General features: G+C 39.7%; 2 protein-coding genes and 1 pseudogene across 4 annotated transcripts; 1 reads left to right on the forward strand and 2 right to left on the reverse strand.

Annotated features, from left to right (window-relative positions):
* Positions 1–353: 353 nt before the first annotated feature.
* On the reverse strand, positions 354–40990 carry GPAT4 (glycerol-3-phosphate acyltransferase 4). 3 transcript variants are annotated; one of them, XM_072635092.1, is made up of 13 exons: positions 40136–40990; positions 19329–20342; positions 12873–12942; positions 12423–12720; positions 11602–11676; positions 10617–10706; positions 9896–9989; positions 9126–9241; positions 8408–8463; positions 7624–7709; positions 2957–3085; positions 2786–2865; positions 354–1392 (listed from the first exon to the last, which is right to left on the reverse strand). In XM_072635092.1, exons 2-13 carry the CDS (start codon positions 19491–19493, stop codon positions 1284–1286), a joined length of 1368 nt encoding a protein of 455 aa, XP_072491193.1. In that variant the 5' UTR covers positions 19494–20342; positions 40136–40990; the 3' UTR covers positions 354–1283. The 3 variants fall into 3 exon arrangements, with proteins under 3 accessions (XP_072491193.1, XP_072491195.1, XP_072491194.1); XM_072635094.1 differs by lacking the exon at positions 12423–12720 and having other exon boundaries at positions 40136–40980; XM_072635093.1 differs by lacking the exons at positions 11602–11676; positions 12423–12720; positions 12873–12942; positions 19329–20342; positions 40136–40990 and adding an exon at positions 11022–11169.
* Positions 40991–46129: 5139 nt separating this feature from the next.
* LOC140527945 (protein phosphatase 1 regulatory subunit 3C-like) lies at positions 46130–47307 on the reverse strand. The gene is made up of 2 exons (XM_072645291.1): positions 47219–47307; positions 46130–46974 (listed from the first exon to the last, which is right to left on the reverse strand). The coding sequence occupies exon 2, from the start codon at positions 46930–46932 to the stop codon at positions 46204–46206; it is 729 nt and encodes a 242-aa protein (XP_072501392.1). The 5' UTR covers positions 46933–46974; positions 47219–47307; the 3' UTR covers positions 46130–46203.
* Positions 47308–59598: 12291 nt separating this feature from the next.
* On the forward strand, positions 59599–60074 carry LOC140527954 (ATP synthase F(0) complex subunit C2, mitochondrial pseudogene; annotated as a pseudogene).
* Positions 60075–72089: the final 12015 nt, after the last annotated feature.

Raw genomic sequence — 72089 nt, forward strand, 5'->3', positions numbered from 1 at the left:
ACCCCTGCATCTACTTAAATCGCCTATACTGTTCCCTCATCACAGAACTTAACTGTTATTTCTCAAATATGAGTGGTTTCAACGTTCTGGGACAAGGCTGGAAAATTTAGGCAATCTTGTACTTATTTATATGAACAAAGGCAGCTCCAGGTTGTCTTTTTCTTGGCAATACTGCTTCTTCTTCACACTCTATGAGACAGAAAATCAGGATCCCTTTAGGCCCCGAGGTTATCTTACAAATAAAAGAATTGTATTTTGTTGGGGTTTTTAAAAGAAAGAGGGAGAATCTTTTTTATAATCCATTCAAGGCTGTAACCCAGAGCAAAAAAAGGACAAGAAGGAAAATCCATCAATTCATTCACCAGCCAAGACAACTTTATTTACTCACAAAAACAAATTCAAAGCCTGAGGCAGCAGCTCTGAGCTCAGATCACATCCTGCCACAGTCAATGGACCTTGACTTATAACACTGAGCATCTCTCATACATCTCACATTAGCACTTTAATCCTCACAACACCCCTGTGAGGTAGGTATCATCACCCCCAAGTTACATACGGGGAAAGTGAGGCACAGATTGACAACTGCAGCAGAGTCCAGGATCAGAACTAGCCTCTGAACTTAAAATGACCCCTGGCCCCTACCACAGAATGATGGTCTATGCTGCCTCTTCATTCTCATTTGGTGAAGTCCTGTGGATTTATCACAGGAATTAAAAACTTCATTAGAGAGCAGGGGGAGGAGAGGGGTGGTGGAGAACAACCTGAAGACCACCATCAGCTTTACTATAAATTTCTGCAGAGATACAAGGACTAGGGACTGTTTTTATGCTGAAACAACACTTTGCTTCAGTCATCCTTCTTTGAAGAGCAGGACAGAACCCACAAAAGTGAGCCTGGCACATGGCTATTGGTAACAGACTTCTCCCTAACAAAGGGAGAAGTGGCCAAGTTCTTCTAAAGACACAGCTCCATACAAGGTGCACAGGTACAGAGTTCACTTTAATGTTATTCCTCCAATGGATTTAATTGTAACAGAAACAAGGAGGCATTTCTTCTTGGGCAGCAAAACCTAGTGGCATTCACTCCAGGCAACCAAGGGGCAAGTGACACCAAGGCCTGAAGGATCCAGGTGTGGCTCTGAAGAAGCTCAAGTTCAAGAATTCAGGAGCAGCTCTGATGAGCTCCGGAGCCCAGGAGGATGCAGCAGTGGCATAGTGGAAACTCCAGCTGGCTCACAGATCAAGAGTAGGAAGGAGAGGCTCCATCAAGGCTGAGGAAAGGGCTCAGGAACGGCTCCGGTCCTCATGGTTCCCAACAATCATCTTGCTATACAGTTTCTGTTGCTCCTCCTTGAAAGTATCCTTCACTTTCTCCCTCTTTAGGCCTCCATCCCTGAGAAGAAAGGGGAGTGGACATAAGAGTAAAGAAGGGGCCCAACTGAGATAGTCACTCTTGCTTAGTAAGTACATGCAACTAATAACTCAGAATTGAGAAAAAGAGGCCAGTCAGGACCAAAAGTGACTCTCATTAAGGATGACCACAGAAACTAGCTGAGGATTGGCTCATTCACCCCTTTCAATGTGGAAAATTGCTCTTGCCTCAGGTTTACAGTAGTAGCACTGTACTTTTTACCCTCAAAGCACCTATAATAATGTTAAAAATTCTTTTATATTCCCATTCTCTCACACTCATCCCAAATCTTATGGAAAAAACACAAGTCATGTCAACTTCATTTTACAGATGAGGAGCTGGGCTCATGTGTCAACATGAAGTAACTTTTTAAATCTATCACTAATCCAAACCCTGAAATACTTGTGTAAATACTTGGAAACAGGAAGAAATTCATTGTCCTGATTGCCCAAGGATCGATATATACAATGATTTCCAATTACAAGTCCAAGGTCCTCTGGGACACCGGACTTGGAATTAGGAAACCTGAGTTTGAATCCTGATGGTCATTTAATAGATGGGTGGCTATAAGCAAATCAATAAGCACTGATAAAAGTTATTATGTGCAACACATTATGCTAAGTGCTGATACAAACAACCAAAAACAGTTCCTGTCCTCAAAGAGTTTACATTCTATTTTTTTTAAATTAAATTATTTTATTTGTTTTCACTGTTCCACAATCACTTCCATATATCTTAGATTTTTTCACCCTCCTCCCTCCTCCCTCCCTGAGACGGCGTACAATCATATATAGGTTCTACACATACTTTCCTATTAAATACATGTTGCACAGAAAGAGCTTGCATTCTAAAGGAAGAGATAACATATACAAAAATCTATATGGGCGCATGCATGCAAACACAAACACACACATGCATGCACAGTAGATGGAAAGTACTCTACCCATCCCTACTCCCATCTCTACCCTTTTACAGGGAAGCAGATGAGAGGACTGAGAAAAGTCTCCTACAAGAAGATAGCACCTAACTTGCTTTGTAAAAGAGTGGAAGTCTAGGCACTAGACACAGTTGACGAAAAAGCCCAGAGAATGGAGATGGAACCTCTGGATGAGTAACAGCAAGAAGGCCAACACAGCTGGTCCAGAGGGTCTGTGCATAGACTGCTTTGTTGAGGCCAAAAGAATTCTACTCATAGCACGATAAGTTTTTGCCTGGAATTGTGTCAGCCTTAGGAATGCACAGGAGTCAAACTGCTCAATTTACTCCATTAAGCTGGTAGGACACCCCCATTTCTCCATAGTTAGGTATAGTGATCTCATTTTAGGAGACGAAGCTCTCATAAAAAGGACAGAGGAAATCTGATTGCTTCACTCACCACAACAGGTCAACCAGTCCTCCTTGCCTGGCGATGGCTGACTTTACCCGGTTTGCAAAGTGAACAGCATCTTCATTGGCCTGTGAGAAAGAAAAATAATCACTACCAATCAAAACCTGTTCATGGTGATGAGAAAGCAAATAAAAACAAACTATCTATCTAGGTGCTCACCTCCCTGGTCATGGGGGGAAGATACCAAACGCTGCAGACAATCGCCCAGCTGGTCATCATTCTCAGAAGATAGGTCACCATCCCATATTTGCTGCTGTTCCAGAAAGCATCTCCAAATTGAGGGTCATACTGAAAGTTAAATGAAAACTAGGTGATGTGAAGTCACAGATCCCCCTCAGCTGTTTAGCCATCAGCAGTACCCATTTGCCTTTTTAATGTTATGATGGAAGTCCTGGGGCCTCTTAAAAATGTAAATTATGAAGTTCGGGTTGTCTGCAGCAACATTAACTGCCATTTTTCTGCTCATTCTGACTCAATGTAACTTTGGAAGATCACTTTGACTATCAGTTTTTCTCTCAACCAGGACTTTCCTTGAACAAATCCTTTCCCCACTACTATTCTCAATATCCTCTCTGTTAAGCTGTGACAGTCCCTCTCAGTTCTCATTCTCCTTGTCTCTTTGCCTCCTGGCTTCCCTAACAACTTCGTTTGTGTCGGAGCTAATGTTTACCCTTCAAGCTTTCCCAATATCCCTTTAATGCTTTTCCTCATGCACATGGTTGTTTACATGTTGTGTCTCTTATTAAGCAGTGAACTCCTTGAGTGCAGGTACCATTTTTGCTTTTCTTTGTGTTCCCAGCACTTTGCACAGCACGTGACTTACAAGTGGTGCTTTATAAATGCTTGTTGACTTGATTCATCTATATGTTACTCATTTATAAAATTACATGTGCATCTTACTATCATTTTTTATAAAGGCATCTAACCCCCCAAATCAGAATAAACAGAAAATCTTATGTATACATATTACATACACATGCAGAATTTCATTGGTTCCTTTATCGGCACTATCATCACGGCATTAGCAGTCACTCATAAAGAAATAAATAAAGTACTTGTATTTGTTCAGGCATGTCTGAATCACAGTCCTGAACCTCCCAACAATGGAGCTAGCCTCCTCTAAATACTGTCATTTTTCAACAGTTCCAATAAAGGAAAAACATTTAAGAGAACCATCAGCTTTTTGTGGGGATTATGGCTGGAGTTAGGTAATACCTGTTCCACTCATCAGCTGAAAAATCTAAGTTTTAGTTCCCCAGTGGCACTTGTCAGGATGAATAGAGCAACCTTTGTTAAATGAGTTTCTTATGTTTGCTTGGCTTTAGAATGAAGACATTTTGTTTTATCCAAAGAAGATAATAAAGCCAGATAAAGAGAGAACTTAAAGAGTAATTAATGTGATTTAAACTAAAGTGTCATTATATTGTAATGATATAACTCCATAAATATGCACACTGTTTATTTGGTCTTGACATACAATTTCATCAGTTTGGAGAACAGGCTCCTAGTGTGGAAACCAACTCCCATGATGCAGATCAGTAATTTGTCAACAATAGCTTGGAGCTGCCTGGGGCACTGAAAAGCTAAGTATCTACACAACCAGGCTGTAACAGAGAAGGCTTCCTGACTCCAAAGTTTCTGTCCTACTATGCCACAATGCCTCCCTATGAAGACATGATATTGTTTTTAAAAGGCAGAGTCCTTTATTCAGAACCCACCTTCTCTATCAGGAAGGGCAGGCAACCAAAGAGAAAAAACAAAAATCCAAAATAGCCAAGAATTTCTCACCAATGGGTTATGAGAATTAAGACTAAATGATAAGTGAAAATGTAGTACTAGGCTTGGATTCCTCTCCCCCACTTGTCCAAGTCAACATGACAAGGAAGAGCAGTTTACCCTAACTTGGGTAACACTGATAATCAAAGATTATGCTACCAATCTACTAAAAATTTGGAAGTTGTCCAGAACACCAGGACAGTGCTTTCAATAAACCACAAAAAATATGACTAGTATTTTAGTGCTACATGTGAACCCTTGAAAAGCACATGGCCTTAGGAAGCCCAATTGGTATGGCTATCTACGAGGCTAGGTCAAGACAAGGTGCTATTACAGTGGACAGCTAGATCATGTAATAGAAAGGGTACCAAGCCTGAAATCACAAAGACTCCTCTTTCTGAGTTCAAATCTCAGACTGGCTCCAGGCACTCACTAGCTAGGTGACCCTGTGGCAAATCACTTCATCCTGTTTGCTTCAGTTTTTTCATCTGTAAAATTAGGTGGAGAAGGAAATGGCAAACCACTCCAGGATCTCTGCCCCCCCTACCCCCAAAAAACTCAAATGAAATCATAAAGAGTTGGACATGACTAAAAATGACTGAACAACAACAAATGTGGAGAAAGGGCTTTCAGCATAGAACTGTAACTTACTTGATCTGGGGACATTAGCATGAGTCCTTAAGCCCTAAAACAAACACACACACATGCATGTGCGTGCACACACACATGCACACACACGCACACACTCAGCAGTGGAGATGTGTGAGTATACACATTCATCTCCAGGTCAGTTTTGGGCAGTTAAAGGTTCATCTGTTCAGTGGTTTAGTTAAGGCTAGATTAGATGAGTCCTAAGAACCTTTTAGCTTCTGGTGAAGTTCTTAGACCATATAAAGACAAAAGTACTAAACCATTATCCTTAGAGATTGGATTTAGATTTTTTTTTTAGTAGTAAGGACGGGTTTTCACCAACTTATCTATACCTTCCTTTTAATGGCCCAGTTATGGTAGCTGCATCACCCATTGTAGAGGGTCTATCTTTTTATATTTAGTTGGACACTATACTATATTCCATTTAAACTATTTATGAAGGTCTGTATCCCAAAAAAGAGAATAAAAATGGGAAAAGGATCCACATCTACAAAAATATTTATAGCAGCTCCTATTGTGATGGCAAAGAACTAGAAATTGAAAGGGTGTCCATCAATTGGCGGAATGGCTAAAGAAGCTGTTGTATATGAATATGATGGAATACTACTGTGCTATAAGAAATGATGAACAGAAAGACTTCTGAAAAACCTGGAAAGATCTATATGAACTGAGGCTGAGTGAAATGAGCAGAGCCAGAACACGGTACACAGTAACAACCACATTGTACTATGACTAACTTTGATAGACTTAGCTCTTCTCAGCAATGCAAGGATCTAAGACAACTTCAAAAGAGTCTTGATGGAAAATGCTGTCCACATTCAGAGAAAGAACTTTGGAGTCTGAATGCAGATGGAAGCATACTATTTGCTCTCCTTATTTATTTTGTTTCTTCTTTCTTGTGGTTCCTCCCATTAGTTCTAACTATTCTTTACATCATGACTAATGTGAAAATATGTTTAATATGAATGTATAAGTAGAGTCTATATCAGATTGCACAGTCTTGGGGGGAGGGGAGAAAATTTAAAACTCAAAATCTTATGGAAGTGAATAATGAAAAATAAAAATAAATTAATTATACATATAAAAAAGAATAAACTATCTATGAAGAAAGAAATAATAACCTGGGAAAAAATGATTTTGCATGAACAAAATTAATGCAATTAGGAAAAGAAATGTTATAGACTTGGGATAAATCCTTTTATCAAAATCTTTGATAAGGGTCTGAAATCCAATATTTGGACAACTGACAGAAATATATATGACCAAAAGTCATTTTTCAATAAATAAGTGGTTAAAGGATATAAACAATGATTCTCAAAAGAACTATAAACTACTATATGTTCCAAATGTTCCAAATAACTATTAAGAGAAGTGTAAATCAAAGCAATCCTATGGTTTTGCTTTATATGTCCAACAAATTGGCAAAGATGACAAAGATGGTAACAGGTAATATTGGAGGGGTGGTGGAAAGATGGGCACATTAATTCATTGTTGGTCAGCTGTCAACTGGCTTAACTATTCTGGAAGGTAATTTGGAATTATACAAATAAAATGACTAAAATGTCCATATCCTTTGCACAGTCCAGCGATCTCATTACTAGGCATATACTCCAAAAAGGTCAATGACAAGAAAAGTCTCATACACACCAGAACATATACAATAGCAATTTTTTGTGGTACCGAAAAGTTGGAAACAAAATAGATGTCCATTGATTGGGCAATAAGTAAACAAAATATTACTGTACTGTAAGAAACAACCAATGTGATGAAAATGGAAAAATGTGAAAGATATAATAAAAAATGAAGGAGACAGAACCAGAAAAACAATATACCTAATGAATGGCTACAACAATGTTAATGGAATGAATCAACAACAACAAAAAATCAAAACAGAACACTGAGAAACTATAATGACCAAGCTTGGTCCCAGGGAAGAGCTGGGAAAAGATACCTCCCATGGGTATAGAAAGATTGACTTTTTTTCCCAATACATTGGTTGTTTTTGCTGAACTTTTTTCCTCCTTCTCCCTTTTAAATTCATTATTATAGGGGATGGCTTTCTGGAAGAGGTTTGGGGAAGATACACAATAGGAAATACAGATGAAAATTTGCTTAATGCTAAATGGTTTACCATTTTCCCCAGGTCTGGAGAAGAAAACAATTATACATCTTAGGGCTGAAAAATTTCTTTCTTCTGTCTACACTACGGACAATTAACCATTCTCCTTCTCTAATACTCTAGGCACAATGAGTTCAGTCCAACCAAAAAAGTCACTCTACTGGAAAATGATCAACCCAGTCATTAGTAACCCTTGCTCCTTAACTCCATATCTTCTCCTACTACATACCAAGGTTTCAAGGTAAAATAACTGCTCTCTCACAGAGGGTAGGTTTTATACCTTGATGGCAACAGGATAAACTGTGGCTCCAATTTCAAAACTGCCTTTCTTGAACATCATCACCGATGTGTTATTGATGCAAGTTCCTGAAAATAAAAGAAAAAAGCTATTTCCTTTCTTCTTATCCTTACACATATAAATTGTACTCTTAGAGATCATGGGTCCAGAAGGAATTTACAACTAGTAGAATTAGTTTTCTGGAAAAGCTTTATCTCCTACTCTTCTCTAAAAAAGCTCTTCAAATGAGAAAAATTCCTGAAAATAAATCCTACATGCTCTTAAGCATCCTTTCAGTTGACAGATTAAAGGCAACCTACTTCCTACACTTCTCAAAGGGAGGTTATTTTTCCCAATGAGCCCATGTCAACACTAGCAACTACAAGGTCAGAGAGGCTTACAAAGTTCACAGGGACTTCCAAACAGTTCAACTAGAAATGCTGTAGAGACTGGAATGATCATTTGTCAAGAATACTGTAAAAGGGATCCTGCACCTAGAAGTAGGTTGGAGAAAATAATTAGTAAGATCTCTTCCAACAAAATTCTACAAGCCTCAGGTGCTATTAAACACCCTGGACAGGAAAGGACAACAAAATCCAAGAAGAGATACCATATATACTACTACCAAAGTCAACAAACCAAAGTGATTTTATCCTAAGGCATCATGATATATGAATTCTCCTACAGCCTCCCTACGCAAAAATAATTTGTTTTATTCATCACTCTCACATGGTTGTACTTTCTTCCCACTCCACTCCTTATCCCTTTACCCCTACTATTAACTAACCTTCTGGGAAAATGAGGATAGGTAGTTTGCTCTTATCCTGTACATGCTCAGTCAGTCTTGGAATAAAGAAAAAAAGGAAATTAAAGTTTAGAAAAAACTATCTCTATCATTTATCATCATATTATTGAAATACATGCATTAAGGACCTTTATGTATTTGATACAGTGTTAGATGATTTAATAAACACATGGTTCCTGATTTGTGAGTGCTCAATCAAAGACAAACAACACTGACAAAGACAAGGAAGATACAAATTAAATATTAAATTTATATGCCTATTAAATGCTTTACTAACATTTTTTGCATACCAAAACAGTAGGATAGTTAGTGAGCATAGTGCCTCATACATAGTGCATATACAACCCATATTTGCTGGTTAATCAATTGATGATATAAGAATCAATATGGAGATGCTGAAGTAAACTTAGACAATGTAAAAATAAGATATTGAGAAAAATGTATTTTTTAAAAAAGAATCAATATGATGGGTCAGATCTACATATATCTACTTCATTATGTCTCAAGTAACATTTTGTGGAAAAGTATGACTGTCTTCCCTATGGGAGATAGTCCCATCTACAATGATTCTTTACTAATATCAAATCTTAACCAACACAGTCAGGGTTTTGTACATAGTGGGTATTTAATGTTTACGGAATTGTGTTTATGGTAGGTCCCTTCTTCTCCCAGGAGACTTATTAGTTGTAGCAATGCTTACCTCTCAGCCACCAGGTGGCGATCTTTCACTTCAGACCGTTCAAACCACACATGAGGGCAGGCCTTCACCATAGCTTTCTGAATCACACCCATCAGTCCCCCATGAATTTGGCCCACCTAATCTCAGACCAAGGAAGATTTATTAGTGAAGCTGTCCTCACACAAATGCTGGAGTCCCAGGATATGGCTCTTTAATAGTAAGAAAGTCCTAGTTCTAAAAGTAAGGTCAATGTCCCAACCACTCACCCTCTTAGATTTTATTCCACATCAGTTTGGTTAATGCCCCATCAGCATTAAATGTCTTCTTTTAATCAGTGGTGCCAGTGAAGGATAGCTACAAACACAGCTGAATTCCATAGAACTAGAATAATGTGTATCTTAAGTGAAACCCACCCCCACCCTGTGGAGTATAATCCCATCTGCCCTTGAATCCAGATCCCTTTCAAATATCCCATTCCCTACCCTTCACCCCTTTTTTCCATGATCTACCTGGAGATATGAAGTGAAACCTCTAACCACACCCTCAGCAACCTGGGGCAGTTTCTGCTCAGAATGTCACCAACAAGGTTGCAAAGTGGTCGCTAAAGCCCTAGGGACAAAGAAAGCATCTTGGAAGGAGGTAATCCAAACTGGCATGTGGGTATATATGTGTGTATGTGCTTTTGAAAAGACACTCTACAAAAATTACCTTAGGGTCTAGCATTTCCCCAGCCCTGGCCTGTACTAAAGTAATTAAGCCATAAACAAAGAAATGGAGAGAGGACCTCTTACCATGGCATAGTAGCCATCACTGGCTAGAATGATAACATCAATGGGAGAAGTATGATTGGCTACACAGATGCCGCCATTCTTAGGTCGGTTTTCCCTAGTTTAAAACATACAAAATTATAAAATATAAAAATAAAATACATAACACTTGATGCTACTCCTGTGCACTTTTCACATTCTACTTTGTTTTAAGTATTCCCGTCTTATTTCCCCTGATACTTGAGGGTTCAAACTACAGTTCACCCTTAGCTGAAGCACACTCCTTCACCTGTCTCTCAAGGAACTTTCTTCCTTCAGCTAAAGTGCCATGTGAAACCTCTATTCTCTTTCTATGTATTCTGTCTATACTCATATATGTTGTTTCCAATTTGAATAGTAGGGATTATTTCAGTCATTGTATATATCCCTAATATCTAGCACAGAGCAAGTACTTCATAAATACTTCACAACTGACTAGAACTGTCTTGCTCATCTTTGTATCTGCAGCCCATACACTCACTGCAGGGAGACAATGGGAACTTGATAACAGCTTGTTGAACTACATTGAAATCATGAACTCAATGCTAATCCCCCCACCTTACAAGAGCTATAGTGATTCTAGCTAAAAGGCTCAAAAAAACGTCCTTTTTGCTAGTCACTAAGGAGTGGTACCTTTTGCCAGGACTATTACTTATGTTTCTGATCACTAATCTAGTTTCAGCCCTAAATTTGGTAACTGTCTCACCTGTCATGGTAAGTAATGATGGCGGTCAGGGCACGGACGCAGATCCGATAACACATCAAGTGTACGTGCTTACTCATGAATTCCTTAAACCTGCAGCAACCAAGACAAAGGCATATGTAAGAGGAAGTGGAAAAAGTCAATAACTCCAGCTATTCAACTATTACTATTTACTAGCTTTTATGTCTGCAAAGTAGTTTTAAAATATATATACATACACACATTATGTATGTATATATAATATACATTATATACACATGACTTTTTATTAGTTATTCCTAAAAACCCTGTAAAAGGTCTTAGTATTATTGTATTAGTATCTCCACTTTACACAGGGGGAAACTGAGGCACAGAAAGAGAAGACGTGACTTAAAGTCACACAGCAAGTTAATGTGTATTAAAACTCACAGCCCCAGAGTTTGCAGTCTCGGTGAACCATGCTGTCTCCTAGATCCTCTTCCTCCCCAATCAATCCCTGCCCCAAAGAGCCACATGTTTGCCAGAGGAGACTCTCCAAAGCAGGGCAAGAACCAGAGAGTCAAACCCTCTCACCAGCCTGGCCAGAAGAAAAAGAGGTCTGCTAGCCCTGGGACTTCCCAGAACTCTGAACTTTCCCAAAAGGAGCCCCACTTTCCCTCAAAGACTACGTTCCTTTAACTCCTCATAATCTATCGCTAGAGCAGACAATCAAAACTAAAGACTTAGGTAAAAAACTGCTAACATCGATCTCAGTTTCACATTCCTTCACTTTATGCCTCTAAAATGGAGGGGATATTGAGTCTATTTCATACAAGGGAAACTAAGAACACTCTACAGATCTGGGCTTATGAGTTAAGAAGATTATTTTAAATGATACTAATCTTTAACTTATCAGCCTTCCAGTAAGTCTCTAGAGACTTGGAAAAGAAACAGCCTGAGTGTTAGTAACTATACTGCCTTACCCAGGGATCCCATTCCCTTTATATACAGACATCAGAAATCTGCTCACCTTCCATTTGGCAAATATCCCACCATGGTTGTGCCCACCACCAAAAGGCTGACCCCCGTGAAGGCAAGAGCTATCCTGTAAGAGGAAAACAGGTTAGAGGACAGCAAACCAATGACTGGCACCTGGAAATGATGAATTTAATACACGGGAATAAGACTGGATTTCATGAAAACCACCACCAAGATCTGATCACCCAAAGCCTGAAATAAAGAATTTCAACTACTTGTTAGAGTCAGAGGACATCTAGGCACTAGTCAGACCTCAGGGGACATTACCTCCACGGGCAAACTTATTAACTGTTCTCCTTCCCTTAAGCACCTGCCTGATCCTTCCCTCTGGTTTTAAACATAGGCAGGAAAACAATTCATTTCTTTCAGTAATGGAAGCCAGAGCCTAGAGACATTCTTTAATCTGGCTCAAGATCTAGCCAGGATAACAACATGGTACAAATGACAATTTTTTAAAAAACATGTCTACATTAAGAGACATAAGTTGCAAAGAAAGCCATGACCAGAACATGGCATGAAGAACATGATGTTCCTCACTGTTTATTCCATCCAAACAAGCAGTTTGGCTACAAGAAATTCAATCATCTCAGAGAAGATGATGGAATACAGGGACTCTTAAGAGATTTTAGGGACAGTCAATCAGCTCTCCTAAGTAACAAATGAATTCTTAGAGAACAACTAACTAGTATACACCAAATACTACTACATCTTTCCTCTTGTTGAAAAAAGGCTCAGGTATTAAAGTCATGTTTATACACTGAAAACAGACACGACTAATGTAAGCGTTTTTCCTCTACCAGTTCCTGCCCTCACCTGAGTGGCAGAAGGAAGCAATAGCGAATCAGCACCCCCAACCCCCACAAGACAGTGAGTCGCAGGCTGATATATTGGAAGTTATAATTGGTTCTGCTCAACAGGTTCCAGGACTCCAACTCCTCCGCTGAGAACCTCTTTGTTACTTCATCATCCATAATGGTCTCCATTCCTTTTCGGCAGAAGTAGAAAATGTCAGAAAGCTCAAATTCTGCAGTATCCAAGGCCTTATTGCTCCCACTTTTACGTATCTCTTTGATCTCTTCTTCTAGTGAAGTGGGATCTTTTGCAATTATTCCTGAAACAAAGAGACCCTTCCTGTCAAGCAGCATACTAGGATACAGTTTAATGAAAGTACTCACAATGTCCAATGGGGGTTAAAAGCTGCAAGTTCAAGGGGACCTATTAGGGTAAGTTCAAGCACCTTATAAGCCCTGAGGTAGTTCTTACCATTGGTGTACGGCTTGTAAAGTTGATGGTTCTTCTCCTTGGCTCCCCTTTCCATTCTTAAAGTGGCCCACTGGAAGAAAGTATCAAATGAGGAAAGAATGATATTCATTCTCCTCTATTAAAATCCTCTATTAAAAAGTTTTACTTCTAAGTTCCCTGAAGCTAGATGGTAATCAAAGCATCAGACATCTAAAAGAAGACCCATAGTTTCCACCCAAATAGCTCTTCTTTTCCTTTATTACCACCTAAATGATTGAAATTTAAATCCTAAAAGGGCAATGGACTATAGACTAAAAAATTGGGGGGATAAGGACTGTTATAGTTTAATAAGTTGCTTCTACCCCACTCAAGACTCTGTACAAGACCAACAAATCTTCTATTACATGGGTGGCAAATAGTTTAAAAAAACAAAGAAACAAACAAACACAAAAGCTATTCCAAGCTTTGTGGTCATACCTCAAGCTTCTTACCAACCTATCCAATCTCTTAGTAACTTCACTTCAGTAGAGCCCTGCAGCTAAATCTACCTCTACAATTCTTGCCTAATGACAAAAATTAAAAAAAAAACCCGGGAGGGAGGCATCAGAAAGATGTTGGTGATCTGGTATGGTCATGGCTCCCCATTTCCCCAAGGAGTTTTTGGTATTAATTCCTATTAGACATTATCTCATCTTAATTTTAGATGAGACACATGAAAGCAGGAACAGTTAAGAAGTGTTAGCTTGCCTTTCTCTCTCAATATCCTTTTAAAGGAAATAAAAAATAAGGTTATATCACAAGGATCAATGCATAACTTTCAGTAAGACTCTTCTACTATCTTTGAGGTAGTAATTAGTAAGCCACTGTAAAATTTAAAAAAAAAAACAACAAAAAACCCATCTCTTTGGAGAGGAGCAAAGGGGTAAAAAGGGAGTAAAAATCCCCCCCTCCCTCCAGTGCAGTATGTATATCACTTGTATGTAGGTTAGGAAAGGAACCCACCATTCCATGGCACAACAAAGTTTACATGGCCAGATATATAAGGGTTTACCAACAAACATGATACTTGATTAGTCAAGCCAAATAGCCTAACATAATCTGACAGAAAATAGTACAAGTAGAACATCAACTTCAATAAGCAAGGTCAAAAGAAGGACAAGAGAATGATCAGGTCAATGGTCTGATGCTGTCTGGTTAAATACTTTGAGTTAAGCTGTCTAGAGAAATTGGGCACCTATCAGAGGCAAACACACAGAAACTGAGATTCAAATTATGAACATTTCACTTTGCCTTCTGCACCTGACATGTCTCCAATGACATCTTTTGGCTTAAGAAATCTTATAGGTGAAAGAAAATTTAAATAACTGTCCCAAAGTAGAGTCTAGTTCCCTGAAACTAACAGAAACTCTATGATACATACAACATATAAGACACACACCACTGCTGATTCCTTATTTTACTTTTCACTTAAGGAATTGCCTTTCTAAAGAGATTTCAGAGAACAAATGAAATCAGACTGATCCATAAAAGTCTATGAAGAAAACTTTGGTACTTCTACTAGACTAAAATGGGCATATTGTTCAAAAACGCTTGCTTCAATTTTACAAAAAAGAACTACAGTATAGTATTTTATTTTAAAATAACAGAAAAAGCACCAGACACAAACTGCCATAATCAAATTCAGCAACAACGTGGCCATTTCCTCTGACTTCTTTTCCTTAATCTGAGAATAGCAAAAGTCTCTTCTGTGATCTAAATATACTGTGAGTATATACGGACATATAAATATAACATATAAATACCTGTGAACATATAAAGAAAAAGGTTAAAGGCAGAGCTAGAATAATCCAGCTGCAGACTGAGAAAAGCTCATTAAAACAAGGTTCAGTATTAATAGAGGCAAGTATGGCATACCATATAAAACATCAGATTTGGAAGGTTGGAAGGCCTGAGTTCCAATACTTTCTCAGAAATATACCAGTGGGGGGTGAGGGGAAGGGAATTTACTAGTGGTATGACTTCAAACAAGTAAATAACACTTCTCAGTATAAGTTTTCTTATTTGAAATAGCCCTTATACCTTTTTAAAGGGTTACTATGAAAATCAATTGAGAAAATGTAAAAGAAATTTGCAAACAATAAATAGGTTTAACATGATCATTAAAATTATAATTAGCTTGCCCTTTACCATAGCAAAGTTCCTTTTCTGAACTAAGAGGTCCTGGGCCCCTAATGTCCAGAGGTAAACTTCTGATAACTCAGCACCTGTTAAGAGTCATTTAGGAGCTTTGGCCCAAATTTTCTAAAGACTCAAATATTCTAACATTAAACAAGATGCAGTTATTTCAGAAGGGCATGGTAGTCACCTATCAAAGAAAAGTCATCATCCTAAACCAGGATCCTTTCTCAGAGTATGAACATCCTCTTTGCTCCTCCAAATTGAGAAACCATTTTCTAATCTATTCAGCATCACTTCATTCTACATGGAAGAGATGAGCACATTTTAAGAACATTCATGACCATGCCATTTTCTGTGGTGTAGGGAACTATCACTCTTCTCAAAGCAGATAATGCAGATCTGCAATTACCTACTGGGCAAGTTAGAACTTTGGAGTTGTGAAAGGCACCAGGAAAAGCATATGTTATGCCAAACTTGAACCCAGACTTCCAGATTCCAAAGCTGGCTCTCTATCTACATAGCCTTTTCTCAAATCCCCTTAGGCATATGACGATCAAAAAGGAAACATGAGTAAAAAGAACTTTTCAACAAATCCAGATTCTCTTTGGACAACGTATCTTAAGAAATTCATGGAAGGGTTCCTTTCTGCACCAAGTCAATGGGAGTATCCACCTACTTGAAGTGATATTCCTAAAGCTTATGACTGATAATGATATTCTTCTGTTCAATAAATTCTAGTGGTTCTCCATTACCCTTTACAATCCAATAAAAAACTCTTCTATTAGGCTTTTAAAGCCTTTCACAACTTAGCTCCAACCTACTTTGCAGGCCTTATTTTACATTATTTCTCCAACCTTCATGTACTCTTCAGTCCAGCCAAATTGGCCTACTTTCTATAATCATCACAAATGCCATCCTATGTTCCACGTAAGCCTTCACAATAATGTCCACCATTACCTGGAGTGCCTCTCCCACAAAATTTTCTATATATTTTGATATGTATCTAACATATATAAGTTCCTTTAGGGCACTGCTTTTTTGTCATCGTATCTCTGTCACCTAGCACAGGACCCAGCCTTATAATTATTAAGAACAAACATTTAACAAATGTTTGATGTACTATTTTTTTAATCAGCAAAAGTTCTTATATCCTTTGAGTGACTGACAATATGTCTAGGTAATTTTTGTTTCTGAAATCCTAAGTCATGAGATTGTGAGACAATAGGGGATATTTACACTGCTTCAACCTCTACTTTTTTTTTTTTGGTTTGAGTAAGTGTCTGAGGTCAAATTCGAACTCTGGTCCTCCTGACTCCAGGACCCATGTTCTATCCACGGTGCCATGTAGCTTCAATCTCTACTTCTAATTACCATGTCCTAGGGTCAGTGATTCTAAAAGTGTTGGTATAGTAGAGTTTTTCTTTTAGAAGACCTAGATTCACCTATGAGTCTATAAGAAATCATTCATTTTAAGATCCTTATTTCTACAAATGAGGGAACTCCATCTGCTATCCCAAGTTAACTTTATAGGTCAACAGGCCAGTCTAACAGTATGCATTTTAAAAGCCACCTCCACCATTTTCCACTAGAGATTTTAATCTACATTATAATGAATATTTTAAAATGTAGCCCATTACAATAGTGCTTACTGAACTAGGCTTCCCAAGAATACATTCACCTGCCAGAAGCTGTTGGGGTGATGATATACAAAGTCTCTGGGTCTTTTTGGCTCCAATGATAACTTATACATACAGTGCTTTGAAGTTTCTAAACTGCTTTCCTCATACCTCGTAAGGAAAACAGTCCAACTACTATTATTCCTAATTCCCAGAGGAGGAAACCAAAGACTAGAGAATGACCTGCCCAGTATAAGACATCACTAGTAATCCTACTATAGACCCAAATTATTTATCTATATACCACACACCTCTCCCAAAGTGGTCCATGAACTAAAAAACCTCAACAGGCCAGTCACAAAAAGTCCATAGGCTAGTATTTTTTAATATCAGTGTCTTTTATAATTAGATATGTCATGAATTAATCACCAATTTCTTGTACTTAATAAAAATCAAGAACAAGCCTTTCTCACTGCTGTCTCTCAAAATTTTCAATTGTTCTAGCTAATTCTAATGATTGTTTTTTCCACACAAGAGAATCCAGGAAGGATTTCTGCCATGAAGGACCGAATAAGAAGTATTAAAAAAAACTACACCGTCCATTAAGTAGTCCCTGGACAAAACTCTGAAAATCACTTTTCCTTAAAGGATTTCCAATTACAGGAAAAAGAAAACACAAATTCCAATATAAAACATCTCTTCTTTCTATTGTGCACATGGAATCACTGTGCAACAACTGCCTTCTACACTAAATTTACTTAGAACTTGGTGTCTGCACACTTTTTAGCACGATCTCCTCTCTTCACTACTCACAAGCTGTGTGAACTGATCTTCACTGTCCTCATATGTGGAAAAACAGGAGTAATAATATCTCTGCTACCTATTTCGCAGATCAAATAATAATAAAATATATGAAATCACTTTGAAAATTGTAAAGTACTATGACAAAAATGTAAGGCAGTATTCTGAATGCTTTCTCAAATAACAGTGGTCTAGGTACCACAGGAAAGAGATTTCCTTTCTGGGTACAAAAAGTCAGAAATCCACACCCCAGACAAATTCCCAGACTTCTGGTTAACAACTTCCACTAACAGGCAGCTAAAGGTGGTCCCTTTGTCGACCTCAATTTCCTTGACTGTAAAATGGGGATGATAATAAACCTACTTCTCAGTGTGGTTGTAAGGATCAACATCAGCACCCATGGGTTTCATTACCATCTCTATGCTGATGATTCTCAAATTTACCTAATCCTACCCAACCTCTCTGCTAACCTCTAATCTAGCATGTTGCAAGATGCCTACTGGATATCCAGTGTGAGGTTTCTGAAGATCAGTTGGAGGTGCAACCTTCTCCCCCAACTCCTCTTAATCTAGTGCCTTTCCTGCTAACTATTCCAGTATTTATTCTGTATATAGCTTTAAGTGTGTGCAAGTGCATGCACGTTTATGGTTTTTTTCCAATTAGATTGTAAGCTCTTTGAGGACAGAGACGGTCCTTTGCCTCTTTTTGTAGCCCCACTGCTTAGCACAGTGCCTGGCACATTGTAGGCACTTAATAAACGTTGACTGATTGATATTTGTTAAGTGCTTAGCCTAGTTCCTGGCATGTAGCAAGTACTTAAGAAATCTTTGCTTCCTTCTTTCTTTTTCTTCCCTCCTCTGTGCTTAGACATACTAAATAAAATTGCAATAAGTACCACATCCCTTGCAAAAAGTAGCCCCCTACACACACAGAGCTCTAGCCTTGCTTCTTAGTTAAAAGAAAGTAACACTAGCACCACCTTACAAAAGGATTTTGTAAAACTCATTTCCTTTGCCTGCTAGATAGGGCTTCTCCTGGATGTCCCACAGATATCCCAAACACGATACGTTCAAAATGGAATTCATTATCTTTCCCCTCAACCTGACCCTCCTCTAAACTTACCCCGTTTTTGTTAAAGGCACTACTATCTTCCCAGTCACCCAGACTCAAATTTCAGTGTTATCCTCAACCTACATACTCTGTCTCATTCCTCATACCTAGTTAGTTTGCTATTAATTCTATGAATAAAGCAAAAACAGAGGAAGTCTGAACACAACAGAAAAAAGTAAGCATATTTTCATACTGAATAACTGTGGCAATCAAGTATTTTGACATATACATAACTTTCATGTTCCTCACAAAAAAATCTAGTCACATCATGAAAATGCCAGTGTTATATAAGAATACAATTTGGCTTTAAGACATATGTTGGGATAGAAGAAAGACCTTACTCTCATCTGAGAAGGAGGCAAAGGGCAGTGGCTGTTCTATGATCTCACTTCTACTAAGCAAGAGATTTGGGGAAAATCAATATTTTACAATGTTAAATATCTTACCCTTGGCCTTTTAAATTAAAAACCAGAATTCTTAGCTCCATTTTCTATGGAATATACTTGATATGGTGTAAGTAATACAGTCACCTTTATTTAGGATAATTCAAACATTAGCAAGAACCTTACATTCAATCAAAGACTTGTGAAGTTTTTCACAACTAGTATAAATGAGGTAATAGTAATAAATGAGGTTTTGCTCTGAAAACCACCACTTCCTTCCCCTACCCCTTTCTCCATGTATCAAGGAAGAATAAACCAGATGTCAATAACTGTTAGGTGTATTCCTCCCTTTGTCATATGTCAACCATTTGTAATATAGCACTACTCACCGCGAAGATTTTTAACAAAGTTTTCATGTAGAGTTTTCGGATACCAAAGGAGACGCCAAAAATGGCTGGGACAATGATGAAAACCAGAAGGAGAGTGAAGAGGACTGTCAGGGAGATGCCAAGCAAGTTGACAATCAGGCTGTTAAAGGGCAGCAGCAGGAACATGGTGGTGGATCCAGACAAGGCCAAAGCCTTTCACCCAAACAGAAACCCTGTAGGCCCTGAAACTTTTAAACTGTCCTCTCTGGGAGTAACAGTCTGTGAAAGGAACTAAGTTCCCAAAGTTTAACCAACTCCATTCCAAAGTTCACATCCTTTTACATCTGCATATGGAAGAGTAAAAAACTACCAGGAATGGTCCACAAATGGTAGACTGAAGACTCCAGATCAACCAGAAAAGATTTATTTTGGAGGTGAATAAGAAGGGATAAATATTAAACAAAATCATCCAAGAGTGCAGACTCAGTTCTAGGAGAATGAGCAGAGATATTTCTGCTTCTGGTGTCCTTACACTGATTTCAGAGATCCTCTCTCATCCAAATGCACTTGGCAGATGAATCTGTCTTGGTAATACACACCAAGCTGTTATGTCATTGCTAGAATCGGACCAGAAAAAGGTCAACTTTGTGCCAGAAACATTCAGCTAATCCCTGAGCAGGCTACTGGCACATTATATAGAAGACTGTTCAAGTTAAAAATGGAAAAATTAAATATTTTTTTTTACTTAAATCCCTTCACAGGATGAAAAGAATGTCTTCACAAGTGTGAGTTCATGTCTGGCTCCATTCTTCCTCAAGAGAGGTTCCTGGGGCTCTCTGCTTCCAGGACCCTCCTACAGAGTTACAGTCCTTGACAGTGGACCACAGACACTGGCAAAAAACTTCTCATGCTGCCTCCACAGAATGAAATTTCAGACCCTTCTGGCACTGATCTCCACTGAATAATATTCCTTCTAAAGGGCCCCCTTTCGATGACTTATGTTCTTGGTAAAAAGCTGCTCACATGCTGCCAGAGCTGGAAGAGAAAATGGAAACAAAAGTCAGTCTAGCAAATCAAGAAACATCCATTTCTTATTTTTTTTTTTTTTAGGAGGCCAGGGAAATAAATGTTCAGGTGGTCCTGAGCCAGGTTCAGTAATTCTGTTTACCAAGGCCTCAGGATCTGGCATAGCAAAAAGGACAGAGAGAGTGGACAAGAACATAAGATATTTTAAATGACAGTGTCTAACTTTAAAGCACTGGCTTTCAATTTCACCATTTCAAATATCCCGATAGAATTCAGAGTTTGCAAAGCTGAAATAAGAAATAAATTACTATGTACAAAAGGGCAATATGTAATCACCAAGCCTGAATTAGTGCCCTACAGTAAATGACACAAATAACAACTTCTGTGTCTAACTTCCTATATGTCACTGATAAACAAGGCTTTGACCTTAGAAAAAAACATACTCTTATGCTAGGGTTGACTTTACAATAATACTTCCTGGGTAAAGAAGAGCTGGAAACAAGGCAAATCCGAGCACAATTCTGTGTTTACATATCACAACTTGGAAGAGCCCAATCCTAGAAGAAATCCTAGATTTCTAGACGCATCTCATCAGTGCCTCAGAAAATTAGGTATGTGTTTCAATGAATCAAGTTCAGCGGGTCAAAAAGCTGTTTGATTCACTGTATTCCTCCAACAACCATTTATATAGTTCTAGCCAAGTCAAGTCAAAAAAAGTGTTTACAGCAGAACCCACACCAGATGTGGGGGATAGGTATGAGAAAAAGAGTCAAAAACACAAGAAGGTTCCACACCAGGAATCAGAAAAAGACCAGATCGGCTCTGGCCCCTGTTCCAGGTCTTGAGTCACTCCCTATTGGTGTCATTTCATTTAGTCCAGAGTCCTTGAAGTTATGACATGTCCCTGCCCCCTCCTCAATTCAAAGAAAACAAATTTGCCAAGATATTCATTTTTCTACATACTCTTTGCTCCAACTTTCCTGAAGAAAGTGAATCCTCATTCCTCTAATTCTCCAACCCAAATTTTGTGTATGTGTTCCAGGCTCTGGAATATGAAACAGCTTTAGTAGTCAAGATTAATAATCCAACCAATACTAGTAGTAATCTAATGTGGCCTTCCAGAAAGAAGGAAAAATGTCAATCATATAAATTAATTAAATTCCTGACTGAAATATCTTATTCTACTGGAAACACACTCATCAAAAACCAAAACTGATACCAGAATGATCATCCCAAGGCAAATTCTGATAGCTCAGTTAGCTCTTGAAAACTTGCAGATACCAAGACACTTTCTTCTCCCTTCTGACTTTAGCAGTCTCCTCTACCAAAAATAATTCCTGTCTAAATCAACTATTCATTCCACTGAAAAATGGATATTTTTCTTCAAGTAACTACCAAATCCAAGATACCTAGCTTTGCGATAAGAGTCATTAACTAAACAAAAGCAGGTCTGTCCTAAATACATGGGTATAGTATCATAAGCCAGAACTTCGGCCACCTGACCTCAAGGTGTCAGTCAACTGTGGACAAAGGCCACTTGTGCCTTTAAGTAGACCATGAGTTTACTCATTTCCCCAAACCCAAGAACCCCATTCTTTCCCCTTGCTCCTGGAAAGCAGAACACTACCGTACTGGTGTTTTAATTTATTTTTATTTACTAAATTTTTATTTATCAGTTAGTAAAAATCCTTCACTTTCATTTTCTCCTGCTCTCCCCCCTTCCCTACTCCTATGTGGGTGAGAATGAAAGAAAAATAAAAACCATTAAAAACACACCGAGTCAAACAAAACAAATTTCTGCATTGGCTACATCTAAAAGGAAAAAAAATACACTCAGGTCTGATATGTCTCATTCTATACCAAGTCTCTCACCTCTCCATCAGGAGGTAGGTAGCATATTTTCATCATTAATCCTCTAGAATGTGGCTTGTCATTTTTATTGGAGTTTCTAAGTCTTCCAAAGTTCTGTGTCTTTACAATATTGTCATTGTACAAATTGTTCTCCCAATTCTATTCACCTCACTCACCCTGAGTTCAAAGAATTTTCCCCAGGTTTTTCTGAAATCATCCACTTTATCATTTCTTATACAGCACAATAGTTATGTTGCCATACTTCTATATTCTATCTTGTTCATCCACTCCCCAACTGATGGGCACCCCATCAGATTCTAACTCTTTGCCACCTCAAAAAGAGCTATAAATATTTTTGTACATTTTTAGTTTATTTAGGACTAATCCCTCCTTTAATTTACCCTTCCTTTAACTCAGCCTTTGTCCTTCCCTTTTCTTGCTTATTTCTGTGCTGAGTAAAATGCAGTTCTGTATCCAACTGTTTTTTCTTTCTTCAATTAGTTCATATGAGAGGTTCAAATATCAAACATTCCCCCCACTCCTCCTCCTCAATAGGCTCCCACTTATGAGATAATTTCCCCTAAGCTTCCTTTTCCTCCCCCTGCCCCGAATATTCCTCATTGTCACTTTTTGCTTTTTAAGACCATTATCTTATAGCAGAATCACTCCACACCTTCTTCTGTCTCATTAGACTACGTCTCATTAGATTATCTCTATGACCCCAGATGTATGACAGGGTTCAGGAGAAATATGTATTTATCTCCCTATGTTAGAATGTAAGCAGTTTATCCTTGTTTAATCTCTTATCATTGTTTTGTGTTTATTTTTTTTCTTAATTCCTGTGTTTGAACTTCCAAGTTGCTATACAACTCAGGTCTGTTCATCAGAATGCTTTAAATCCCATGTCTCATTAATTCCCCTATTTCATTTTATTCCCCTGTAGTATGATGATACTTAGTTTTGTTAGGTAAATTGTTCCTGGCTGTAAACCTATATATTCTTTGTCTTCAGAAATATCATATTCCAAGTTCCCCACACTACAACTCTTCAGTATTTGGATTCTTCAACCTAGCAACTCTAGATTTTACTATAGTGTTCCTGAGTTTTCATTTGGGGACTGCTGTCAAGAGGTGCTTCATGAATTCTTTCTTTCTCTAGCTTGTCCTCACAGATCTAAGGGATCTAAGAGATCTAAGGTCCTTTTTTTCTGTCATGGTTTTCAGGTAGTCCAATGATTCCTAAATGTTTTCTCCTAGATTTGTCTTCCTGTCAGTTGTTTTTGCTATGAAATAATTTCTCTCTTTTTTTTCTTAATATTTCTTGTGTCATGGAGACAATGGCTTTTCCTTGGTTCATTCTAATTTTTAGGAGTTTGTTGCTTGGGTAAAATTTTATACCTCTTGTACAAAGCTATTAACTCCCTTTCCAATTCTTTCTTCTGTAGTTCTCAATTTTTTCCATTTTTTTTCCTTCAGGCACTCATTTTTAATTTTTTTTAAACTTTTGAGTCATCACCTCTTGTGGCAAAATTGTGTTTTTGAGGCTCAACTTGTAGGTATTTCCAATTCATTCTCTTCTTTTGGATTTAGGTCTGGAGCATCTCTGTCACGATATAACAGCCTTTTATCCTAGGATTATTTTTTTTGTTCATTCTTGCAGACTACTTTCTGACTTTAGACTTAGATTAGGGTCAGGCTCTGTGTACTTCTGGAGAGAGGTCTGAGCTGGTCCTGTGGCTGCTTTCCCAGGAGTGTTTTGTTGTTCCAGATTCTAAGAAGCTGCTCAGCCTGTGAACCTTTCAAGTTCAGTGATCCCAACATGGTTTGATTTAGGGCAAAATGTAATTCCTGCCTCCCTGGGTCTGAGTTCTGCAAATTTCTGACCGAGGTATAGGCCTGAACAACAGAAACCTACTGTTGGACTCTGCTACTATCAGACACTCAGAAAGCTCTGATAGTTTAGAGGAACAGAACTGCAGAATTCCCTTTTGTTGGGCATTCCTGTGATGGTTATTACTTGGCAGGATTCAGACTGAGCTAGAAGCTAGACCTGAGACCCTGCTTCACCCTTGAGTCTGAACCACCTTGCTACTGCTTGCTTCTGAACTTCCTCTTTACTCAGTATATAGACTAAGGCCTGTAACTATTCCTTACTCCACATTACATCATTGGGAGTAGATGCATCCTCAATCCTCCCTGAATCTATGACCCAGATGTGGGAAGTAGTAAACTAAACTTTCAGTTGACCTGTTTCTACACCATGCAGAAGGTGTGCCAGAACCTCATTGTGCCCTTTGCCCCTGATCAGATCTAGTATTCACAGATCTCTCTTTGTCTTGCCAACCTGGGCTGAAAATGATTCACTGTGACTTTTTTTTCTTGGATTTCCCAATCCAAGGGATGTATGCAGGCTGGTGCATTTTCTAGATCTGTTGGAGCAATTTAGATGGGTGAAAGGGGAAACCTGTTGTGCACTTTGTGCTACTCTACCATCTTGTTTCCACATCTCATTACAATCACATTCTAGGTATTAAAGCATTAACAAAGAATGATAGAAGAAATCTGAGAAGAGAAAAAGAGAAGAAGGGGGAAAGGGAGACAACAAAAGAAAGGCTATGTAATGTCAATTTCTGCTTAATCCTAGTCCTAAACACCAACTGTGGGGCAGGCTAGCTTAAATTTTCTCCTGTCTAATCTGCCCAGTTTTGGTATTGGATCATAGGCTCAAAGACTTAGAGCTGGAAGGGACCTTAGAGGGCTATCTAGTCTAATCTCTTTATCTTATAGGTAAGGAAACTGAGATCCAGGGACATTAGGCAGCTTTGCCCATGGTCAGATAGGTATATAGTTTTCATTTTATAGATAACTAAGCCTAAAGAGAAACTGACTTGTCCAAGGTCACGGTACTAGTTGTTGCCAACATCAGAGTCAGGTTTCCTAATAACAAGAGTCAAGGTCCAGGATTCTTCTCACTGACACACAGCTGCCTCTTACTTTTTTGTAGTGATCTTATCAGGGAGAAAGTGAAATCAATTTATTCATCTGGCTATGCTGATTTAAGAACTAAATAGTCATTTAAAAGCTTTCACTGATAATTTTGTTCATAATATAGTTTCATTCAAATTTTGATCCCCACAATCTGTTATTTTCCAAAACAACTTGGTATAAGATTCAAGGACTCCCATGGGTAGAAAAAACATAAAGGTAAAAGTCAATTTGAACTTAATGTTGTGTTTCAACGGAAAATGATACAAAAGCTAAGGAAATTGTTTGATGGGGTAAGAGTTTATGAGGAAATATATAAATTGTTCGTGAAAGTTCAGCACTCAGCATAGAAAGGTAAGAACAGGAAAGAGGTGCTAAGACAAAGGACAAGGAGATCTATTAATTCAAGGTAAAAATTAAGTGAGGAAGGCAAAGCCAGGATACGACTTGCCACTGGAAGGAGTTTTTCTTGAAGGCATTCTAACTTGGAGGAAATAACTCACATTTATATTGTGCTTTAAAATTTTCAAAGTACTTTCTGGTTTCAGGAAATTCTGTTGAAATGGGGAACAAACTATGCACTACCCTAACTATATTCCCAAAATAATATAAAGCAATCACAAATCTATGACCCTGGGGCAAGTCACTTAACTTTGTTTGCCTCAGCTTCATCTGTAAAATGAACTGGAGAAAAAAATGGCAAACCACTCCAGGATCTTGGCCAAAAAAACCCTAAATGGGGTCGGTCACGGAGAGTCAGACACAAATGAAATGACTCAACAACAGCAACAACGACAACAACAAAAATCACAAATCTGAAAACAAAGTCTACAGGTAGTAGAATTACATTCATGACATGCAGGATCATAAATTTAAAATACGGAAATTTACAGGTTATCTAGTCCAACCTCCTCATTTTACAGATATGAATACTGGGGAACAGAGAGGTTAAGTGACTTGCTGGGGGTTAAGCACAGTGCCCAGCATACAGAAAATATTTAACAAGTGTTTGTTGATCAACTGACTACCCAAGGTCAGACAACTGGAAGGACTAGATCAGAACTCATTTTCTCTAACTCCAAATCCATCATGATTTCCATCATACTACTCTGTCTTCACAGAACAATTCCATTCTAAAACTTCCAAAATGTTAATATGATGTGGCTAAATTGAAGCCACTCCAATATCCAAATTAAAAGCTGTTTCTTGACAGTTCAAATTCCAATTTGTCATTTCTGATGGATTTGGAATCAGTACACCAGAGTTTGAATCCTATTTCTGCTACTTATCTGTATGACACTGGGCAAATTATTTACTCTCTTAACCTAGGATTCCTAATCTGTAAAGTGAGGGGGTTGGAAGAGATGGCTTCTAAGATTCATTCCAACTCTAGGAAATCTATGATTCTTATATACTGAGGTATTTGATATGCCTAATGACTATGCTTATACCACACTCTTATAAAAAAAAGAGGACAAAATTAACGAAAAATAAATTTTTTCTAAATCTGTTTGGAGCAATTTAGATGAGTGGAAGGGGAAACCTCTGGTACACTTTTTGCTACTCTATCATCTTGGTAAAAGATAACTAAAAAAGGAAAAAGATAATTAAAAAGCCCAATCTTGGAAAAATAAACTGAGAAAATCATAAATGAAATCCCATTTAAAAAAATGCAACAACTTTCAAGTCTAAACAAGTGGTTTCTATGAAATATTTAAAGCACAAATAATAACTACATAGTATAAACTGTTTTCCAAAATAGGGGAAAAGGTATTCTATCAAATTCTGCTATATACAGTCAAAAAGTCAAAGACATGTTTTTGATCACATTTCAGAGACTAAAAAATTAACAGAAAAGATACAAAGTATAAACAACATTCTGAAAGGTACTCAAAATAGATAATCATAGAATTTGGAATGGACTTATAATTTCATGTATATAGGGAACTCTCAGAAAAAAAAATTCCTTCTACCAATGCAAGTAGGCATCTTCTTTGCAACTTAAAAATCTCAGTAGGTGTTGGAGGGGGAACTGAAACTGTGATCTTTCTGGATCCAAGATCAGTTCTCCATCCACTCTACAAGGGCAACCTCTCATAAAAATACAAATTAAGTAAATTTTAAGTATTATCTCATATTCATTCAATTGATGAAAATAGTAAACAATGAGAAAATTCTAGGTTGGTGGAGAAGTGGGGAAAAGGCACATTTTTTGCAAATACTTTATAAAAGACTTACCTGTATGAAATTCATAGCAAAACTACATTGGGGGAAAAAAGGAAATTAGCCATGTTTCCCAACAAATGGAAAAGGCTGAAAAAACTGTAATAATACCAACATAATGGAATATTACAGTGTTATAAGGGATGTATATGAAGAATTCAAAGGAATGAGATAAAAACCATATGAAGTAATGCCATGAGTAAACAAAACAGAATCAATATAACAATAATTATGCAATTATTATTATATATAATATATAATAATCATATAAAAACTTTAAACATGATTCATATTTAAAACATTGGACAACGTTGCTACAAATTTTTTCTTTAATAAAACTACTAACACATAAAGCTCCATGTAATATGGGGTACAATCACTTTTATGCTGTTTTACTTTACTGTTTTGTGGGTATTAGGATTCAACTGTAAGTACACTGCTGTTATTTGTCAAAAGAAAATTTACTGACAAAAAACGATAGGTTATTTAAACATGTCTACACAAGTGACAAAATAAACTTTTTAAAGAAAACTGTTAAATCATCCAAGCAAGATCTACTAGGTCAAACTGTACAACATTCTTACCAAAAAGATAATGCTTTTCTTCTTGCTCCATGTCCAAAAATTTACAAAAATCTTAATCTTGCACAAAGAAGGTCCTAAAATGCCAGAAAGGTTGTATGCCATAACTATAAACTCAGTCCGTACTAGGAAAATACAATGACAATTCAGCAGGCAAAAGAAAATGTTTTACCCTTTCAGCCAAGTAAAAGTGACTGTATCCCTCCCTCTCTCTAGGCATCTAAATTGTATGCCATCATATGTACAACTATCTCCTGAGAAACATTACACAATCCTTTCTCTTTCCCCATCTTTCTGCACCATGAAAGGAAAAAAAAACATTTTAGGCAGATCTCATACCACAGATTCATTATGTTGCAGACTAACAATATATTCCATAAAATAAATATTGTACTGCTACAAGATAAGTTACCAAAGAAAACCCATAATGGAAGTCTGCTTGAAGCACTAAATATGTAACACTGTTCAAGTGCAAACAAGACCAAATAGTCCTCAGCTTCAGTCAGGGGAAGCCAACAGAAATTTAAAGGAAAGTACCACTTCTTGGGAGAGTACAAGCCTGTGAAAAGTAGTTATATTTAAGAACAGAAACCAGTCAGCTACATTCCTGTTGGAAGTATTCAAAAGAACATCATCAGTCTTGCCAAAAACAGACAACCCCACATTACTTAGAAAAAAATAAATATGTAATTTATAGGGGAAATTATTTGCCTTCCCAGAAGATGTTGCATGAAAGATGTCCATCCTAGCAGCCTCGAATTTTTTTTATAGCATACTGCATCATTTAAAAAATTTGAGGATGTACCCTCCTAATGTTTTATTTATAAATTTTATATATATATATATATATATATATGCACTACTGTAATGATAATTATATGCATCATGAAATTTACACAAAAACTAGAAATTTTAGGAGGATGAGCTAAAGAGGAAATATCTGAAATTACAGTCAATCAACAACAGAGCTTCTTGAGTAGGGAAGCAACATGGTCTTAAGGATTAAGAATATCATAGTATTAAGAACATTAATTTGGTAGCTGTGCTAACTCTTATCTGCTGTCTTTACAGTCTTCACACCTGCTGTCTTCCATGTACTACATCCTCCTCAACCCTGGGAGTCCCTCATTTTCTTCAAGACAGTTCAAGCACTACCTTCTTTAAAAAGTCTTTTCTGGTTTTCCCACTGAAAATTAATTTTTTTGGTCAGTCAATAAACATTTATTAAGTGCTTACTATGTGTTAGGCACTGGGGATACAAAGAGAGTCCAGTCTAACCAACAGACTGGACTTAATCTTGTATATATTCTGTAAATACTCATTCATATATGTGTATATATTAGTCTCTCCCATGTGAAGGTAAGCTTCTTTATGAACAGGCAATTTTCCAAGAAAGAAAGCCAGGCTATTAACAACAAAGTACTAATAATTCAAGAAATACAAATTAAAGCAACTCTGAGATTCTATTCTCACTCCTATCTGATTTGCAAAGCTGACAAAAAAGGAAAATTACAGATGTTGGAGAGGTTGTGGAGAAAACAGGGGCATTAATGCACTGTTGACAGAGTTGTTACTTGGTCCAGTATTCCTGGAAAGCAAAATCAAAAAGTTACCAAATTGTACAAATCCTTTGATAAAGCAATGATACTTAGTATTATGATACCTTGTAACTAATCCCATCCCATATCCCCACTCAAAGAGATCAAAGAAAGAATCCATATGTACAAAAATACTTAGAGCAGCTCTTTTTGTGTTGACAAAGAACTGTAAACGAAAGGGGTATCCATCAACTCAGAAACAACTAAGAAATTAAGGCACATGGATGTACTGAAATACTACTACTATGCTCTAAGAAATGATGAAAAATATGGGTTTGATAAACCTGGCAAGACTTGTTCAAATGAATGCATCAGGAGAACAATGCATCCAGTAACAAAACTGTAAAGGCAAACAATTTTGAAAGATTTAACATCTTGGATCGATGCAATGGCTAACCATGACTTTCAAGAATCTATAATGAAATATGCTACCCACATCTTGACAGGAAGGGGACGGACTCATGGTGCTGATTGAGACATCTATTTGCGGACACTATCAAAGCAGAAAGCTGTTTTACCTGACTATGCATGTTTGTTACAAAGATTTTGTTTTTCTTTTCTTTAAAAAATCAGGAGGATAGAAGAAATACAGAGAGAAGAAATATGTTTGTTAATTAAAAATTAGTTTTAAAAAGGAATATAAGCTTTCTAAAGACAAAGATTATTTTACTTTTATTTTTGCATCTCCAGCTCTTAGCACAGTTACCTAGCATGAGTAAGTGCTTAAAATATTGACTGAATGATTAGAGGACAGAAAAGGGAGACTCTTTAGACAGAGACCAATTAAGACAGTATTGCTAAAGCAATATAACAATATAGATGAGAGCAACGAGGATGGCAGATATGTTAGAGAAGAGATGGGTATGGGTGTGAGCACTGTTGTAATGGCAGAATGGACAAGATATGTGGAGTGACATAATCTGGCATTTATTAAGGATCATGAATCTGGCACACAATAGGACGTCAGGCATTGTGCTAAGAAAATTGAAGATGACACTGGGGTTGTGCACCTGGGTAACTGTAAGGATGATAGTGCCCATGACAAAAATAGGAAAGTTTGGAAGGGTACTGGGGAACTGAGACACCCATCCTGCTTATCTTTCACTAAAAATGAAAAGGGTAAGGGAGTAGACTCCAGCACTCCATCCCACCCCACCCCAAGCATTGCATTACCAAGGGGTAACTGCTACAGCCACAAGGTGACTTAGGGGGCAGGGTGTGAGAACACTGAGAGAAAATTTTGCCTGCACTGCTACTGCTATGAATGTCCTTATAGTAGTAATTAGGTTATTACCACCGTGAGAGGACAACACCGAGAGCAAATGAGAGGCTTTCCTGCAAAGCCATGGCAGGCCAGCATCAAGAAAAGGTAGAGCTGGGTGATAATACATGAAGTGGGAGTTCAGCTGTATTGAAAACAAGCCATATCACTAGCTAATGACAGGGAAGGTTACTACTCTCTTGGTTTGCAGGGAAAGATGATAAGAGTTGAAAGGTTCCACAACAGATTGGAGATTAGAAGTGAGAGTGAGGAGTGGAGGATGATGCCTCAAATGATCTTGTATTTACTCGTCTATGGATATGTTGTATTTCCTTAGTAGAAAGCAAACCCCCCTGAGAGCAGGAAAGATCTCATTTTTGTGTTCCCACAAATTTATACTGCATCTACTATATGCCAGATACTACTGTAAAAACTTTTCACTAATACTATCTCATTTGATCCTCACAATAACCCTGAAAGGTGGGTACTTTTATTATCCCCATTTTACATTTGAGGAAACTGAGGTAGAGAGAGGGTAAGTGACTAGCCCTGAGTCACACAACTAGTAAGTGTCTTGAGATTGGATTTGAAGTCAGGTCTTTAGGATGCCAGGTCCAGTGCTCTATCAACTGCACTACCAACTGCCAGTTTACATGAGATAGTTCACTACTACCTTCCAGGTTAGGACATATTAGAGCTGGTACTTTGCTGGAAAGGATTCCAAAAACACAGGTCACTTATATGATTTACAGTGGAAAAATTAATTACGACTTTTAAATCATTAATGATCTAATTTTCAATGAGAATCATGTTAAGGATCAATACAGGACTTATCAGTAAGGATTCAATAAGAAATTAAGGATCAGAAGGAAATTATAAACTGGAGAAAGATTTGCATATAATATATTAATGAATATTAAATCATTAAAACTATCATTATGAGAGGTAGTGTATGGTATAACAGATAGGGCACTGGACTTGGGAATCAGAAATTCCTAAGTTCAAATTTCGACTTAAAATATTTCCTTAGCCGTGTGATCCTAGACAAGTCACTTAATCAGTTTCAGTTTCCTTCTCAGTAAAATGAGGGAGTTGCACTAAATAGCTTCTAAGGTCCTCTCCAGCTCTAAATCTATGATTCTATAATCAATAACTCCCTTTTGGTTAGCACTTGTGATTCAATCAATGAAAGGAAAAACTCTTATGAAAACTGCCTCCACTGATACATATCACAAATGTATCTGTAATTTGCAGTCTTGAAGAATTAACACCCTGAAAGTACTGAGGTTAAAGTTAGCCTATGGGTTACACAGCAAGTTTATGACAGAGGCAGGACTTCACTGTATGTCTTCTTGACTCCCAGGCCAGCCCTTATTTAGGCCTCTCAAAAAAGTCCCTTTATCATTTAATACTCACTGATGTAATCTCTTTAAACCAATTTATAATTTCAATCTTAGTGGAATGTGAGTTAGGCTGGGAATCAAGAAAACTGTATTCAAATCCTACCCTATGAAACATGCTCTGACACAAGTGGAAGCATATTTCTGAAACTCTCTTTTTTAGTTTCTCTAGAAATATTATAAAATAAAATTTTTCTCTAAAGCCTTTTCCAGACTTCTGGGAAAAGCCCCTTGGAAAGGTGGGTGAAAGACTGAGGACAAAAAGGGCTTTCACTGGGTAAATGCATCAAAGGCCAATCTCCTCTCTCCCCAAAGCGAATGGACCTGGGTGCACCTCAAGAAATAATCCTCTTTTTAAGCTGGAGGCACTCTCAAAGCCTTCAACTCAATTTAGATTCCAGGAAGGACTCTGGATTCCACCACGGGAGTACGTGGTCCAGGGACAATGTAACAGCACTTTCTTACTCAAGCTTAGAATGTTAATCCAGGCTGTATTTTAAGATATCTTTTCCTCGTTCAAGAATCCTATAAATGTCCCCAATTGATAAATGGTCAAAGGATATGAACAGGCAATTTTCAGAGGAAGAAATTAAAGCTATCTATAATCATATGAAAAAACGCTCTAAATCACTATTGATTAGAGAGATGCAAATCAAAACAACTCTGAGGTACCACATCACACCTATAAGATTGGCAAACATGACAGAACAAGAAAATGATAAATGCTGGAGAGGATGTGGGAGAGTTGGAACGCTAATTCATTGTTGGTGGAGCTGCGAGCGCATCCAACCATTCTGGAGAGCAATTTGGAACTATGCCCAAAGGGCTACAAAAATGTGCATACCCTTTGACCCAGCAATATCGCTACTAGGACTATATCCCCAAGAGATCATAAAAATGGGAAAGGGTCCCACATGTACAAAAATATTTATAGCAGCACTCTATGTAGTTGCCAAAAACTGGAAGTCAAGGGGATGTCCATCAATTGGGGAATGGCTGAATAAATTATGGTATATGAATGTAATGGAGTACTATTGTGCCATAAGAAATGATGAACAAGAAGACTTCAGAGAGGCCTGGAAGGACTTATATGACCTGATGCTGAGTGAAAGGAGCAGAACCAGGAGAACTTTGTGCACAGCAACAACCACAGTGTGTGAGACTTTTTTCTGGTAGACTTGGATTTTCGTAATAACGCAAAAACTTCTTATAAAAAAAAAAAATCCCAAAGGTGGTTCTCAAGGCAAAATGCCTTCCACACTCAGAGAGAGAAATGTGGAAGTCACTCACAAAATGTAGCAGATCATGTTTGTGTATGTGTATGTGTTTGTGTATCATGTTCTGATTTGTTATACGATTTCTTTCATTTATCTTAGTCTGACTACATAGCATGACTATAGTGAAAATATACTCAATAGGAAAGTATATGTAGAATCTATACAGAATTGTATGCAGTCGTGGGGAGGGAGGGGGGTAGTGGGGGGTAGGTGGGGGGGGATAAAATCTCAATTGTATGGCAGTGATTGTTAAACATTAAAAAATAAAAAAAAATTAAAAAAATAAAATTAAAAAAAAAAAAGAATCCTATAAATGTTATCTGAAACTGTCTTGGGGCAAAAAGTCAAGCTGGAGGGCATAGGGGGCATGGAAACTATGCCAGTGTGGACATTTCTCTCTACAAGCCAGACTGGTGCCTAAATAAAGAGTACAACATTAGTATTAATATCTTTTTCTTCAATACACAAGTTCTCCTTTGGTTTTCTCCTCCTACCTGTGTGTGCCTCAGTTTCCTTTACTGGAGACATCATACATGTCCTGCTCCTTAATTTGCTGGTATACTCCCTGCAGTCTGTGCTGGATCCTCTTCTCTATATATATTCTCTCTTTTGGTGACTTCATAAGTTCCCATTAAATCGACTGGTATCAATCTACACAGATGATTCCCAGATATCTGTATATGACAACTCTCCATCTTCCATCAGTAGCTCTGTTGTGTTTCAACTTCTTGAAATCTATCTCCCCCATAAGCTGATGATCACGCTGACTGACTCTGTTTTTGACGCTCAACACCTTTTCAACTCCCTTAGGTGCCTTCTTCCCTCTGATTGCAGGGTTGGAGGGTGGAGCAATAAATTCCTTCCAAAGCCTTCCTTTATAGAAGGGGATCACATATGAACTTCCCAGTTTACTCTCCATTTTCCATCAGCAGCTCTGATTTTGACTTGAGCGAACAACATACCATTCTATTCCTAGTCTCTCCCACCTCTACTTTTCAGCTTCTTTTTGTGTGTTGTCCTCCCTCATTAAAATGTAAACCCCTTGGGGCCAGGAACTATCTTTCTTATTTGTATCCCTAGTACTTAAGGCAGTTTATGGCACAGAATAGGCACTTAATAAATGTCCACTGAATAATCGAATTAAATATATCCAGTCTTAGCCTCCCTTCTGAATTTCAGTCTCAAATCGCCAAGAGCCTTTAAGACATTTTCAACCAGATTTCTAACCTCTAGCCACCTCAAATTCAATGTCTGAAATAGAACTCATTACCTTTACCCCCCATACCATGCCCCCTTCTGAATTTCTATTTCTGTCAAATATTCTATTTCCTATTGAGTCCCTATCCTGCTTTACAAAGAGAATGTTCAAACTTCATCTCAAACTTCCTAGGGTACCCCTTTTCCCAATTCTTTCATCAGTAGAGGACCTAGAACCTCACTAAAAATATCGAAATCACTCACAAAGAGCTTTCCCTTCTCCCTCCCATTTCATCTCTCATAATTCAGACACCTCTTCCCACCATCTCTTCCTTTGCTCCAGTCTTAGATGAGGAGGTAAACTTTCTCCTTGCCAAGGTCAAGCTCTATCTACATGACACACCCTTGATCTTATCCCTCCTCCTGACTTCCCTAGCAAATTGACCCCACTATTATCATCATTCTCTCTTTATCTACTGGGTCCTTCCCCACCGGTCTACAGACATGCCCTTCCCCCCCTTCCCCCTGCCCATTCACAAAAAACCCTCACTTGATCCTACCATCCCCACAAGCTACTATCCTACATCTCTTCTCCCAACTAGTTCCTGAGAAAGTCACCTACAATCTGTGTCTTTGCTTCTCTTCCTCTTTCTAAACACTATGCAATCTAGGTTCCAACCTTATCATTTAACTGAAAATGTTTTCTCCAAAGTTAGCAATGATCTTTAAACTGACAAATGAAATGGTCTCTTCTCAGTCCTCATCCATTCTGACCTTTGTGAAGTATGACACTATTATTTACCTTCTCCTTCAGGATATTCTCTCCAGTTATTGTCCTACCAATCTGATTTGATCTTCTCATTCTCCTTTTCTGTTTCTTGATCCATGTAACTTCCCACTAACTGTGATTGCTCCCCAAGGCTCTGCCCTGAGTTTCCTTTTCTTTTTGGTCTATATTATCTCCCTTGGTGATCTCAACAGGTTCCAAGGGTTCAATCAGCCCTAGTCTCTCTCCTGAGCTACAAGTACTGTTTGGTGTTCAGTAGTTTCAGTTGTGTCTGACTGTCACCTCATTTAGGGTTTTCTTGGCAAAGATACTAGAATGGTTTGCCATTTCCTTCTCCAGTTCATTTTACAGATGAGGAAACTGAGGTAAACAAGGTTAAGTGACTAATCCAGGGTCCCACAGCTAGTAAGTGTCTCAGGCCAGATGTGAACATAGGAAAATGAGTCTTCCTGATTTCCAGCCCAATGCTCTATCCACTGTACCACAAGTATCACCAATTAATCTCTTGGACCTCTCAAACTCAGCATGCCCAAAACAAGATTCGTTATCTTTTTCCCGAAACTCTCCCTTCCTCTGAACTTTCCTATTCCTATTTAAAGCACTGCCAGTCATCTAAGACCCAGTCATCTAAGCTTGTAAATTCAGTATAACCCTTAATTCCTCACTCCCTCTCATCCCACATACCTATCCAATGTTAAATCTTGTTTCTACTTCTACAACATCTCTCATACATCTCATTCTCTCTACTCACAAAGCTACAGCTCTAATTTGGGCCCTATCACCTCTTGTCTGGACTACAATAATAGCAAGGTCTTCTACTTCAAGTCTTTCCCCACTCTAATCAATCAATTCAGCAGTCAAGGTAATTTTTCTAAAGCACAGGTTTGACCATGTCACCCTTTAACCCCTACTAACAGAGACCCAATGAGCTCTATTGGCTCCTTATTACTATCTCTGGAATCAAATATAAAGTCCTCTGACATTTAAATTTTATCATTACCTGGCCCCTTCCTACAATGGCATACATATGTGCAGCAGTTTCTCAGACATGACACTCCATCTCTCATATCCGGAAGGCTCTGCCCCCTCACCTCCACCTTAAATTTCCTTAGCTGTCTTCCAGAATCAAGTCAAATCCCACTTTCTGTATGAGGCCTTTTCCCCTGGCTTCTAGTACTGTCCTCCACATTATTACTGTAACGTCTATCTACTCTGTATTTATCTTGTATGTACCTATTTATTTATATGTTGCTGCTGTGCCTCCCCCCACCCCTCTTGCCCCCAAGGTGTACTCCCTGAGGGCAAGGACTGGTTGGGGTTTGTTTTTTTTCCTTTCTTTGTATTCCCAGTTCTTAGCACAGTGATCTGGCATACGGTGTTTAATAAATTGTTGGCTGATTGATAGTCAAGGGTAGCACCATCCTTATAGTCACCCAGGTTTGCAAACTGCAACTTTGGAATGATCTTTGACTCCTTATTCCCCTCGAGTCACACAGTCACATGTCTAATCAGCTGCCAAATCTTGATGATTCAACTTACACCACACCGCCTGCAGCCACTCCTTCTCTGCACTGACAAGACTACCCTCTTTTATCGTAGACCCTCAACACCTCTACCTTGGACTTGGACAACAGCTTCCTGCTCTTAAGTCTCTCTTTCCCCTAGTCCACCCTCCATACAGTTACCAGAGATATCCTAAAGCACAAGCCTCTCATCCTGTCACTACTCTGATCCAGAAGCTCCAATGGTTCTTTATTGCCTCTTCAATCAAATACAAACTCCTCTGTTTGGCATTTAGAGCATGTTCTTCATATGGCCCCAATCTACCTTTCCAGACTCATCGCACCCTTCCCTTTCATGTGTACTTCTGTCAAATTGGCCTCCTGGCTGTCCCTCACACATACCATTTCACCTCTTGGTTCTGTGCTTTTGCACTTTTGTCTGTTCCTCATGCCACTGAATTCACTCCCTCCTCACCACTGCTTCTCAGAATTCCTAACCCCCTTTCAAGATGAGCTCATACTCCCTTTAAAAATCCTTTCCTAATCCCTAAATTGGCCAGTATTTCCCTATGTTCCCTGCTGACATCAACTTTGGATAAATATTGTATCTACTTATATTTCCCCAATGGAATTAGTACCCGCTGACAATTAATAAATACCTTCTGACTGATACTCATTGTGTGACTATGTTGCTCCAGACAAGTCTCCATGAGTTCTAAATCTTTATGCTAAGACGTATACGGTAGTAGTTTTTATGGATCCTGGATATTTCTTTTTTCTAGATATTGTTCTTTAAACATCCAGGGATGCTCCCTAGTTCTAGTAGCGTGGGATTTTTGGTGAATTTCATCTATGTATATACCTCTTAGGACAGCTGAGGAGCATGATGGACTGAACCCCAGGCATGGAGTCAGGAAGACTTGAGTTCAAATCTTGTCTGAAACACTTCCTAGCTGTGTGACCCTGGGCAAGTCTCTTAACCCTCTTTGCCCCAGTCCCCTCATCTATAAAATGAGCTGGAGAAGGAAGTGTCAAAGTACTCCAGTGTGTTCGTCCTTTGTTGCCAAAGAAGACCATGCCGTCACAGAAATGATGACATGACTTGCACTTGACTTTGTTTTGAGTAAGGGAGGGCTGTGCAAGGTCACCAGCCTCACTTCTTCACGAGAGTCATCTGAATCCAGTGACCAGATGTTCATCAGGATGACTGGAGATGACCCAGGATGAGGCAATTGGGGTTAAGTGACTTGCCCAAGGTCACACAGCTAGTGAGAATCAGGTGTCTGAGGTGAGATTTGAACTCAGGTCCTCCTGACTCCTGTACTGGTGCTCTATTCACTGCACCACCTAGTTGCCCTGAAGTACTCCAGTATCTTTGCCAAGAAAACCCCAAAAGGGGTCACAAAGAGTCAGATGCAACTGAAGAAAAAAATCAACTAAACAACAACAAAATATACCTTTAAGGTTTTTGTTTTGTTTTTTACCACATTTGTGACTTCATCAGTATAGGATTCTAGGTGAAAAATTTCTGTTACCAGTGTAGGTTGGCTCCCCCTTTCCAATTTAGTCTTAGTGAGTTGTCTGGGACACTGAGAGATTAAATGACTTACCCAGGGTCACAGAGCCAATACGTGGAAGCTGAAAGACTTCAAGAAAGCTGGCCTCCAGACAACAGAAGCTGCTCTTCCCACTGCCCATAATTTGAGAGACTCTGATCATCTCTCTCTATATGCCTCGGTCTCTTGGGAATGAAAAGCCCTTATCTTTTTAGTGTGTCCCCTATCACTCTGATTTGGTTAGCACCCTTTGGAGTTGCTCCAATTCTATTATCTAAAGTTATAAGGATCACATGCAGAAAATGTATTTAAGACACAAATAGAGTTACACCACAGAGGGATAGGATGAGGTTTTCCCTCTCTCTCTCTCTCCCTTCCCCATAATACTTTTCACAAGAAAGGGTTCACCTTGAATTGGAAAATCAAAAATAGGTCATCGTCAGGGTGAAAAGACTGGACTAGCATAATTACAAGACTTGTTACACCAAGTTTATATATAGGCAGATTAAACAGAGCTTCACGAGTTAGGAAACTGATTAAGCAGAGGTAGGTACCTACCCTTGGGACTTCTAAATTTTGGCAAACTTAACAGTGGGAGAAAAAAAATTCTTCAGGCAAAACAACGTTTTGTGCCAAATAAAGAAAAGGAATTAAACGCTATTCAACCAACTATAAGACAGGCAGCACTGAGAATATGGAGGTACGTGTCTATTTAGACACACACATAAGTTTATATTATTTACTTATTTTACGTAATTTAGTTAGATTAGTCTCTGTGAAAAACAAATTCTTCAGACGAAACATGACTATACCAAGCTAGAAAAAACAACTCTTAAGACATGCAGTCCGCTACAAGCATGCATCATAAAAAATAAGCAGTGTGGAGCATCTGATGGTCAAAGGCAAAACCGTTCGTCTGGAAAACTGTAAAATCCTATCTCCTCCCAGAGCAGAAGCCCTGCAGGCCCCATCTGGAGACGCCCTCAGACCCTCGGGCTCCCTGGCTCGTGGCCTGGGCCTCCAACTTCGCGGGTGACCAGACGCCTAGGGGGGGTCGAGAGCAAAGAAATGGAAAGGACACCTCCGCTCTCCCCTCCCCGCACGCAAAGAATAAGGACCGAGAAGCCTCAGGCTGGAGGAAGGGCGAGGACACGTATAGGGAACAATACAGCGTACGGTTCCCGAGGGCGATGGGGAGGAGACAGCGGGAGAGTCCATCGGGAGGAGGGAGGGTGGGATGAGGGGAGGTGGGCGTCTCCATTGGCCGGCTCAGCCGAGGGCGCCGCCCCATCCAGCGTGGATGCGCGAGCCCAGGCTCCGACTGCACCGGCAGTTCGGGCAGGGGAGAGGAAGATTCCACTCCAAGACAGAGGGGGGAGGTCGGAATGTTCCACGTCAGGAACCCCAGGGGGAATCACGATGGTGTCTCCCGAGCTCCAGAGCCGGCAGAGGAGGCCCCCGAGAACCTAGCTCCGGCCCTTACCTCGCGCCGGAGCCCTGACCCTCCCTCTCCCCAACCTCGTTCTCTGTTTCTCTGGCGGCTACCGATATTGAGAGGGCAGGGGTCGGGCCACGTTATACTCACCGGCTGTGCGGTACCGGGATCCAGGTCCCGGTCCTGAGGATCTCTCTGTTCACGGTCCCTCCCCCACCGCCGGCCAGAGACGAGGTGGCGAACGTGTGCGCACGCGCCCGCCCTCCCTTTGTCTACGCCGCTTTGACGTAACGCCCCGCCCCCTTTCTTTCCAGCTAGGGGCGCGCGCACCGGGAGGGAAGGCGGTGCCAACGTCACCAACGCCGCCAGCGGGCGGGGCGCCTTTCGAGCCGTCTTCCAGGAGAGCGAGGAGAGAGCCGGAGTCGCCCCCTAGCGGGGCAACGATTAGCTAAAAGGCGGTCATCGATCGGGAGGCGCGCGCCGGCTTGAGTCCAGGGCCGTGGCGGCGGCTGGGAGCTGAGGCCTGACGTCCCCTACCGCCGCCTCCCCATCAGTTTTGGGCCTTCTCCCTTTCTGCCCACGCTCCTCTCAGATCACCTCCCGCACCGCTCCCAGGGAGACGGAGGCCGCGCCTGACCGGGTCACCTTGGCTCCCGGCGTCTTCAGCTTTCTCTAGAAATGAAGAGAGCCCCAACCCAAATCTCGCCTTCCCTCTCTTAATGACCTCCACTTATTCTATATAAAGCTTGCTTTGTGTTTAGTGGGCCCGGGCCCCTCCCCCTCTGCACTATTGACGCGGTGATCTATCAGCTCCGGGATTCAGGCCGTCATTTCGGTCCCGATGACGCCCTCGCCTCCGCGGAGAGGCCGCGCGCTCTCCCTTCTAAAGCTGCCCAGGGACGTCCAGGCGTCGGAAACAGGGAAATCATTACCCTTCCGTCGGATCCAGCCTTCCCAGCCCCCCGCGCACGCAGGCCCCGGCGCACGCAGCCCCCCGCACACGCAGCCCCCCGCGCACGCAGCCCCCCGCGCACGCAGCCCCCCGCGCACGCAGGCCCCCGCGCACGCAGGCCCCGGCGCACGCAGGCCCCGGCGCACGCAGCCCCCCGCGCACGCAGGCCCCGGCGCACGCAGCCCCCCGCGCACGCAGCCCCCCGCACACGCAGGCCCCGGCGCACGCAGCCCCCCGCACACGCAGGCCCCGGCGCACGCAGCCCCCCGCACACGCAGGCCCCGGCGCACGCAGCCCCCCCCCCGGCACACGCAGCCCCCCCGCACCTCCGCACACGCAGCCCGCCGCACGGCCGCCTCGCCCAGCTCAGCCGGTGGCCCCTTTGCAGCCTGCCTCTACACCTCCTAGTGTCCTTTCTGTGCTGCCGTGCCTCCTCTTCCTCATCTTCTCGGGCATTAGCCTACCGCTTGCTTTACCTGCCCCGAGTCTCTCCCTCCTCTGGTCCGCCCCGCATTCGGCTCCCGAAACGATTTTCCTAAAGCACAGGTGTGGCTGTGTCAGCCTCTGTTCAGGAAACTGCTCTAGAGGCTCCTTGTCACCTCCAGGATGAAATTATAAAATTCTTTGCATTCAAAGCCCTCCATAACCTAGCCCCCTCCCTACCTTTTCAGTCTTCTTACCCCTTAAACCACCCCACCCATCCCCTCATTATTCTTCAATCCAGTGACACTGGTCTCCTGACTGTCCTTACAGTAAGACACAGAATCTCTGCTCCCAGTGCTCTCCCTCCTTGGCGTCCTTCAAGTCCCAGCTAAAATCCGACCTAATGCAGGAAGCCTTTCCCAATCCCCCTTACCTCCAGAGTCTTCTCTCGGTTAATTACTTCCTATTTATCCCGTATATAACTTGTTTATACCTGTCTGTCTCCCTCTTTAGATGGTAAGCTCCTTCAGGGCAAAGACTTTTTTTCCTTTGTATCCTCCTACCTTAGCATTGTGCTTTGACATATAGTAGATGCTTAATAGATGCAGATTGACTAAAATTAAAAAAAAAAGGAGGTAGGAAATTCTCTTCATTTGGTGTTTTGTCCTTCATTCTTGAAGAGCACCATGACCTCAGGAAGGTGATGCCATGACTTGCAAGATGAAATGGATTTAAGTGAGGGAGGGCTGTGGAAAGTCACCAGCTTCACTTTCTCCTCCAGAACCCTCTGGGTCTAGTGGCAAGGTATAGATCAGAATGACTAGACATGGCCCCAGTGCAGTGGGAGAGCTTGGTCTTTTTAAGCTAAAGGTTTTCACAGGTCTCAGTTTGACTGAGGCAATGGCCATTCTGTGTTTAAGGCTAAGTGAGAAATGAGGCAAAGAATGACTTTTTTACCTAGTCAGAAAAAAAAAATCAATTTGGGAGGAAGAAGAAGACTCTCATGGTTTCTGGCCAAAACAAATGTCTTCAAATAAAGGATGAATGGCTTTGCTGGGTTGGTTGTAGAGGAAATTCTTCAGATTTAGGTTCCACTTCAGATCTGCCCACTGAAGTCTCTTCCAATTTTGAAATAAAGGGATTCTGGATGTTATCATGCTTTAAATTTCAGTGCTGGGAAAAGCTCATTGCCACACCCTCTAAGTTATGGTTCTGAGCTACAGCAAAGGCTTTCATTAAGAGAAATAATGTTGAGGCAGGAAAGGGTGGTTGGAACCAGATTTAGGAAGGCTTTAGTTGTTGGACTGAGGAGTTTGTATTTTGTCTTAGAGGAAGGGTTCATAACCTGGTGTTCATTAACTTTAAATAAAATACATCTTGACAACTATTTCAATGTAATTGGCTTCCTATGTAATCATAAATTTTTTTTGTATTTAAAAACATTATTTTGAGGTGTCACATAGGTTTCATCAGCCTTCCAAAAAGGGGTCCATGACACAAAAAATGCTAAGAACCTGTCTTAGAGGTACTAATAAGCACTTGAAGGTTTGTGAACAAAGCAGTAACATGGTCAAGTGAATTTCTGCTGAATTGCTGTCTATTTGGATAACACATTTTCACCTTAAACTCAACATTTCTTACCAATTACATACTAAGGATTTGATCTTTCTGACTTCTCTATTTCTGTGATCACCACTTGCCTCAAAATTTTAATCAATTTTTACTTCTCTTTTCCTCTCACTATCATCAACAAACCCAACTTCCTCTTACAAGTTCCTTTTTTCCAGTCTTACAGTTTGTCATCCTAGCTCAAACTGTTAATTTGCTTGAACTACTATTAGACTACTGTACCAGCCTGGTGTATGGCCACTTTGCCTCAAATCTCTTCTCTCATTCTGCTCCCAGATTCATTTTCCTAAAGAATCACTCCTTCCTAATTATTTGTAATGAGTTATCATTCCCTTGCTCGTAAAACTAATAATTCCTCAACTATCCAGAAGTTAAGGGGTACCTGTAGAAGTACCAGGCATATTCAGCTAATAGCCAACCTTAAGAATATATCAAGAGATATGGGAAAAGTATATGTCCAGGAGACACTTGTTACTGGAATGTATGTGCAAGGGTGGCATAAAACTGACACATATGCTGCCCATGGAGGGGCAATTTATACTTGTGACACTACAGATACCCATGTTTTTGGCAGTGCCATTACATCATTCTGCTGAAACTTACTCCCTGCTGGGCATCATACCATATTTCTGCCATAAACCCTGCTGGGCTTTTCTTACCTCTGTCACCTCTCTTCTCTGTTGGGTCTCTTCTTATCCCTTCCTGTTGACTTTTGTAGGCAGAGCACAAAATGCAGGTGATTTACGTGCATTTATTTATTTTATATTCTGAAAAATTTTATATTGTCCCAGAATGTTTTTTAAGGCAAAACAAAATAGGTGCTTTTGGTTGGCTTTGTCTTCTTTCAGAATTTAAGATCCTACTGATCATGGAGAATGAACCTTTTGGCAAGGAGGTGATCGACTAAAGATGCACATTTTTACAGTGGGTATTTGTTTTAAACTTGACTATATTTAAAGATTTACCCCCCTTCCCCCAGTGGAAGAGAGGTGGAAAAGAGAAAAAATAAATTCTTATTAACTGAAAAAAGACTTAATTTAAAAAAAAAAACCAATAGAAAAAAGTTCCAAGAGGTCAAGGATTATGTCTTCTTTTTGCTGTTTGTACTCTGTGGTTTCTCAATATATAAATAATTTATGGAAAATAGAACTTTAGTCAGAAAAGATACAATTCCTACTGAAGTCTCAGGACTTTGAGGAACTATAGAGAACCATACAAATTTACTGTTCAAAACGGACTTATGGTTACATTTTTATTTCCATTACTCTTAACAATGAAATATTGCTTCAGATTTGCAGCTGGACACAAAATTTGCCCCAGTTTCTTTCAGTGGAATAAAAATTGAAAGACATAGGCAGAGATGAGAGAACGAGGGGGAGGAAGAAACATTCCTAGGGTTACCAATAGGGCATTTTGCACACTGGAAGTGAACCTGCTGGGGGCAGTTTGGTCAGAGAAATAAACCATTGCAGCTTGCTCACATAACTTTCACTCCCAACAATCACAAATAACTGCATTCATGAAGCATTTAACTTCTACAAGCATCTGTAGGACAAGTCAAGTAATCAGACAAGGTATAAGAAAATAACTTTTATTAAAGCTCTTACATCATCAGTTAAACTTGGAAAAGTTTTTCCAGAGTTCAAATAACCCTAGGTATTTTACTAGAATCATAGTGGTGCCAAGTACATTGATAAATTACATGAATTGCAGATCTAGATAAATTATTTTAATAAACAAATTATTAAATATGTATATATATTTCCCATGTTAAATAACATCTTTTAAACAAGAGAAAAACAATTTAGATGTGAAGGTAAGAGGCAGATTAAATTAATTTAAAGGATAATTTAACCCTTTCACAAACAGCCAAATTTTTAAAAAATCCTCCTGTAGGTAGAGGAAGAATGCTTACGGGCAAGAAAAATATTTCCAATGACCATAAATGTAATATAGCACAAGGAACAGAGTCCCCCTCAGCATGCTTACATTCTCTGCCTTTCCTGTCATTAGTATGAAGACCAGAAAGCACCCTTTTCCCTACAGGTACTTTCTACTAGAATATGTTGTTATTTTTCTTCAGTCATGTCCAGCTCTTCTTGACTCTCTGGACCATAGCACACTAATACTGTCATGGTGTTTTTCTTGGCAATGTGACTTATACAAAGTCCATGAGATGTCATTTCTGGGTGATTAATCATTTTATTAATATTGCTAGTGAATAATTAATAAAAGGATTGGTCATTTGACCATCTCTTGTGAACCAAAGCCAGATCTTGGAGGCTACCTGATATTTCATCTACCCTTGGAAGAGTGGGGGTGTTCCCAGCATGCAGCAATCAACTCTGATTGGTTAACAATTAATGAGAGAATGAATATTATAATATATGATTGAGCTGGATCTAACTGATTACATCCCTCTTACTCCCAGACCATCCCAGGCTTGGACAATCTAGCTAAAGGGTCTGCTCCCTCCACCCAAGCCTGAGTGGAACATAATGGGCTTCCCCACAGGAGCAGAGTCTGAACAAGATTGAGGAGAAAGTTAATTCAGTCTTATTATCAACAAAGTCCTTCAGATACTGGCTTAACCTAGTAGAGAATGAAGAAATAAAAAGAGAAAAAACCCTGGATCTCTAAAAAACTGGTTATTTAATGGTCATTCCTTTCAGCAAAGAAATTGGAGTGGTTTAGCATTTCCTTCTCCATGGATTAAGGCAAACAGGAGTTTAAGCGATTTACCAAGGGTCACAGAGCTAGTAAGTGAAATCACAAGCGAGATTTGATCAGGTCTTCTCCAGGGCCATTGCTCTATCCACTAAGCTACATAGCTGCCTCTACAAGAGTATACAGGCAGTTAAAATATTAATTGAAATTTTCCCCTCCTCCAGTTTAAAATCAACACTAAAATTCTGCAAAAGAACAGTATGGCCAGTGTCTTCCTAAAGGAAGTTTCACATCTTAAAACAACACTCATAACTTTACACAAAAGCCAGGAAGGTGATGTGGGAGGAGGATGAAAAGCACTTGAATTCTATGCTGTTAGTAACTTAGTTCAGGTATATATTAGTCTCACTGTAACTAGCAGCAGAAAAGGTAGAAACCACTGAAAAGAAAACATACCTTCATACCCCAGACAAGGTACATGCCCTGCTAGTCAGAGGAAAAACCTCTAGATGTTAGCAAAGAAAATAGGCAGCCCAACTATGGAGACTTAAAGGAGAGATTCAGAACCATGCTCACTAACAGAGGCTTTACAAGTAGTAAGGAAGTCTGAGGGCTTCAGGTGGTAGTTATAACCCTGGTTATTGTCCCAGTAAATCTGTTGAGCACACTGAAAAGAGAAGCAGAACTGGATGGTTCCAGCTGGACCTGGGGGACCACTGGGTAATGCCACCTGGAAAGTGAAGACGTCTATTTCATTTCTGAAAAGAAGAGTCGCATAAACACAGGGCACATCAAGGTAAGAAGCCCAGGCATTGAAAGTGATGCGCATTTGCACAATCTTCTCATATCCCAGGTTGTGCACCTGAATTGTACCTTGCAAGAAGCGCCCCTGGATGGTACACTGTTCCAGGCACACCTTCTGGGCCTTCAGGCACCTGCAGAAGCGACCATAGTCATCCAAAGGCTGAGAAAAACCAAGGGCATAGCTGGACACCTCCGTGGGGCAGGCTGGCAACAGCTGCAGCATTCTGCTCAGGGGCAGCAGTTCTTCTTTAGGATGGATAACATCACAAGAAAAATTATGCACGGTGATCAGAGGCAACCCCTTCGTGTCAGCAAATACCACCCGTTTTTTTGGGTGCGGGCGCCCGGGCTGCCGAACCCCTCTGGCGCGGAGGGGCAGCGGAGGTTGCAGCTTCGCTCGGTAGGAGCTCAGGGAACCGTGGAGTGAATTTTGACTCAGGGAGAGGCATGTGGTGAGAGATATCGTAGGCATCCTTAGAAGGGAAAAGATCCAGGGGCAGAATCCTGTAAAAGACTGAAGGAGGAAGAAGGGAAGAAATTAGAGGAATTGGGAGATGGCGTGGAGGTGTCTTCAGCTTTACAATCAGCCTCTCCCTCCCAGTTCCCTTTGGGTCATTGCACCCCAATCACCCTATCGTTGAGGTGGGGACTGAGGAAAGAAGAGAACCGAGACAGAAGGTGAGAGTGTATTAGGACTGGAGTCTCACAGGGAAAGAAACTTGGAGCCTTAGGGGAAAAGCGAGGCATCAAGGACTCACTTAGAGCGGCCACAGACTCAGATACCATCGGCAAGCTTGGTGCGCTCTTAGGAGGAAGAAGAGAGAGCTCTACAAAAGCTGAGGCGTAAATCCTCTGGGGACTACGTCTTCCCCAAAGTTTAGTAGTTATGACTCATCCAGTCAGCCAATCAAAAGTCTCCATTGTTGTAATCAGCCAATCAGTTAAAAGAGAAAAGTGAATCCAATCTCTCCTTAGGACTCTGCTAGTTCTTATAACTTCAGGTTGACTCTAACCCTGACCCCGCAGTCTAGTTTTCAGGTTTAAATGTCAGGTTACTTGCCCTTAGGATTTTCTTTTCTTGCTACTTCTGATATTCAGAGTACCGCAGTCTGTCTACTGGGCAAGAGACCGAGGGTCAAAGCAAGGTCTGTTAAGATAGTTACTTTTAAAAGTGCCATAAAAAATATGAGGTGCTGTATTGAATTTAGTTCTGATTTTAGTTTATTTCTACAAGCCAGTACCATTTAGTATTGTGCTGTGTCAGTTTAATATGACCTCCAAAATTAACTGTTTGTGTGGATAAGGTTTAGGGTTCACTGTCCATTAGAACTGAAAAGGGACTTTTCACCAAACTTTATTTCAAACATTATTTTAGTGAGGAGAAAATTGAAGTCCATTCAGGCAAAGTGACCTGCCTAAGGTTACAGAGACAGTGAATGTCACAAATGGCATTAGAACCTGGGTCTTCTGACTCATACTCCAGTGCTTTTTATGGCACAATGAGATGCTTGAGAAAGGGTTAAGGGTTGCTTTTATCATTTCACCCAGTGGAGATCAGGACCCATCATTGATTCACAATAACCAGACCCACAAGAAACTGATTTGTAAACAGGAATGCCAATTTATTAATTTATAAAACAGGCAAGAGGGTGGCTAATATTACTTCATTTTCTAAATATTCAAGTTAAAGAACAGATCATCTGCTTTTCCACAATCAAAGAACTTATCTGGAAAAGCCAGATAACTGATCAAGCAAAAGGTTACTTGGTGATCACGAAATTACAAAGAAGAGAAATTAGTTGATTTTAGAAGCCAATTTCTTTCAAATCAAAAGAATAAATCTTTCCAGTAACCTATATTACCCAACATAAATTCTTATAGGTAGTGCTGTAGATACAGAGCTGGGCTTGGAGTCAAGAAGACAAGTTCACATTTGGCCTCAGACACTTGTTAGCTATATGATTCTGAGCAAGTCACAGGGTAACCTCTGTCCCAAAGGCCACCTCTCCTTATTAGTGGAGATGAATGCCCTGTCTTTTGTAAAGGTGGAGCAGAGGAGTTGGTGAGAGGCAAGAGCTTCAGTTTTTAGCCAGTCCCTCCTTTGGTGATTCTTCAAGTAGGAGTTCTCCTTTAGAATTCTAAGTGAGTCTTCCTCAAGCTTAGCATTCACTTGGCTTTGAGATAAAAGATGGGAGAGTCCAACCCCATTTCACATTGCTGAAGGAAAAGACTCTTGGGAAGGCAGTCTGCATAACATCCCTATTTCCAGCTTGCTGCTTTACACTTGGGTGGATTTCCCTTTGGGTGAGATCCAGGGCCCTCTCTCTTGGTTAAGCTGAGTTATTATCACTCCCAATGGGAAAACTCCTTCCTTCACTCTGTATTGTCTGGTATATATGCTCCTATGTATACCTTCTCTGATTTCTGCTTTGCTACAATTTGGATAAATGGACTTCTTTGTGATTTTCTATTTATGTTCACTGTAGACCTTAGTTCTCTTGCCCCCCAGAAATGACAAAGAGAACAAAAGTTAGCTCAAACTTCATCATATCCCTTAGACTAATAATATTTAAGGGAGCATATAGATATATATCTAGTCTAGCACTCACTCTTTCTGAGAAAAGCAGAGTGGTGGCCTACAGCCCCGACTTCCTCCTTCCTCTTCAGGCAGGAATGTTGTTTTTCCTTCATTCCCAAAGAGGATCATGACATCAGGGAGGTGATGTCATGACATGCAAGCATATTGGATTTAAGTGAGGGAAGGCTGTACAAAGTCATCAGTCTCACTTTCTCCTCTGGAGCCAACTGGGTCTAGTAGCAAGATATACATCAGGACATTGGAAATAGCCTTCCAGAGGAATGGAATCCTCTCTTGAGGAAGGTCTATTCTGCTTCCCATCAAGCAATATAATGACAGACTTTTCACCAAAAGTGGGCCTTTCTCTATATATAGGGCTCATTCTGTTGCTACACATGGATAACATAATATTGTGTCACTTTTTTTTTTACAAATTATTATAAGTTTGGACAGTTAGATTTTCTGTAAAAGCTGGGACAATATTCTTTGTCCTGGGCTAATTCAATATATTTTCTCTGGACTAGCCCATTGTGTTTCAAATGGAACTGGTAGACTGATTATACCTTTAAGCCCAGATCAGCTTAGGTTTTTACTGAATGGCCAATAAAAAACCCCCAGCTCAAACCTTACAAGGCTCATGGTTGAGATTTTGATGGCTTAAAAATGTGTTTAAATAGCAACTGATTTCTACCAATTCTAAAACTAGGCAGAGCTTTCCCTCCTATACAGATATTTTCGTGACAGTGAATCCTAAGACCATTTTCTGTCTCAATTCTTATCTAGCCCATAGTGATAGAATTGGCATTGCCTCAGACCAACAAAATGAGACCTGGGAAATGACCTTGATTTAGAAGGATAAGTTAAAGTTGGAGCTCAGCAAGAGAAGAGGGGTGTTCTTATTTTATGAGTGAGATATGGGATGTGCTCAAGGTGCAACCTATGGAATCTAGCTCACAGATTCTAAACCATTCAGAAAATAGAAGACCCTAGAGGTCTTCCCCTCCCAGTTTGATTTTTTTGGGGAGAGGATTAAAGGGGTCATATGTGGGCTCCATTCTTAAAAAACCCTAATCACTCAAATGGGTGCTACTTCAGTCAAAGGGAGAACTTAGAAAGACCTTAGCTTAAAAAGGCTAAGGTCTCCTGCTGCATCCTGGGCCATCTCCAATTGTCCTGATCTATGTCTCACCAGGGGACCTAGATGGCTCCAAAAGAGAAAGTGAGGGTGGTGACTTTGCACAACCCTGCCTCATTTAAATGCAATTCATTTGCAAGTCATGGCATCATCTCCCTAATGTCATAGTCCTCTTCAAGATCAAAGGACAAACCACAACCACAATCACATAGAGAAATATCTACCAAACAATACAAAGTGAAGGAAGGAGCTCTCTCATTAGAAGTGAGGTAACTCAGCTTAACCAAGAAGAGGATGCTGAATCTCACCCAAAGGGAAACTTTTTGAAGTCTAAAGTAGCAAGCTAGGTATAGGGACATGATGAAGAGTTCTCACTCCTCCCAAGTCTTCCTAGAGTCTCTTCCTTCAGCACCATGAAGTGGGGTTGGATTTTTTTATCTTCTCTCTTGAAGCTGACTGGACACTAGACTCAAAGAAGAATGACTTGAATAGTCTTAAAGGGGGATTTCCACTTCTCTTGCCTCTCACCAACTCTACTTTTCACCTTACAAAAGGCAGGGCACTCATCTCAACTAATAAGGAGAGAGTCCCACACCCATGGACTTTGGATCAGGGGATACACGTGTTTGCTTCAGTTTCCAGAACTGTAAAATGGGGATAACAGCACCTACCTTGTCAGGTTGTTGTGAGGATCAAATGAGATAATATTTATAAAGCTCTTAGCACCATGCCTGGTACTATATATATGCCAAAACAGAATACGTCCTTTTAGTTTCTATGTTGACCTAAATAAACATTTTCTAATTCACTTTTTTCTTTATCTAGATATATCATAATCCTTCCTGGTAGGAATGCTTACACTAATTCAATTACCATTATGGACCTTACTCTTATAATAATTTCAACCAAACAGAATTCCTTCCCTTCAGTTGAAACGAAGTTAAGCTGCAGAGTGTATACAGAGGCTCAGAGGTCCTTTGGTGACCTCAATAGGTCAGATGACAGATGTCAGTAGAAGAGATGACAGGGGTCTGGAGAGTACAGAAGAAAGGACAGATGGGAAGTCCTGGTGGTTACCCATCTTACTAGAAGAGTGACTCTCATCTTCTCCAAGCTATGTGTGACCAGTCAAGCAGCCCAGAAGGGTTCTGGGTGGCCTGGGGCCAGAGGAAGGGTGAATGAGGATGAGGAAGTGGAGGCCCAGAGAGATAAAAGTGATTTGCTTAAATAATAGGTAGTAAAGTTAGAATATGAACTAGTTTCCCAGAGCATCACCACCTGAGTTTTTTGTTCTAGCACTACTAAATCTAACCTTGTTAGTATTTTGTTTTGTTTTAACACTACTAAATCTAACTTCTATCAGGGTTACTGAAGATGTTGAGTTACTTTCTCAGCTATCCTGTCCTCTCCTATCAGGATTGTTTATATTGATTTTACAAACCTAAAATTCACCTGTCTGATTACAAGCAACAAAGGGTGGTCTTACAGCAGAGAGAACACTGTATTTGGACTCCCAGTTCTTCTACTTTAGTGCCTTTGTGACCTTGGACAAATCTCTGAACTTCTCTGGGCCTCAGTTTCCCCATCTTCACAATGAAGGTGTTGAATTAGATGAGCCATTCCAGTTCTAGATATGAGATACTGTAATCTCATAAGCAAAACTGGATCCAGAAGACTTGGTTCAAGCAAAGTCAGAATTTAAAAAGATTCAACAAAAAATAAAGTTCAAGTGAGCACTAACTTTGTTGCTTAACTCAACATAACCAAGGATTAGCAATGGAGGAATTTCTTTTAAAAAAGTTTTTAGTGATGTCTTTTTTTAAAAAAAAATCACCAAGTTTCCTCCATAGTTATCCTGCTTCCTCCTCCTTTTAACAAGCCATCCCATTTAACAGATTTTAATTTTATAATTTTTTTAAGAGAGGAAAGCAATGATCAATACATTGAAAAAGTCTAAAAATATGTGCAGTATTCAACACTGAGGCACCTCTTTGCAGAGGTGGAGTAGATTGTTTTCTTACAACTCTTCTTTTGAACCATGTTTGTTCTTTATAATTTTGCAACATTCACTTTTTTTTGCAACATTCACTTTTAATTTTGTTTTTGGTGTTTTTTTCCTACTTACATTACAATCATTATGTATATCTTCTTCTTGGCTCTGCTAACTTGATTTTATATTAGTTCATGTAGATCTATCCACGATTTTCTGTATTCATCACATTTGTCATTTTATAGTTGTATTCCATTATATTCATATACCACAATTTATTTAGCCATTCTCAATTGAGGGGCATCAGCTTTGTTTCTAATTCTTTGCTATGGCAAAAGGTGAGGCTATAAATATTTTGGGGTACATAGGGACTTTTTTTAATCAATGGTCACCTTGGGGCTTATTTCTAATAACAGAATCCCTTGGTCAAATGATATAGACATTTTAGTTACTTTGAAAAATTTCACATTGCTTTCCAAAACGGCTGCATCAATTCATAGCTCTATCAACAATGCACCAGTGTACTAATCTTCACACAACTCTCCCAGAATTGACTATTCCCATCTTTTAATATCTGTGCCAATTTGTAGGATATGAGGTGAAACCTCTGAGTTGTTTTAACCTGCACTTCCCTTATTATTTGCAATTTGGAATGTTCTTTAAAATTTTTTTTTAATTTTTTCCCAGTTACATGTAAAAACAATTTTTAACATTCATTTTTAAAAAATTTTGAGTTCCAAATTTTCTCCCTCCTTCCCGCCCTTACTTTCCCCCCTCCCTGAGATGGTAAGCAATTTGATATAGGCTATACAAGTTCAGTCATCCAAAACATATTATCATATTAGTTATGTTGTGAAAGAAGATACAAACTCAAAGGGGAAAAACACACACAAAAATATAGAAAGTGAAAAGTATCCTTTGATCTGCATTCAGATTCCATCACTTCTTTCTTTGGAGGTGGATACATTTTTCATCAAGAGTCCTTTGGAATTGTCTTAGATCTTTGTACTGCTGAGAATAGTTGTCATTCAAAGTTGTTCATCGTACAGTATTGATGTTACTGTGTATCCTGGTTCTGCTCAATTCATTTTACATCAGTTCATATAAGTCTTTCCAGGTTTTTCCTGAAATCAGTCTGTTCATCATTCTTATAGTACAGTAATATTCCATTACAATCATATACCGCAACTTGTTCAGTCATTCCCCAATCAATAGGCATTCCCTCAACTGATTTGGAACTCTCTTTCAGATTGTTGTTAATAGTTTGTGATTGTCCTTTGGGGAACTGTTTATTCATATCCATTGCTGTTGTGTCCAACTGTTTGTAATTCTATTTGGGTTTTCTCGGCAGAAGTACTGGAGTACTTTGCCATTTCCTTCTCTAGCTTATTTTGTAGATGTAGAAACTGAGACAAACAGGATTAAGTGACTTACCCAGGACAGCTAAGAAGTGTGTAAGGCCAAATTTAACTCAAGAAGATGAGTTTTCCTGACTGCTGACCTGGCGCTTTATTCACTGTACCACAGAGCTGCCCGATATCCTTTGACTATATATGTATTGAGTGATGGTTTTTAGTTTTATACAAATGTTAACTGTTTTTGTATCTTGAATATACCAAACCCTCACCAGAGAAATTTTATACAAAGTAGTTTTTTATATATAATTACATCTCTTCTTATTAGTGGATTAGTTTTATTTGTACAGGTTTTCAGTTTCTTGTAATCAAAGTTACTTGTTTTGTATCTTGTAATTTCTTCTATCTTTTGTTTGGTTAAGAATATATTTCCTACTCATAGCTGTGATACACACATACACACACACACACACACACACACATGATCTGCTCCTCTTCAAAATGTTTTATAATATGATCTTTAATATTAAGGTCATGTATCCATTTAGAATGTGTTGTAAAATATGGTGTAAGGGCAATTGAGTTACAAAATACAATGTAGAGACCCAAAGGTACAATGGCATTTGTAAGAAGAGGCATTTGTAAGATAATGCCTGCCTGTGCCAGGAGACCTTGCTATGTTCCATTAATCCAATCTAAGAAAGTGTCAGCATGTAAGAGAATTACAAAGTTATGATCTAGCCCCTTGCCTTCTGGAAAGGGATTTTTTTGCATTAAAGGTCAAATAATAACATTTGACTGGAGTATGTCTCTCTCTTTTTTTTTTGAAGAGAATCAGAAATACATATTCCTATAATTTTTCCTCAAGAGTCTATTCCATTTTTCCATTATTTTGATAACTCTTCTTTCTGCTCTCCTGATTTGAATAAGAATTGGAAGGGATCTCAGAGGTCACCTAGTCCAGCCTATATCTGAATAGGAATTTCCCTCTGCGTCATCTCAGACATGTAGTTATTCATCTTCTACTGGAATATGTCCAGTGAAAGGAGAAGTTAGTATTTTCAAAAGCAGCTCATTCCTTTTATGTTAGCTTTTTTTTAAAATTAATTAATTTTTTTTTTTTACAATTTAAGTTCTGAACTATCTCCTTGGCCCTAGAGAAGGCCACCATTGGACTCAGATACACACACACATACACACAACTATACTATGCATACTTCTATTTATAAGTTCTTTCTCTGGAGGTGGATAGTGTCTTCCTTCATTAAGTCCTTTGTTGTTGATCTGAATATTTACAATACTCAGAATTGTTTATTCATCCACAGTTAATCTTCAAACAATATTGCTGCTGCTGTATCCAGAGTTTTCTTGGTTTTCCTCATTTCACTCCTCATTATTTCATGCAAGTTTTTCTATATTTTTCTAAAATTAACCTGCTCAGCATATCTTATCACACAGTAGTATTCTATCACAAGCATATACAAACACCATTCTCTTTATTTTTTATTTTTATTTTTTTAATTTAATTATTTGACATTCATTTTAACAAAATTTTGGGTTCCAAATTTTCTCCCCTTTTGTCCCCTCCCCCCCCAAACACCGAGCGTTCTAATTGCCCCTATCACCAATCTGCTCTCTCTTCTATCATCCCTCTCTGCTCTTGTCTCCATCTTCTCTTTTGTCCTGTAGGGCCAGATAACTTTCTACACCCCTTTACCTGTATTTCTTATTTCCTAGTGGCAAGAACATTACTCAACAGTTGTTCCTAACACTTTGAGTTCCAACTTCTTTACCTCCCTCCCTCCCCACCCCTTCCCTTTGGAAGGCAAGCAATTCAATATAGGCCAAATCTGTGTAGTTTTGCAAATGACTTCCATAATAGTTGTGTTGTATAAGACTGACTATATTTCCCTCCATCCTATCCTGTCCCCCATTACTTCTATTCTCTTTTGATCCTGTCCCTCCCCATAAGTGTCGACCTCAAATTGCTCCGTCCTCACCATGCCCTCCCTTCCATCATCCCCCCCACCCTGCTTATCCCCTTATCCCCCACTTTCCTGTATTGTAAGATAGGTTTTCATACCAAAATGAGCGTGCATTTTATTCCTTCCTTTAGTGGGATGTGATGAGAGTAAACTTCATGTTTTTTTCTCACCTCCCCTGTTTATCCCTCCAGTAATAAGTCTTTTGCTTGCCTCTTTTATGAGAGATAATTTGCCCCATTCCATTTCTCCCTTTCTCCTCCCAATATATTTCTCTCTCACTGCTTGATTTCATTTTTTTAAGATATGATCCCATCCTCTTCAATTCACTCTGTGCACTCTGTCTCTATGTGTGTGTGTGTGTGTGTGTGTGTGTTTGTGTGTGTGTAATCCCACCTAGTACCCAGATACTGAAAAGTTTCAAGAGTTACAAATATTGTCTTTCCATGTAGGAATGTAAACAGTTCAACTTAAATAAGTCCTTTATGACTTCTCTTTGCTGTTCACCTTTTCATGCTTCTCTTCATTCTTGTGTTTGAAAGTCAAATTTTCTTTTCAGCTCTGGTCTTTTCATCAAGAATGCTTGAAAGTCCTCAATTTCATTGAAAGACCAATTTTCCCCCTGAAGTACTATACTCAGTTTTGCTGGGTAGGTGATTCTTGGTTTTAGTCCTAGTTCCTTTGACTTCTGGAATATCCTATTCCATGCCCTTCGATCCCTTAATGTAGAAGCTGCTAGATCTTGTGTTATCCTGATTGTATTTCCATAATACTTGAATTGTTTCTTTCTAGCTGCTTGAAATATTTTCTCCTTGACCTGGGAACTCTGGAATTTGGCCACAATGTTCCTAGGAGTTTCTCTTTTTGGATCTCTTTCAGGCAGTGATCAGTGGATTCCTTGAATATTTATTTTGCCCTCTGGTTCTAGAATCTCAGGGCAGTTTTCCTTGATAATTTCATGAAAGATAATGTCCAGGCTCTTTTTTTGATCATGGCTTTCAGGTAGTCCCACAACTTTCAAATCGTCTCTCCTGGATCTATTTTCCAGGTCAGTTGTTTTTCCAATGAGATATTTCACATTGTCTTCCATTTTTTCATTCTTTTGGTTTTGTTTTGTGATTTCTTGGTTTCTCATGAAGTCATTAGCCTCCATCTGTTCCATTCTAATTTTGAAATAACTATTTTCTTCAGTGAGCTTTTGAATCTCCTTTTCCATTTGGCTAATTCTGCTTTTGAAAGCATTCTTCTTCTCATTGGCCTCTTGAACCTCTTTTGCCAATTGAGTCAGCCTGTTTTTCAAGGTGTTATTTTCTTCAGCATTTCTTTGGGTCTCCTTTATCAGGGTGCTGACCTGCTATTCATGCTTTGACTGCATATCTCTCATTTCTCTTCCCAGCTTTTCCTCCACCTCTCTAAGTTGATTTTCAAAATCCTTTTTGAGCTCTTCCATGGCCTAAGCCCACAGAATATTTAGTCTGGATGTTTGGGATACAGAGGCCTTGACTTCTATGTCTTTGCCGGATGGTAAGCATTGTTCTTCCTCATCAGAAGGGAAGGGAGGAGATGCCTGTTCACCAAGAAAGTAACCTTCTATAGTCTTATATCTTTTCCCTTTTCTGGGCATTTTCCCAGCCAGTGACTTGACCTCTGAATATTCTCCTCACACCCACCTCACCTCCTGATCCTCCCAGCCAGAGCTTGGGGTCTGAGATTCAAATGCTGCTTCCCAGCCTCATGGCTTCCTCAGGGGCGGGGCTGCTATTCAGTGTGAGATTAAGTTCAGGTACTCAGGGCAGGGCAGGGCAGCCTCTCGGGCTCAGTTCCCTCAGGGGGTTTATGCAGAGACCTTCAACAATGGATCCAGGCTCCTGCCTGCTTTGGGAGCCCCAGTCTGCTCCCACCTTTGCTTTTGCCTCCCGAGGGGGCCTGAGTTATGGGGGCACCCCATTCCCCTCTCGACCTGCCAAGAAGACGCTCTCACTGACCCCGTCACCTGTGGGTGGAGGGACCCACGCAGCCGCTGGAGATACCGTCCCTGAAGTCCGCTCAGATCTGCTCCTCTCTGTGCCGTGGCCGCGGTGGGGCTGGGCTGGGCTCCGCGTTTGCGAGAGGTTTGCAGGTCCCTCTGGAACAGAAATCTCCTTTGCTCCACTGTGCTGTGGCCTCTACTACTCCAGAATTCGCTGTGAGTTCCTTTTTACCGATGTTCTATGGGTTGTGGGTTCGGAACTATGTGTATATGCGTCTTTCTACTCCGCCATCTTGGCTCCACCCCCCACCATTCTCTTTAAACAGCTCTACTTAGGAGGAAGTTTTTTTTTTTTAATATGTCTTTCATATGATAGCCCTTCAAATACTTGATCACAGCCTCACTTCTCCCCAAATCTTCTCCTTTCTGGGTTAAGTATTCTCTGGTCTTTCTCAAGAACTTTGGATTTGACTGTGCAACGTGGGAGACACTGGCACAGGATCGCTCAGCTTGGTGTGCCCACATCAGAAAGGGTGCTGTGCTCTAACAGCAAAGCAGAATTGAGACAGCACAAAATTAATGTAGGATGCACAAATTTGGAGTATCCACCCCAAAAATTCACATGGACTATCTGTGCCCAACCTATGGTAGAGCATTCCAAGCTTGTATTGGTCTGATCAGCCACAGTCAGACACACTGAAATTTCACTTTATCATGGTGATGTCATTTTGGTCCTCTTCAAGAAGGAAGGACAACAACCAACCAACCAACCAATATAGCATGGTCTCCAGGCCTCTTCACCATCTCTCATTCCTACAGAGAGGTGAATTAGATGACTACAGAGGTCCCTTACAGCTCTAAATTCTATGATTATAATCATATTGGACATACTCCAATTTCTCAATCTTTCCTAAAATGTGGTGCCCACAATTAAATGTAGGACTTCAGATGTAGCTATTTTTCTACTCTTTTTTTCTGGTTTATTCCTTAGTATGCTAAAGAACAATTTACATCCTGTGACAATTATTACATAGGAGACTAGTGATCTCTCCTCAGCCTTTTCTTTATTGCCTGGGCAAGTCACTTAATCTCTGGGACTCAGTTTCCTTATCTACAAAATAGGAGAGTTGGACTAGATGACCTTTTAGATCCTAGGCTAAACTACTATAATTATAGAAGAGGATCTATTTTCCATCCTTTTACTCATTCATATAAGAGCCATGTAATTGCCTACTCTATATGATCTTTGTGACTATTCTCTGAACCATCTTCAGTTTCTACTTTTTAAAAGGTGGCAAGCCAAGCTTGATAGGATATTTTAGTAAATACTTGTATATAGGACAAAAATGATTTATAACTCCTGGTTATTATATTGTTTTAATATTTATGCTATCATCTGTTTTTTCATACTAGCTCTCCTTTATACTAGCAAATTCCATTCAACTTGTGGTCAAGAATCATTCCCAGTTCTTTTTCTTTTGTATTTTTGTATAGCCAACATTGGAGGTGGTTACATGGCTGGCTCAGTGGATAGAGCACTGGGCCTGGATTCAGGAAGAAATGAGTTCAAATCCAGCATGACATTTAATTCTAATCCACTGGAGAAGTAAATGACAAACCACTCTAATATTTTTTCCAAGAAAGCTTCATGGATATTATTGGCATGCTATGATCCACAGAGCCACAGAGTTGGACATGACTGAACAACTGAACACATAGCCACTATTAGTAGGAATAAGACTACATGAGTGTCAATGTAAACATGGGACAGAATAAAAAGCCTCAGTGAAATTAAAATAGGTCACTTAGAAGGAAATATGTCATCACAGAAGTTAAATTGATATGGCAAATTTGCTTAACTTAAAGACATGTTGATTACTACCCAGTACCTTAAGCTCTTAGAAGTAATTACAAATTGATTGATGTTTTCTTCCCCCCTAGTATCTTTTCACTATCTCATGTTAAAATTTTTTAGGGTCAAGAGACTGAGCATATTTCATTTTTAAAGAATGGGCAGATCTAGTCCCGGAAGTAGCCTCGCAGGCGCCCACATGAGGGGCAGGCGTCCTCCTTCCCTGGCACCACTCCCCTTTGGCCTCACCCTTCCAGAGGCCCCCCATGTGAGTGCGGAGCCTCCCTAACTGAGCAGCTCTTCAGCTTTGCCCCTCACCCCTTGAGAATGTATGCCTGCACCAAGCTCATGTCTGCCCCTGCCCTTGTGAGGAGCATCTCTCAGCTACTGAGTAGACCTTTATCTGCAGTGGTACTAAAACGGCCAGAGGTTTGGACAGATGAGTACCTCAGCATTTTGGCAGCATCAGGTCCCTTGACCTCACTTGTCCCCAGATGTGGATTCCAAACTAGCACTATCTCAAGGGTCATTGATATAGCAGCCAAGGTTATTGGAGCTGGGACTGCCACTGTGGGGGTGGCTGGCTCTGGAGCTGGTATTGGGACAGTATTTGGAAGTCTCATCATTGGTTATGCCAGGAACCCCTCCTTGAAGCAGCAGCTCTTTTCCTATGCCATCCTGGGCTTTGCTCTGTCTGAGGCCATGGGGCTCTTTTGCCTGATGGTGGTCTTCCTCATCCTCTTCACCATGTGATGGAGCCATTTCTATCCCCCAGTTTCTGAATATTCCTCCTCATCCTGGTCCTTTCATGTCCCTTGCAGCCTGTGAATACCTCCCCCTCCATCTTACCAGGTAGTCCTGGGGAAAGCCACAGGCTCAGAGTTTGACAGAGGGAAGATGAATAAATACTGTATTAACAAGCTAAAAAAAGAAAAAGAATGGGCAGATCTGTCCTGTTTCAATCTGCAGAACTTTGCTAGTCCATGATTTGTCAAAATTAATGGGTAATGTCATAACTACATGTACTGTTTGTCTCATATTAAGTAACAGATGTTGGGTTGGTGGAGTGTAAAGGTGGCTAAGTCTAACAACAATACCACCCACAATCAGTCATGAAGATGGCACAGACATGGCACCAAGGATCCTAGGTCACAGAGATACAAGTCTCTGAAAAGGGGTTGACTCCAGGTTTCTGAGAAACATGCACTTTGCCAAGAAACACAAGAAGGGGCTGAAGAAGATGCAGGCCAACAACACCAAAGCCTGAGGCCTAAGCAGAGACCAACAAGGCCTTGAGTACCAAGGCCTCCAAGACCAAGCTCTTCAGGCCCAAGATCCCCAAGGTCAATGCCTGGCATGCTGACCACAGGTCCTAGGGTCTGTTACTGACTCCAAGGCTTCCAAGTCCAGTGACCCCAAGGTTACCAAGTCCCATGCCAAGGGCAGTAAGTCTGATATCACAGCTACCAAGTCTGGCCCCCAGGGCACCAAATCTTGCCCCAAGGTCACCAAGTCTGATTCTAAGGCCACAAAGCCCAGGGATTTCAAGGTTGCTAAGCCTACTGACCCCAAGCATGCTAAGTTGTATTTTGTATTAATGTATTTTTGCCTAATAGGTTAATGTTTTTTTCCTTAAGGGAAGATCTTTCCCCTCCATTAGTAGGCCCATGTGACCTGCTTAAGTCACATGGAAGCCTGAGTCACATGGATCTAAGTCACATGGAACAGGAAGGCGTGGAGCTAGAGCTGAGCTGAGAGGAAGTTAAACAGCAGTCAGAACTGGGAAAGGCATCTGGCTAACTTGAGTGAGAGAGCTTTTTTGTGACTTGTTTAAGGGAGCTGGTTTGTGGAAGCTTAACAGAAGGAAGGCTGGGGATGGTGTTGACCTCTGCATTGTTATTGTATATAGATTTCTTTGTTACTATGATGGATTTGGCTTTCTAGTGCCTGAATAAGTGTTTTGGTTCTGTCTTCCATGTGGAGAGTCCATTGTATTTTGTGATTCAGAACTGTGCTGATATAGTCATAGCCGCCATGAGTGCTGTGAATATTGCAGTGGTGCTACACAAGTTCAAACGCAAAGATGCTGGGGTTAAAGCTGCTAATCTCAAGCCTTCAAAATAGATACTTCAGGACAGAAGGACTTGTTTAAACCCTAAACTACTGTTTTTTCCCAGCCAGGATATAATTATTCACTATTTTGTACACATAAAGGAAATGGTGAATCATAAGTAACAGATGTCTTATTTTCCATCACTGTGATTGAATCCACAACTAAGTCCTTACATCCTAAGGACACTATAGGATGCAATACAACTTGTATAAAAGTCATACTGTATATGACACACCCTAAAACAATTGATTGTAATTGAAAACTACTGCGGTATGATAGAAATTAAAATGGAGTATGAGTCAGGACTTCTGGGTCCAGGCTAGAATTCTCTCACTATTTGTGTAACCTTTGCATGTTGTTTGGCCTTAGTATATATATGAATCTTTACAGCTTTATGAAAAGCTTGTATCTCTAAAGTCTCCTCTAGTGGTGTTGTTCTCATTCCAGCTAATACCCTAGCTTCTACAGGATGCCTTTCCTGATCTCTCTTAATGCTAGTACCTTCTCTCTGTTGATTAGCTCTAAGTTATTCTATATATACCTTGTTTTCACATATGTAGTTGTTTGCATGTTGTCTCCCCCATCAGACTTTGAGCTCCTTGAGCAAGGACACCATTTTGTAAAAACAATTTTTTTCCACATGCTTTTACCATTCTTTAACCATTCTAAGTAAGTTTAACATATTTCCTGGCATATAGTACGTAATTAATATTTATTGATAGACTGCTGACTGATTTTTCTGCAGTCTTATCTTATAACTCCTTAAATAATTTCTCCGGTGCAATGCAATCAGGTCCTGCTAATCTGATTGTCTTGAATTTTTCTAGGAACTCTTCAAGCCTCAGTACAAAATGAAGGTTGTACTAACTGATTTCTAAGAGTCTATGAGCTATATTATTTTAATTTGGCCTTTTATCTGTAAGTCTCATCTTGGAGAGTAAGGTGTTTTTTTGTTGTCATTGTTTTTGCCTTTTGGAAAAGACAAGACATTAAAATCCTATCTCAAGACCATTCTGTTTTTCTTATCAAGAAAATGAATTTTTCTCTGATCTGCCATTGCTTAGTACATCTGAAGATTTTAAGACAATCATACTTGTGGCAATCTCATCTAATTTCTACTTCATATAACTTCCCTATTTGCCTTTTCACTCAAGAAAGAATTTTGGATTTAGCTAACTTTATGTCTCCTTACCCTTCTGGCTCTTCAATACTTTCAAAGTCTGTTTACATTCAAGATAAACAATACCTGTTATTTACATAGCACTTCAAAGTTCACATAGAGCTTTACCTACATCTCATTTAAGCCTCACAATAAACCATGAGGTAGGTAATTATTATCACAATTATATAGATGAAGAAACAGAAGCCCAGAGGCTGTTACTTGTCCATAGTCATAGGCATGATTTTACTCCAAGTCTATTTATCTCCCATGACAGCTAGGTGGTGCAGTGGATAGAGCACCAGTGCAGGAGTCACAAGGACCTGAGTTCAAATCTCACCTCAGATACTTGACACTCACTAGCTGTGTGACCTTGGGCAAGTCACCTAACCCTAATTGCCTCATTCTGGGTCATCTCCAGTCATCCAGATGAATATCTGGTCACTGGATTCAGATGGCTCTGGAGAAGAAGGGAGGCTGGTGACCTGCACAGCCCTCCCTCACTCAAAACAAAGTCAAGTGCAAATCATGTCATCATTTCTCTGATGGCATGGTCTTCTTTGGCAATGAAGGATGAACACACATTTATCTCCCATACATGCTGCTTCTCCCAATATTAGATTACATTTTTTAACATCAGCCTACTTTAGCAGATGCTACCTCATAGGCTTTTATTTTATCTAGTTTTATCCTAGTAAAATTGACTTTCTTTTTTTTAAATTTTTAAAAATTTTTTTAAAAAATTTATTTATTTAACTTTTAACTTTCATTTTCACAAAATTTTGGGTTCCAAATTTTCTCCCCTTTTGTCCCCTCCCCCCACCCCAAAACACCGAGCACTCTGATTGCCCCTATCACCAATCTGCCCTCTCTTCTATCATCCCTCCCTTCCCTTGTCCCCATCTTCTCTTTTGTCCTGTAGGGCCAGATAACTTTCTACACTCCATTACCTGTATTTCTTATTTCCTAGTAGCAAGAACAGTACTCGACAGTTGTTCCTAAAACTTTGAGTTCCAAATTCTCTTCATCCCTCCCTCCCCACCCATTCCCTTTGGGAAGGCAAACAATTCAATATAGGCCATATCCGTGTAGTTTTGCAAATGACTTCCATAATAGTCGTGTTGTGTAAGACTAACTATATTTCCCTCCATCCTATTCTGCCCCCATTGCTTCTATTCTCTCTTTTGATCCTGTCCCTCCCCAAGAGTGTTGACTTCAAATTGCTCCCTTCTCCCACTGCCCTCCCTTCCATCATCCCCCCCACCCTGCTTATCCCCTTCTCCCCCACTTTCCTGTATTGTAGGATAGGTTTTCATACCAAAATGAGTGTGCATTTTATTCCTTCCTTTAGTTGAATGTGATGAGAGTAAACTTCATGTTATTCTCTCACCTCCCCTGTTTATCCCTCCACTAATAAGTCTTTTGCTTGCCTCTTTTATGAGAGATAATTTGCCCCATTCCATTTCTCCCTTTCTCCTCCCAATATATTTCTCTCACCCCTTAATTTCATTTTTTAAAGATGTGATCCCATCCTATTCCATTCACTCTGTGCTCTGTGTGTGTGTGTGTATGTAATCCCACCAACTATCCAGATACTGAAAAGTTTCAAGAGTTACAAATATTGTCTTTCCATGTAGGAATGTAAACAGTTCAACTTTAGTAAGTCCTTTATGACTTCTCTTTGCTGTTCACCTTTTCATGCTTCTCTTCATTCTTGTGTTTGAAAGTCAAATTTTCTTTTCAGCTCTGGTCTTTTCATCAAGAATGCTTGAAAGTCCTCTATTTCATTGAAAGACCAATTTTTCCCCTGAACTATTATACTCAGTTTTGCTGGGTAGGTGATTCTTGGTTTTAGTCCTAGTTCCTTTGACTTCTGGAATATCCTATTCCACGCCCTTTGATCCCTTAATGTAGAAGCTGCTAGATCTTGTGTTATCCTGATTGTATTTCCACAATACTTGAATTGTTTCTTTCTAGCTGCTTGTAATAGTTTCTCCTTGACCAGGAAACTCTGGAATTTGGCCACAATGTTCCTAGGAGTTTCTCTTTTTGGATCTCTTTCAGGCAGTGATTAGTGGATTCCTTGAATACTTATTTTGCCCTCTGGTTCTAGAATATCAGGGCAATTTTCCTTGATAATTTCATGAAAGATGATGTCTAGGCTCTTTTTTTGATCATGGCTTTCAGGTAGACCCATAATTTTTAAATTGTCTCTCCTGGATCTATTTTCTAGGTCAGTTGTTTTTCCAATGAGATATTTCACATTGTCTTCCATTTTTTCATTCTTTTGGTTTTGTTTTGTGATTTCTTGGTTTCTCATAAAGTCATTAGCCTCCATCTATTCCATTCTAATTTTGAAAGAACTATTTTCTTCAGTGAGCTTTTGAACCTCCTTTTCCATTTGGCTAATTCTGCTTTTTAAAGCATTCTTCTCCTCATTGGCTTTTTGAGCCTCTTTTGCCAATTGAGTTAGCCTATTTTTCAAGGTGTTATTTTCTTCAGCATTTTTTTGGGTCTCCTTTAGCAAGGTGTTGACCTGCTTTTCATGCTTTTCTTGCATCTCTCTCATTTTTCCTCCCAGTTTTTCCTCCACCTCTCTACCTTGATTTTCAAATTCCTTTTTGAGCTCTTCCATGGCCTGAGCCCATTGAATATTTATTTTGGATGTTTGGGATACAGAAGCCTTGAATTCTATGTCTTTCCCTGATGGTAAGCATTGTTCTTCCTCTTCAGAAATGATGGAAGGAGACACCTGTTCACCAAGAAAGTAACCTTCTATGGTCTTATTTTTTTCCCCTTTTCTGGGCATTTTCCCGGCCAGTTACTTGACTTCTGAGTGTCTTCTCCATACCCACCACACCTCCAGATCTGTCCAGCCAGCACTTGGGGTCTGAGATTCAAATGCTGCTTCCCAGCCTCAGGGCTTTCAGTGGGGACGGGGCTGCTATTCAGTGTGAGATTAAGTTCAGGTGCTTGAGTAGGGGCAGGGCCACCACGCAGGGCTCATTTTCCTCAGGGAGTTTATGTGGAGACCTTCAACAATGGATCCGAGCTCCTGCCTGCTTTGGGAGCCCTTGTTTGCTGCTGCCTCCGCTGCTGCCTCCCGAGGGGACCTGAGTTATGAGGACACCCCGCTCCCCTCTTGGCCAGCCAAAGAGACTCTCTCACTGACCTTTGGCACCTGTGGGTGGAGGGACCTGTGCTGCTGCTGGAGATTCTGTCCCTGAAGCCTGCTCAGATCTGGTCCTCCCAGTGCGGTGAGGCTGAGACAGGGCTGGGCTCTGCTCCGGGTCCAGGGTGCGACAGACCTTTGGTGTCGGTTTTTCAGGTCTCTCTGGAACAGAAATCTCTTCCACTCTGTTGTTCTGTGGCCTCTGCTGCTCCAGAATTTGTTGGGAGTTCTTCTTTACAGGTATTTTATGGGCTGTGGGTTCAGAGCTAGCATATGTGTATTTTTCTACTCTGTCATCTTGGCTCCTTCTCTTCAGTGAGCTTTGGAACCTCCTTTTCCATTTGGCTAATTCTGCTTTTTAAAGCATTCTTCTCCTCATTGGCTTTTTGAACCTCTTTTGCCAATTGAGTTAGCTTATTTTTCAAGGTGTTATTTTCTTCAGCATTTTTTTGGGTCTCCTTTAGCAAGGTGCTGATCTGCTTTTCATGCTTTTCTTGCATCTCTCTCATTTTTCTTCCCAGTTTTTCCTCCACCTCTCTACCTTAATTTTCAAATTCCTTTTTGAGCTCTTCCATGGCCTGAGCCCATTGAATATTTATTTTGGATGTTTGGGATACAGAAGCCTTGACTTTTATGTCTTTCCCTGATGGTAAGCATTGTTCTTCCTCATCAGAAAGGATGGGAGGAGATATCTGTTCACCAAGAAAGTAACCTTCTATGGTCTTATTTTTTTCCCTTTTTTGGGCATTTTCCCAACCAGTTACTTGACTTTGGGGTCCTTTGTCAAGAGTAGGGTATACTCTTGACAATCTGTGAGATTCAGTTCCTCCAAGATGGCACGATCAAGGGTGCACTGGTCTGGACACAGAGAGGGATTTTTATGCCCAGAATCTTAGCATTTACCTCTCCACAGCCACCTGGCCTCCAGTTCCCCTAAGTCAGCACTGGGGGCTGGTTTTCAGATAAGTTGGATGGGCAGGGCCACCATTCAGTGTGAGACAAAGACCAGCTCGGCCAGAGCCTCCACCCTGGGCTGAGGTAAGACTTAGCTCTTCAGTGCCCCCAGGGGTTTTTACGCTCCAACAATGGAGCTTCCCTATGGGCTGCTGTACTGCCTCTGTGGCCGCTGCCTGCTGCCAGAGCTATGGGAAGGCCCTTCTCCCTTCCTGGCCAGCTGATAAAACCCTGTCACTGACCTTTGGTGCCTGTGGTTTGAGGGATCTGAGGACCTGCTGCTGGGACTGGAGATTTTACCCCCGAGTTGTCCTCCTCTCAGAGTCTTATCCCACTGCGCCACTCAGCCAAGGCTGGGCTGGGCTCTGCGCTCGGCTCCACATCTGGCACAACCAATGTTTCCATGGGCCTTTCAGGTCACCATGGGCTGGAAATCTCCTCCACTCTGTTGTTCTCCACTTCTGCTGCTCCAAAATTTGTTAAGAGTCCCTCTCTACAGGTATTTTATGGGCTGTGAGTGGAGACCCTACGTAAGTGTGTCTTTCTAGTCCGCAATCTTGGCTCCACCCCCTAAAAGTGACTTTCTTAATGATTATTTTCTTAATCTTGCTCATGTCTCTCTTTACTTTTAGAATCTTCAACTAAATAATTTTTTATTACTTTCCCTAAAGTTAACCTTTATATCAGTGTTTCTTAAACTGTGGGTTGCAACCCCATATGGGATCCTGAAAAATCTGGCAACACTAAGTTTTCTGAACATGCAAGGACCAAAAATTAATTCAAAATCAAACATGTAATGAATCGGAGGTGTTTCTGGCAGTACTTGCCTGTGTTGCATTCTGCAACTTCACTGCAGCCTTGGTTCTGAACACAAAGGCATGGAAATTTTGCACTTCTCATGCCCTCATGCCAACAGATGCTGCTGAAACTGAAAAGGGGTCAAAAGTGGAAAAAGTTTAAGAAGCCCTGATTTAGATTATCAATTAATTCTTTCCTTTCAGTTGAAATCAAATCCAAAAAGTCATCAGGCTTAGTTTATTCCTTTGGGAAAGATGCAGGCCAGAAACCTGTCTTATAATCTTGCTCCATGAAATTGCTTTCAGAAAATATTTACATAATTAAAAGTCCTTCGTGGCATGATCCTAACCCTAGCCTTCTTTGGCAAACCAACTCCAATAATGCCGACTATCAGATAGATGCTCTCTCAGATTTGTGATTCTATTAGTTCTCTGCAACCTAAACCATTCTAACTAAATGTCAGTCACAGGAAAACAGAACTAAGAGACTTCCAGAGATCATTTAGCACAGTTTATAGGTATGTGACTTATCTACTTCATTTATTCACTTAACAGCAACTTGGGACTCCTTTTTTTAGAAGATTTTTTTGGTTTTAGACATTCTACTATCCACATTGTTTACTGTTTGTTTATTTGTTTTCCATCTTAGAAGAGTAAATGTTTCCCTATGACCAAACATAATTTTTTTTATTTTCATCATTCTTTGGGAATCTCTGTGAAAATAAAGAACTAAGCAGCATTTATCTCAAAAACTCATGTTCTTGAAGATAGTAACTGCTGTCTTATTTCAGTTAAAGAATATCAGTTTCTTTAATCTTTTCTTCTAAGGCCTATTTTCCATTCATTTGATTATTTTGGATAATTAAGTAACATTAATTGCCAAAATGACAGTTCTAAATTTTGGATCATTTGGATAATGAAGTTGCATTAATCACCAAAGTGCTAGTCCAGTAATACCATTCACTGGTTCCCTATTGCCTCTAGCATCAAATACTAGCTCCTCTATTTGGCATTTAAAACCACTCACAATTTGGCTCCAACCTACCTGCTCAGACTTCTTGCTTATTTTCTCACACACCCTTCAGGCCAGCCAGACAAGGCCTGCTACTCCTTACACACATTTCATCTCACTTCCATGCCTTTGCCTGGTCTGTAGTCCATCCTTACCTTTGCCTTTTTAAAATCTCTTGTTTCCTTTAAAATTTAACTGAAGTACCACTTCCCATGTGAGGACTTTCCTGATCCCCCAAGATGCTAATCCCTACCACCCAAAATGGTCTTGCATTTATTACTTTGTATATATTTACGAGCACATGCTCTGGTGCTCATTCTCCCAGTCCCCACTCACCTAGGCAGGCTCAGTTCCCAGAATACAGTTGCTACTTCTTCCCTCAAGGTGATAGGGACTTTCTGGGCCTGGGGGAAGGAGGTCTTTCTATCGCTATACTTCATGAGCACTAGCCAGTGTACTTTCCCAAATGATTATCAATTAGCCAGTCAGACTTAGCTTTTAAAAACAGGTGGTTAAGAAGACTGCAGAATGGGTCAGAATATTCTAGGCTCTCCAAATTTTCCCCACAAAAAAGACAAAACATTACCTCAATGTGAATGTAGAGTGGCAGAAATAGATAAAAGTTGGGGTAGAGCTGTTGTCCTCCTGAGACAACTTGAGAGGACCTCAGGAAAGACCTTACTTCCAGCAGCAGAGATTCTACTCCAGTGAAGAGCAAACACCTCCAAGCAGACTCCCACTGAATCAATAAACAACAAGCCCTGAGGGCAGGTGGGACAGAGGCAGTCTCAGCCTCAAGAACTGTCACCTAACAGACAGCTGAGTGGGGGAGGACTGAAGGACCCTCTGCTGTTATGGGATGCCAGGCAAAGTGTGGTGGTCAAGAAGGAACAAGCACTCTGTTACCACATTCACTGGGTAGAACTCAAAAGATCTCAAAAAAGGACTTAAAAATATAAAATAAGAGAGACTGAGGAAAAATTAGGGGGAAAAAAAGAACAATCCAAGAAAATCTAGAAAATTATGAAAAGTCAACCAATTGGAAAAAGAGATCCAAAAACTTAAGGAAGAAAACAACTCCTTGAAAACTAGAATTGGCCAAGGGGAAGTTAATGACATTATAATATACCAAGAAATAATAAAACAAAATCAAAAGAATGAAAAAATAAAAGAGAATGTGAAATATCTTATTAGAAAAACTGATTTGGAAAACAGATTGAGGAGAAATAATATAAGAATTGCTGGACTACCTGAAAATTACAACCAAAAAAAAATCACAAGAAATTATTAAGAAAAATTGCCTTAAAATTTTAGAATGAAAGGGTAAAGTAGAAACAGAAAAAATCCACCAATAACCACCTGGAAGACATCCCAGGATGAAAACTTACAGGAATATCATAGTAAAGTTTCAAAGCTTCCAGGTTAAGGAGAAAGTATCACAAGCAACAAGAAAAAAAGAATTTAAATACCTTGGAGTTACAATCAGGATCATACAAGATATAGCAGCTTCTGCATTATAAGACCATAGGTCTTGGAAAATAATATTTCAAAGAGCAAAAGAGCCAGGGTTATGACAAAAAATAATTTACCCAGAAAAGCTGAATATAATCCTAAATGAAAAACGAAAGGACATTCAATGAACTGAAAGACTTTCAGGTATTTGTGACAAAAAGACCAGAACTGAATGGAAAATTCAACATATAAGATTCAGGAAAAAGGTAAGGTAAACATTAAAGATGAATTATAAGGACTCAATAAGATCAAACTGTTTAATTCTTATATGTGAAAATATTATAAGTACTCTTAAGACTTATCATTACTTAGATACTTTGCAAAAAAGGCTTGGGTTGAGCTGAGTATAATGGATTGATTCTAAAAAATAAAACTGGATAGGGAGAGATTAAAAAGGAGAAATTATCTCATACAAATGAGGTATGAAAGGAAGGACTGATATAGAAGAAGCAAGTGGAGGCAGAAGGTTGGTAGTGCTGGAACCTTACTCTCATTTGAACTGAATTAAAGAGGGAACAACATATACATTTAAAAGGGTATAAAAGTTTTGTAAATTCATGAAGAAATAAGAGGTTGAGGCGATAAGATAAGGGAGGGACTTTAGATTGTATAGATTAAGAATTAGGAGTGTAGGGGGAGAGGATAAGGGAAGAACTTTTAGAAGGGTGGGTAGATTAAGCAATAGGAGGGCAAGATACTGGTTAGAAGTAAATTAGACTCCTGAGAGTAAAATGGGGTAAACAGTGTGAGGAGGATAAATAGTGAGAAAAAATAGGATGGAGGGAAATACACAATTTATAATTACAACTTTGAATGTGAACAGTATGAATTTACCCATAAAAATAGAATAGCACAATGGATTAAAAGTCACAATCTGACTATATGTTGCTTACAAGAAACATTTAAAAATGAGAGATACAGTTAAAATACAGTGCTGGAGTAGAATTTATTATGCTTCAGCTGATGTAAAAAAAAACAACAAAAACCAGGGGTAGCAATCATGATCTCAGACAAATTAAAGCTAAAATAGATTTAATTAGAAGAGATTGTAACCATGGGCTCTGTAAAGACTATACTTACTATAGGTTAGAATTTTCATTCTTCACAGGACAGCAGAACAATGGAGTTATACAATAACCAACAATCAGAAGGATTTCTGAGGCTCAGGGCTGCTTGATATACCAGTGATCCTTTGCAAGTGAATGCTAGACAAATTTAGAGAAGCCTGTAGCTGCCAGAAACCACAGTACTAGCCTTGACCAGCCTGAGGGCAATCTTAAGCAGAGGCTGTAGACTCAAGACCTTGCTTAGGACTTTCTAAACATCCGGTTGCCTGGTTTATTGTGTCTACAAATGTTTTCTCCCTTAAACACTGCCTCCCCTTCCTACCTGCTCCCCACTGTAAAGCCTCTAGAAATTATATTATCTTACCCTTTTTCTACTCCTCTTTCAGGAGCTGAAAGCTCTTTCTCACCCTCTGCTCCCTTGAAGGATCTTCTCTCTTCTGTAAGCTTCTTCTCAGACAGTAAACAGTTTTGTAATCTGGGATCAAACTCTGTTTCATTGAGGGTCCCTCTTTTGGGATCCAGGGGTCTTTTGTTAACAAGATAAACAGAGAAACCACACTGTGTCATTAATATTATTCAATATTGCTTTAGAAATGCTACCAACAGTAATGAGAAGAAAAAGAAATTGAAGGAATCAGAATGGGAATGAAGTAATAAACTATCTTTTTGCAGACAATTTGATAATATATTTGGAAAATCCTCAAGATTCAACTATTTTTCACTTGTTGAAACAATGATTTTGGCCAAGTAGTAGGACGTAAAATAAACCCACATAAATCATTAGCATTTTTATATATCACCAACATAATCCTGCAAGAACAGACAGCAAGAGATATCCTATTTAAAATAACCATAAACAGTATAAAATACCTGAGAGTATACCTGCCAAAACAGACCCAGGAACTACATGAACATAATTATAAAACACACTGTATACAAATAAAGTCAGATTTAAATAATTGGAGAAATATTCACTGTTCAT

This window comes from Notamacropus eugenii, chromosome 1 (genome assembly GCF_028372415.1).
Source record: "Notamacropus eugenii isolate mMacEug1 chromosome 1, mMacEug1.pri_v2, whole genome shotgun sequence".
Classification (NCBI taxonomy): Eukaryota; Metazoa; Chordata; class Mammalia; order Diprotodontia; family Macropodidae; genus Notamacropus; species Notamacropus eugenii.

What these genes read in the sequence shown, in the direction of transcription:
- GPAT4 (XM_072635092.1), bottom strand. Translation starts at nt 19,493, where the DNA reads ATGTTCCTGCTGCTGCCCTTTAACAGCCTGATTGTCAACTTGCTTGGC. An exon ending in CTTTGTTAAAAATCTTCGCG is followed by an intron (nt 12,943 to 19,328) that starts GTGAGTAGTGCT and finishes ACTTTCTTCCAG; the next exon opens with TGGGCCACTTTAAGAATGGA. An exon ending in TTTATCCTGTTGCCATCAAG is followed by an intron (nt 3,086 to 7,623) that starts GTATAAAACCTA and finishes TTTAACTTTCAG; the next exon opens with TATGACCCTCAATTTGGAGA.
- LOC140527945 (XM_072645291.1), bottom strand. Translation starts at nt 46,932, where the DNA reads ATGCCTACGATATCTCTCACCACATGCCTCTCCCTGAGTCAAAATTCA.